The 72089-nt window shown below is 45.8% G+C and overlaps 1 pseudogene across 3 annotated transcripts; it reads left to right on the top strand.

The window, feature by feature from the left end:
* Window positions 1-31886: 31886 nt before the first annotated feature.
* Window positions 31887-52148, top strand: LOC145361840 (protein rapunzel pseudogene; annotated as a pseudogene). 3 transcript variants are annotated; one of them, XR_013889877.1, is made up of 4 exons: window positions 31953-31978; window positions 32061-32113; window positions 48716-48807; window positions 50697-52148. The product of XR_013889877.1 is annotated as a protein rapunzel pseudogene, transcript variant X1 (transcript). The 3 variants fall into 3 exon arrangements; XR_013889878.1 differs by having other exon boundaries at window positions 31954-31978; window positions 48716-48792; XR_013889880.1 differs by lacking the exons at window positions 32061-32113; window positions 48716-48807 and having other exon boundaries at window positions 31887-31978.
* The last annotated feature ends 19941 nt before the right edge of the window (window positions 52149-72089 follow it).

Here is a 72089-nt window from a genome sequence, read left to right as displayed (position 1 = left end):
AGACAAGTCCCCAGGTCCTGATGGGATATACCCCTGAATACTGAGAGAGGCAAGAGAGGAAATTGCTGGGGCCTTGAGAGAAATCTTTGTATCCTCACTGGCTACAGGGGATGTCATGATGTGGAGATGCCGGCATTGAACTGGGGCGGGCACAGTCAGAAGTCTCACAATACCAGGTTAAAGTCCAACTTGTTTGATGCACAAGCTTTTGGAGTGTCGCTCCTTAATCAGGTGAGTGAGGAATTGTGTTCACAAACAGGGCATATAAAGACACAAACTCAGTTTACAAGATAATGGTTGGAATTGAGTCTTTACAGGTAATCAAGTCTTAAAGGTGCAGACAATGTGAGTGGAGAGAAGGGCTCAGTGCAGGTTAAAGAGATGTGTATTGTCTACAGACAGGTCAGTTCATGAGATTTTGCAAGCCCAGGCAAGTCGTGGGGGTTACAGATAGTGTGACATGAACCCAAGATGTTGTCCCTTTGTTCAAGAAGGGTAGCAAGAATAATCCAGGTAATTACAGGCCGGTGAGCCTTACATCAGTGGTAGGGAAATTATTGGAGATGATTCTTTGAGACAGGGTTTACTTCCGCTTGGAAATAATATGAGTGAAAGGCATATTAGTGAGAGGCAACATGGTTTTGTGAAGGGGAGGTCGTGTCTCACGAACTTGATTGAGTTTTTCGAGGAAGTGACGAAGATGATTGATGAGGGTAGGGCAGTGGACGTTGTCTACATGGACTTCAGTAAGGCCTTTGACAAGGTCCCTCATGGCAGACTGGTGCAGAAGGTGAAGTCACACAGGATCAGAGGTGAGCTGGCAAGGTGGATACAAAACTGGCTCGGTCAAAGAAGACAGAGGGTAGCAGTGGAAGGGTGTGTTTCTGAATGGAGGGCTGTGACAAGTGGTGTTCCTCAGGGATCAGTGCTGGGACCTTTGCTGTTTGTAATATATATAAATGATTTGGAGAAAAATGTAACTGGATTGATTAATAAGTTTATGAACGACATAAAGGTTGGTGGATTTGCAGATAGCGATGAGGATAGAGCAGGATATAGATCAGTTGGAGACTTGGGCGGAGAGATGGCAGATGGAGTTTAATCCGGACAAATGTGAGGTAATGCATTTTGGAAGGTCTAATACAGATAGGAAATAGACAGTAAATTGCAGAACCCTTAAGAGTATTGATAGACAGAGGGATCTGGGTGTACAGGTACACAGGTCACTGACAGTGGCACCGCAGGTGGAGAAGGTAGTCAAGAAGGCATACGGCATGCTTGCCTTCATCAGCCGGGGTATTGAGTTTAAAAATTGGTAATGTTAGGGATCTAGAGGAATATACGGCTGTAGGAAGGAAGTTAAGAAGGAAATTAGGAGAGCCAGAGAAGGCCTTGGCAGGTAAAATTCAGGAAGACCCTAAGGCGCGTTCTACAAATATGTGAAGCGTAAAAGGATGAGATGCGAAGGAATAGGACCTTTAAAATGTGATGGTGGAAAAGTTTGTATAGAACCAGTAGAAATAGCAGAGGTGCTTAATGAGTACTTTACTTCAGTATTCACGGTGGAAAGTGATCTGGGAGATTGTACTGCAGGTTTGCAGTGGACTGAAAAGATTGAGTATGTGGACATTAAGAAAGGGGATGTGTTAGAACTTTTAAATAACATCAAGATAAATAGGTTCCAGGACCGGAAGGGATGTACCCCAGGTTACTGTGGGAGGTGAGGGAAGTGATTGCAGAGCCCCTGGCGATGATCTTTGCATCGTCAATGGAGACGGGAGAGGTTCCGGAGGATTGGAGGATTGTGGATTTGGTTCCTATTTTCAAGAAAGGGAACAGGGATAGCCCGGGAAATTACCGACCGGTGAGTCTGACCTCAGTGGTTGGTAAGTTGATGGACAGGATACTGAGGGACAGGATTTATGAACATTTAGAGAAGTTTAGTATGATCAAAAGTAGTCAGCACGGCTTTGTCAAGGGCAGGTTGTGCCTTACGAGCCTGGTTGTGTTCTTTGAAAATGTGACTAAACACATTGACGAAGGAAGAGCGGTGGATGTGGTTTACATGGACTTCAGCAAGGCATTCGATAAGGTCCCCCATGCAAGATTTCTTGAGAAAGTGAGAGGGCATGGGATCCAAGGGACTGTTGCCTTGTGGATCCAGAACTGGCTTGCCTGCAGAAGGCAGAGAGTGGTTGTGGATGGGTCTTTTTCTGCATGGAGGTTGGTCACCAGTGGAGTGCCCCAGGGATCTGCTCTGGGACCCTTGCTGTTTGTCATTTTTATAAATGACCTGGATGAGGAAGTGGAGAGATGTGTTGGTAAGTTTGCCAACGACACGAAGGTTGGTGGTGTTGTGGATAGTCTGGAGGGATGTCAGAAGTTGCAGTGGGACATAGATAGGATGCAAGACTGGGCGGAGAAGTGGCAGATGGACTTCAATGCGGATAAATGTGTAGTGGTCCATTTTGGCAGGTCAAATGAGATGAAGGAATATAATAGAACATAGAACATTCCAGCGCAGTCCAGGCCCTTTGGCCCTCGATGTTGCGCCGACCAGTGGAACCAATCTAATGACCCTCTAACCTAAACTATTCCAATGTTATCCATATGCCTATCCACTGACCATTTGAACACCCTTAAAGTTGGCGAGTCCACAACTGCTGCAGGCAGGGCATTCCACGCCCTTACTACCCTCTGAGTAAAGAACCTACCTCTGACATCCGTCCTATAACTACCACCCCTTAATTTAAAGCTATGTCCCCTCATTATAGCCATCACCATCCGAGGTAAAAGGCTCTCACTGTCCACCCTATCCAATCCTTTGATCATCTTGTATGCCTCAATCAGGTCACCTCGTAACCTTCTTCTCTCTAATGAAAATAACCTCAAGTCCCTCAGCCTTTCCTCATAAGACCTTCCCACCATACCAGGCAACATCCTGGTAAACCTCCTCTGCACCCTTTCCAATGCCTCCACATCTTTCTTATAATGCGGCGACCAGAACTGTACACAATACTCCAAGTGCGGCCGCACCAGAGTTTTGTACAGTTGTAACATGACCTCATGGCTCCGAAATTCAATCCCTCTACCAATAAAAGCTAACACACCGTACACCTTCTTAACAACCTCATCAACCTGGGTGCCAACTTTCAGGGATCTATGCACATGGACACCAAGATCTCTCTGCTCGTCAACACTACCAAGAGTCCTTCCATTAGCCCTATACTCTGTACTCCTGTTACTCTTACCAAAGTGAATCACCTCACACTTTTCCGTATTAAACTCCATTTGCCACCTCTCAGCCCAGCTCTGCAGCTTATCTATGTCCCTTTGCAAACTGTAACATCCATCCTCACTGTCTACAACCCCTCCGACTTTAGTGTCGTCAGCAAATTTACGAACCCATCCTTCTACACCCTCATCTAGGTCATTTATAAAAATGACAAACAGCAGTGGCCCCAAAACAGATCCCTGAGGTAGACCACTTGTAACTGAACTCCAGGTTGAATATTTCCCATCAACCACCACCCTCTGTCTTCTATCAGCTAGCCAATTCCTGATCCAAACTGCTAAATCACCCTCAATCCCATGCACCTGCATTTTCTGCAGTAGCCTACCATGGGGAACCCTATCAAACGCTTTACTAAAATCCATATACACCACGTCAACTGCCTTACCCTTATCCACCTCTTTGGTCACCTTTTCAAAAAACTCGATAAGGTTTGTGAGGCATGACCTACCCTTCACAAAACCGTGTTGACTATCCCTAATCAATTTATTTCTCTCTGGAGGATTATAAATCCTATCCCTTATAATTCTTTCCAAAACTTTGCCCACAACAGAAGTAAGGCTAACTGGTCTATAATTCCCAGGATGGTCTCTACTCCCTTTCTTGAACAAGGGGACAACATTTGCTATCCCCCAGTCTTCCGGCACTATACCTGTAGCCAATGATGACATGAAGATCAAAGCCAAAGGCTCTGCAATCTCCTCCCTAGCCTCCCAGAGAATCCTAGGGTAAATCCCATCCGACCCAGGGGACTTATCTATTTTCACACCTATTGCTATTGCTAACACCTCCTCCTTATGTACCTCAATCCCGTCTAGTCTACTACCTGGTATCTCAGTATTCTCCTCGACTACATTGACTTTTCCTGTGTGAATACTGATGAAAAATACTCATTCGGTGCCTCTCCTATCTCTTCAGGCTCCACGCACAACTTCCCACTGCTGTCTCTGACTGGCCCTAATCTTGCCCTAACCAATCTTTTAAGAACATAAGAACATAAGAAATAGGAGCAGGAGTAGGCCATCTAGCCCCTCGAGCCTGCCCCGCCATTCAATAAGATCATGGCTGATCTGTTGTGGCTCAGTTCCACTTTCCCGCCCTCTCCCCATAACCCTTAATCCCCTCTCTTATCAAGAACCCATCAACCCACATCTTAAAAATATTTAGCGAGGCAGCCTCCACCACTTCAACGGGCAGAGAATTCCAGAGATTCACCACCCTTTGAGTGAACAAGTTCCTCCTCAATTCCTGACATACCTGTAGAAAGCTTTAGGATTTTCCTTGATCCTACCCGCCAAAGTCTTCTCATGTCCTCTTCTAGCTCTTCTTAACACTCTCTTTAGCTCCTTCCTGGCTAATTTATAACTCTCCAGTCCCTAACTGAGCCTTCACGTCTCATCTTTACATAAGCCTCCTTCTTCCTCTTCACCAGAGATTCATATTCTTTAGTACACCACGGTTCCCTCGCTCGACCACTTCCTCCCTGCCTGACAGGTACATATTTATCAAGGACTTGCAGTAGCTGCTCCTTGAATAAGCTCCACATTTCAGTTGTTCCCAGCCCCTGCAGTTTCCTACTCCAACCTATGTATCCTAAATCTCTCCTAATAGCCTCATAATTACCTTTCCCCCGGTATAACTTCTGCCCTTCGGTATATGCCTATCCCTTTCCATCACTAAGGTAAATGTAACCGAATCGTGGTCACTATCACCAAAGTGCTCACCTACCTCCAAGTCTAACACCTGGTCTGGTTCATTACCCAGTACCAAATCCAATGTGGCCTCACCTCTTGTTGGCCTATCTACATACTGTGTCAGGAAACCTTCCTGCACACATTGGACAAAAACTGACCCCTCTAACTTGCTTGAACTATAGCTTTTCCAATCGATATTTGTAAAGTTAAAATCCCCCATAACAACTACCCTGTTACTTTCGCACCTATCCAGGATCATCTTTGCAATCCTTTCCTCTACATCTCTGGAACTTTTTGGAGGCCTATAAAAAACTCCCAGCAGGATGACCTCTCCTTTCCTGTTTCTAATCTCAGCCCATACTACCCCAATAGACAGGTCCACATCAAACCTCCTTTCTGACTAACAATGCCACACCTCCCCCTCTTCTACCACCTTCTCTGCTCTGACTGAAACATCTGAACCCCGGAACCTGCAACAACCATTCCTGTCCCTGCTCTATCCACGTCTCTGTAATGGCCACAGCATCGAAGTCCCAGGCACCAATCCAGGCTGCAAGTTCGTCCACCTTATTGCGTATGCTCCTCGCATTAACGTATACACACTTCAACCCACCCTCCCACTTGCCACTACTCTGCTGTGACCTAGAAACCTTATCCATGACCTCCCTATTCTCATCCTCCTGTACATTGGAGCTACAATTCAGGTTCCCATCCCCCCTCTGAATCAGTTCAAACCCCCCTGAATAGCACTGGCAAATTATAAGGAGCAGAATTAGGCCACTCGGCCCATCGAGTCTGCTCCGCCATTCAATCATGGTTGATATTTTTCTCATCCCCCATTCTCCTGCCTTTTCCCCATAGCCCCTGATCCCCTTATTAATCAAGAACCAATCTATCTCTGTCTTAAAGACACCTAATGACCTGGCCTCCACAGCCTTCTGCGGCAAAGAGTTCCACAGATTCCCCACTCTCTGGCTGAAGAAATTCCTTCTCATCTCTGTTTTAAAGGATCGTCCCTTTAGCCTGAGGTTGTGCCCTCTGGTTCTAGTTTTTCCTACTACTGGAAACATCCTCTCCTTGTCCACACTATCCAGGCCTCACAGTATCCTGTAAGTTTCAATAAGATTCCCCCTTATCATTCTAAACTCCAATGAGTACAGACCCAGAGTCCTCAACCACTCCTCATACGACAAGCTCTTCATTCCAAGGATCATTCTTGTGAACCTCCTCTGATCCCTTTCCAAGACCAACACATCCTGCCCTTGATACGGAGCCCGAAATTGCTCACAATGCTCCAAATTTGGTCTGCTCAGTCTTATACAGCCACAGAAGTACATCCCTGCTCTTGTATTCTCGCCCTCTGGACATGAATGCTAACATTGCATTTGTCTTCCTAACTGCCGACTGAACCTACACGTTAACCTTAAGAGAATCTTGAACAAGGACTCCTGAGGCTCTTTGTGTTTCTAATTTCCTGAGCATCTCCCCATTTAGAAAATAGTCTATGCCTCCATTCCTCCTTCGAAAGTGCACAGCCTCACACTTTTCCACATTGTATTCCATCTGCCACTCCTTTGCCCACTCTCCCAACCTGAACAAGTCCTTCTGTAGCCCCCCACTTCCTCAATGCTACCTGTCCCTCTACATATCTTTGTATCAGCTGCAAACAAAGCAACAGTGTCTTCAGTACCTTCCTCCAAATCGTTAATGTATATTGTGAAAAGTTGTGGTCCCAGCACTGACCCCTGAGGCACACCACTAGTCACCGGCTGCCATCCTGAAAAAGACCCCTTTATCCCCACTCTCTGCCTTCTGCCAGTCAGCCAATCCTCTGTCCATGCCAGGATCTTACCCTTAACACCATGGGCTTGTAACTTATTTAACAGCCTCCCATACGGAATAAGAACAGTAATAGGCAGAGAAACGAGGGCCAGATTCAAACAGTGCCTCAATGATAAACAGTGGGAATGGGACCAGGAATGTTAAAAAGAGAAGGCTAGAAGCCCTGTTGAGGCACCAGATCAGAATCCTGAGGAAGCCAGACTGCAGCTCAATAATTTGTCCTCTGTTGGTATAAATGTGAGGAGAGGATATCTTGTTCCAGGGTTAATCCCACTGACAAATTCGGGATCTTTTATCAAAAAAGGCTTTGTTCCTGATAGGTTTAAATATGACTCACACAAAGTGAAATATTTTAAATATTAGCCATTGAGTAATCTCTCAACATGAAAGGAAAGAACTTTTAATGTTTAATTTAGTACTCTTTGAGTTCCAAGTAAGCAATATCACTCCTATAAACTGACACTCCACTTTCATAATAGTTGGTCAATGCGTCATAATGATGTTGCTTTTTGAGCTTCAATGTTGATTTTGTTCACCCACTGATAGGAAACAAAGAACAAAGAAAATTCCAGCACAGGAACAGGCCCTTCGGCCCTCCAAGTCTACACCGACCATGCTGCCCGACTGAACTAAAACCCCCTACCCTTCTGGGGACCAGATCCCTTTGTTCCCATGTACTTGTCAAGATGCCCCTTAAAGCTCATTATCATATCTGCTTCCACTACCTCCCCTGACAACGAGTTCCAGGAACCCACCGCTCTCTGTGTAAAAAAAAAAAAATGCCTTGTACATCTCCTTTAAACCATAGGACCGTAGAAAATTACAGCTCAGAAACAGGCCTTTTGGCCCTTCTTGTCTGTGCCGAACCATTTTTCTGCCTAGTCCCGCTGACCTGCACTTGGACCATATCCCTCCACACCCCTCATCCATGTACCTGTCCAAGTTTTTCTTAAATGTTAAAAGTGGCCCCGCATTTACCACTTTATCCGGCAGCTCATTCCACATTCCCACCACTCTCTGTGTGAAGAAGCCCCCCCCAATATTCCCTTTAAACTTTTCTCCTTTCACCCTTAACCCATGTCCTCTGGTCTTCCCCTCATCAACCACCTTGTTCACTTCCTTGAAAAACTCGATCAAGTTTGTGAGACACGATCTCTCCTTCACAAATGTGAGCTTGGATTAGACAGTCTGGAGATAGGTTAGTTTAACCCAACTGATGATTACAAAGTGTTGTTGCAATCATAATCCTGCTCAGTACAAGAGGAATTACAGGTTCAGAGACTTGGTGTATGTGCTTGGTTCAGGAGCCAATGGTGCAAAGCTATCACCTGTGCAGTTATAACTGAATGCCTCTCAGTCCGAACCCTGCCTAAAAGTTGCTCGCTGTGACTTGCATAACAACGCTGGAGCTTTTAGAAAACTTCTGGAGGGAAAGAGAGAGGATCCAGGCATCTGCCTTTAACCTTCAGGTAGCAACTACTTCATTGAAAATTGAAAATGAGATTGTTTTTTCCATGTAACAAGCAGAGATGGATAGGGGCCAAGTGGTACAGGATAACATCACTGGATTGATAACCAGGGATATGAGTTGTGGGATATGAGTTCAAATCCCACAACAACAGCAGATGGAATTTCAATTTAAATACAAAGAACAAAGAAAATTACAGCACAGGAATAGGCCCTTCAGCCCTCCAAGCCTGCACTGACCATGCTGCCCGACTGAACTAAAACCCGTGACCCTTCCGGGGACCAGATCCCTCTATTCCCATCCTATTCATGTATTTGTCAAGACACCTCTTAAAAGTCATTATCGTATCTGCTTCCATTCCCTCCCCCGGCAGCGAGTTCCAGACACCCACTACTCTCAGTGTAAAAAAGATCTGCCTCGTACATCTCCTTTAAGCCTTGCCCCTCGCACCTTAAACCTGTGTCCCCTAGTAATTGACTCTTTCACCCTGGGAAAAAGCTTCTGACTATCCACTCTGTCCATGCCTCTCATATACTTGTCGACTTCTATCAGGTTTCCCTTCAACCTCCGTTGTTCCAGTGAGAACAAACCAAGTTTCTCCAACCTCTCCTCTTGGCTAATGCCCTCCATACCAGGCAACATCCTGGTAAATCTTTTCTATACCCTCTCCAAAGCCTCCAAATCCTCCTGGTAGTGTTGCCTATAGTAAACCCCCAACATTGTGACTACACCTTTCCTATTCCTGAGCTCTATCCATATTGCCTCACTGTATGAACCCTCCGAGGTGTCCTCCCGGAGTAAAGCTGTGATATTCTCCTTAACCAGTAGTGTAACTCCCTCACCCCTTTTACATCCCCCTCTATCCCACCTGAAACATCTGTATCCTGGAATGTTAAGCTGCCAATCCTGTCCTTCCCTTAACCAAGTCTCTGTAATGGCAACAACATCATAGTTCCTAGTACTAATCCGAGCTCTAAGTTCATCTGCCTTACCTGTTACACTTCTCACATTGAAACAAATACACTTCAATCCACCAGACCCTCTGATTAGCAATCCCACCCTGCCTGCTGTTTCTCTGAATCTTACTGGCCCTACTCTCTGGTTCCCCTTCAGCTAATTCATCTTTACTCTGGTTCCCATCCTCCGGCCAAACTAGTTTAAATCCCCCCGTGTGACACTAGCAAACCTCCCGGCCAGAATATTAATTTATAAATCTAGAAAATAAAACTAGTTTCAGTAACAGTGACAATGAAACTAGAATCAATTATTTTAAAAACCCACCTGGTTCACTAATATCCTTTCGGGAAGGAAATCTGCCATCCTTACCTGGTCTGGCCTACATGTGACTCCACTCAAATAATAAGAGCAGGAGTGGACATTTTATAGAACCATAGAAACCCTTCAGTGCAGGAGGAGGCCATTTGGCCCATTGAGCCTGCACGGATAACAATCCACCCAGGCCTATCCCCTGTAACCCCACATACTTACCCTGCTAATCCCCCAGGGAGAAGTCTCACAACACCAGGTTAAAGTCCAACTGGTTTATTTGGCAGTACGAACATTCAGAGCACTGCCCCTTCACCGGGTGAGTGGGAGCTGTGTTCACAAACAGGGCATATATAGACACAAACTCAATTTACAAAATAATGGTTAGAATGTGAGACTTTACTCACATTTAATCAACTCTTAAAGGTACAGACAATGTGAGTGGAGAGAGTGTTAAACACAGTAAGAAGTCTCACAGGTTAAAGTCCAACAGGTTTATTTGGTAGCAAAAGCCACTAGGTTTTGGAGCACTTGCTGCCCATCATCAGGTGAGTGGGCAATTTATCATGGCGAATCCGCACATCTTTGGACTGTGGGAGAAAACCGGAGCACTCGGAGGAAACGCATGCAGACATGGGGAGAATGTGCAGACAGACGGTGACCCAAGCCGGGAATCGAACCTGTCCCTGTGCCAGTTGAGTTACTGTGGTGATATTATGATTCTGCTGTAACTGATGGTCCACACAACATCAGGGATTGCTCGCGCTGAGTTGTGAGATCACTTCAAAATCTCACTATTTGTGCAATGGCAGTGCCACACAGCATGATGCAGAGTATCCTCAACGTCAACACCATGTTTCATCCCCACATGTCTTCACTCCTCCCAATGCTCTCACTGACAGCTGCACCTGTGACAGGTAAGGACACGACCATTTCCATCTAGAAGGACAATAGCAGCAGATACCTGGGAACACCCCCCAACTGGAGGTTCCCCTCCGAGTCACTCACTATCCTGTTTTGGAAATATATCGGCCGTTCCTTCACTGTCACTGGGTCAGAATCCTGGAACTCCCTCCCTAACAGCACTGTGGGTGTACCTACACCCCAGGGACTGCAGCGGCTCAAGAAGGCAGCTCAGCAGCACCTTCTGAAGGGGCAATTAGGGATGGGCAGTGAAGGCAGCTCCCCAGCACCTTCTGAAGGGGCAATTAGGGATGGGCAGTGAAGGCAGCTCCCCAGCACCTTCTGAAGGGGCAATTAGGGATGGGCAGTGAAGGCAGCTCCCCAGCACCTTCTGAAGGCGCTGGGATGAAGGCGCTTTATCTGAATGCGCGAAGCATTCGGAATAAAGTGGATGAGTTGGTTGCGCAGATCGGCACAAATGGATAGGATCTGGTGGCCATTACAGAGACGTGGCTGCAGGGTGACAGGGACTGGGAGCTGAATGTCCAGGGGTATCAAGTATTTAGGAAGGATAGGCAGGAGGGAAAAGGGGGGGGCGTAGCTCTGCTGATTAAGGATAGCATCAGGGTGGTAGCGAGGGATGATATTGGAGCCAAGGAGCAGAACGTGGAATCGTTGTGGGTGGAGATTAGGAACAGCAAAGGGAGGAAGACGCTGGTGGGTGTCGTCTATAGGCCCCCGAATAATGATCTGGAGGTGGGGCGGGCTGTTAACGCGCAAATAAGTGCGGCGTGCAGGAATGGGACGGCCGTAGTTATGGGGGATTTCAATCTGCATATTGATTGGTTGACCCATGTTGGACACGGTGGGCTCGAGGAGGAGTTCTTGGAATGCTGCCGGGATAGTTTCCTGGAACAGTGTGTGTTGGAGCCGACGAGGGAGCGAGCTATCTTGGATCTGGTGCTATGTAATGAGGCGGGTAGAATTAGGGAACTTGCGGTGGAGGATCCTCTTGGGGAGAGTGATCATTGTATGGTGGAGTTTCTGGTGCAGATGGAGGAGGACAAAGTGGGTTCCCGGACACGCGTCCTTTGTTTGAACAGAGGGGAGTACGGTAGGATGAGAGAAGAATTGGTGAATGTGGACTGGGGGAGCGCGTTGGAAGGTAGGTCTGCTAAGGAGCAGTGGAGGATCTTCAAGGAGATCTTTCTTGTTGCTCAGCAGAAATTTATTCCGATGGTCAAAAAGGACCGTAGGAGGAGAGGTAATAAGCCGTGGATAACGAAGGAGGTGAAGGAAAGTGTTAAATTAAAAGCGGAGGCGTTTAGAGTAGCTAAGAGTAGTGGGCGAGAAGAGGATTGGGAGAGGTTTAAATGTCAACAGAGATTGACAAAGAAGTTGATAAAGAAGGGTAGGAGAAACTATGAAGCTGGGCTAGTGCTTAATATAAAAAAGGATAGCAAGAGTTTTTATAAATATATAAAAAGAGGCTGGCTAGGGTGAACGTTGGTCCCTTAGAGGATGAGAAGGGGGACTTAGTGGTAGGGGATGGGGATATGGCTGAGGTCTTGAATAACTTTTTTGTTTCGGTCTTCACGGAGGAGGACGTGAATAATTTGCCGGATGTTAGAGATGGAAAGGTGGTAGGACTGGAGGGTCTCGATGACATTACTGTTACTAGAGAGGCGGTGCTCGACAGACTGGAGGGACTGATTGTGGACAAGTCCCCAGGACCGGATGGAATGCATCCGAGGGTCCTGAAAGAAATGGCGGAGGTGATAGTGGATGCCTTGGTGGTTATTTTCCAGACGTCGCTGGATTCCGGGGAAATGCCGGAAGATTGGAAAACGGCTAATGTTACGCCGTTGTTTAGGAAGGGTGCCAGGCAAAAGGCGGGGAATTATAGGTCTGTTAGTTTAACGTCTGTTGTAGGTAAAATGTTAGAATCCGTCATCAAGGAGGAAATAGCAAGGCATCTTGAGGGGAACTGCTTGGTAGAGCAGACGCAGCACGGTTTCGTTAAAGGGAACTCGTGTCTGACAAATTTACTGGAGTTCTATGAGGATGTGTCTAGGGCGGTGGATAGAGGAGAGCCGGTGGATGTGGTCTTTCTAGATTTTCAGAAGGCGTTTGACAAGGTACCTCACAAGAGGTTATTGCAAAAGGTCAGGGGGCATGGAGTTGGGGGTAGGGTGTTAGCGTGGATAGAGGACTGGTTGTCAAATAGGAGGCAGAGAGTGGGGGTCAATGGGTGTTATTCGGATTGGCGGATGGTGACTAGTGGAGTGCCCCAGGGGTCGGTGCTGGGGCCTCAGCTATTTACCATTTATATAGATGATCTGGAGGAGGGAACCGAGTGTAGAGTGTCAAAATTTGCTGATGACACCAAAATTGGTGGAAAGGCAAATTGTGCGGAGGGTGGGGAGAGTATACAGAAGGATCTAGATAGGCTGGGCGAATGGGCCAGGAAATGGCAAATGGAATTTAATGTTGGCAAGTGCGAGGTGGTCCACTTTGGTAGGAATAATGGTAGGAAGGATTATTACTTACGTGGAGAAAAACTGCAGCAGGCGACGGTGCAGAGGGATCTCGGGGTCCTTGTGCATGAGTCGCAAAAACCCAGCTTGCAGGTGCAGCAGGTGGTCAGGAAGGCGAATGGGATGCTGGCCTTCATCGCGAGGGGGATTGAATATAAAAGTAGGGAGGTCTTGCTGTGGCTGTATAGGGCATTGGTGAGGCCGCAGCTGGAGTACTGTGTGCAGTTTTGGGCGCCGTACTTACGCAAGGATATTTTGGCCTTGGAGGGAGTGCAGAGGAGGTTTACTAGGCTGATACCGGAGTTGAGGGGGTTGAGCTATGCGGACAGGCTGAATAAATTAGGCTTGTACTCGTTAGAGTTTAGAAGAATGAGGGGAGATCTCATTGAGACGTATAAGATGATGAATGGGATGGATAGGATAGAGGTGGAGAGACTCTTCCTGCTCAGAAAGGATAGTAGGACTAGGGGGCACAGCCTCAAGATAAAGGGGGGGCGGTTTAGAACGGAGTTGAGGAGGAACTTCTTCACTCAAAGGGTGGTGAATCTCTGGAATTCTCTGCCCGTTGAAGTGGTGGAGGCTGCCTCGCTAAATATTTTTAAGATGCGGGTTGATGGGTTTTTGATAAGAGAGGGGATTAAGGGTTATGGGGAGAGGGCGGGAATGTGGAACTGACCCACGACAGTTCAGCCATGATCTTGTTGAATGGCGGGGCAGGCTCGAAGGGCTAGTTGGCCTATTCCTGCTCCTATTTCTTATGTTGTTATGTTCTTATGTTCTGAAGGGGCAATTAGGGATGGGCAGTGAAGGCAGCTCACCAGCACCTTCTGAAGGGGCAATTTGGGATGGGCAGTGAAGGCAGCTCATCAGCACCTTCTGAAGGGGCAATGAGGGATGCGTAGTAAATACTAGCTCTGTCAGTGACACCCACATTCCATAAATAAATAAAAAAATGTTTTCCACATCGTAGGAATTATAGACCGGTGAGCCTTACTTCTGTTGTGGGCAAAGCTTTGGAAAGAATTATAAGGGATAGGATTTATAATCATCTAGAGGGAAATAAATTGATTAGGGATAGTCAACACGGTTTTGTGAAGGGTAGGTCGTGCCTCACAAACCTTATCGAGTTGAAAAGGTGACCAAAGAGGTGGATAAGGGTAAGGCAGTTGACGTGGTGTATATGGATTTTAGCAAAGCATTTGATAAGGTTCTCCATGGTAGGCAGCTGCAGAAAATGCAGATGCATGGGATTGAGGGTGATTTAGCAGTTTGGATCAGGAATTGGCTAGCTGATAGAAGACAGAGGGTGGTGGTTAATGGGAAATATTCAACCTGGAGTTCAGTTACAAGTGGTGTACCTCAGGGATCTGCTTTGGGGCCACTGCTGTTTGTCATTTTTATAAATCACCTAGATGAGGGTGTAGAAGGATGGGTTCGTAAATTTGCTGACGACACCAAAGTCGGAGGAGTTGTAGACAGTGAGGATGGATGTTACAGTTTGCAGAGGGACATAGATAAGCTGCAGAGCTGGGCCGAGAGGTGGCAAATGGAGTTAAATACGGAAAAGTGTGAGGTGATTCACTTTGGAAGGAGTAACAGGAGTACAGATTATGGGGCTAATGGAAGCACTCTTAGTAGTGTTGACGAGCAGAGAGATCTTGGTGTCCATGTGCATAGATCCCTGAAAGTTGGCACCCAGGTTGATAGGGTTGTTAAGAAGGCGTACGGTGTGTTAGCTTTTATTGGTAGAGGGATTGAATTTCGGAGCCGTGAGGTCATGTTGCAACTGTACAAAACTCTGGTGCGGCCGCACTTGGAGTATTGCGTACAGTTCTGGTCGCCGCATTATAAGAAAGATGTGGAAGCATTGGAAAGGGTGCAGAGGAGGTTTACCAGGATGTTGCCTGGTATGGTGGGAAGGTCTTATGAGGAAAGGCTGAGGGACTTGAGGCTATTTTCGTTAGAGAGAAGAAGGTTACGAGGTGACCTGATTGAGGCATACAAGATGATCAAAGGATTGGATAGGGTGGACAGTGAGAGTCTTTTACCTCGGATGGTGATGGCTAACACGAGGGGACATAGCTTTAAATTAAGGGGTGGTAATTATAGGACGGATGTCAGAGGTAGGTTCTTTACTCAGAGGGTAGTAAGGGCGTGGAATGCCCTGCCTGCAGCAGTTGTGGACTCGCCAACTTTAAGGGCGTTCAAATGGTCAGCGGATAGGCATATGGATAACATTGGAATAGTTTAGGTTAGATGGTCATTAGATTGGTTCCACTGGTCAGCGCAACATCGAGGGCCGAAGGGCCTGTACTGCGCTGGAATGTTCTATGTTCTAAGTGCTGGCACAGAATGGGCTGAATGGCCTCTTTGTGTTGTAAGCTGTTAAGAACATCAAATATATTGGGTCAGTATTAACTACAGATATGGTACAAGTAGCACTATTTTCTGTCATAAACAATCTCAGTAATCGCATGAGAGGTTTTTGAAGAAATCCTATCCATCCCGGGTGGGTCCTGGCTAACCGATGTGAAGGTGGAAACAGGGTCACAGTTTGTTATTGCTGACTTCATTCCTGTTCTTGGAAGTCCAGTGTCTGCTGAATTCAACAGTTCTTTTTAACAATGACTCACTTGTTGTTGAACTGAAGACTGAGTAGGTTACAGGATCTCACTGAACAAACACCAACACACCCAGCGGACTGGCTGCAAAACATTATTTATCACCAGATCTTCAATGATCTCGAAACTTTAACAATGTTAACTGAGGCTGGAATGTGATTGGCCAATCCATGCTCCACATTTATTGGACGATACATTTATTAAATCCATAAATGTCAAAAAGCCTTATCTTTGTGGTCCTTCTCTGTTGATTTATAAATCCTGAAGATGATTGATTTGAAGTTGATGAAAGGGGGAATGATTGATAAGAAAACCTCAAACTGCTTTGTTTTGAAATGTATCTGTCAGGTTTCATTGGAGAGGCTGGGTGACTCGATCTATCAGCTGTCCTGATCTTTTGATGGTCTCTTGGCAGCTGCTGGTTTAAATAAAGCGCCATCTTTATACAGAGATACCTGCCTCGTGAGTCTTGTATTGTCTAAGCTTCCAACAGTTCTGGTCACTTTGATTACCCCACCAACAGTATCAAAGCAAAAGGACCCTGTCCAGGCAAAGGTTAAACCACTACAGCCCCAATTTCACCCGGATTGGAGTAGGAGAGAGCAGCTGACTGTGGAACATGGCCCTCTGCTATGAGAGGGCACAGGCGGTTGTTCTGAGTCAGGGTCGCTCCCTGCTACACTGCCCAAACCACAACACGGACACCCAAAATGAATATGTTAGCCAGAACGAGGTCCATGAGGTGGGTACTGATTGCATGCCAAATCAGGGAGCCTCACTCGTGTGTATATTCAGGAGTGTCCAGGCTACTGAAACTCTGGATTCTGACTGCATACCTGAAGCACTCTTAGGAGTGGAATAGAGTTTGTAAATAAAGGGAATCTGATGAAAGGACATTGGCCTCCGAGGAGTTAGTTCATGTTGCTTGTTCCAGGTCCAACTGCCCGTGAATCCCTTTGCTCCTGTCACTATAGATTATGTGATTGGATACACAGGACAGATTAAACCACTTCAAGTACATAACATCTTTACTTATTTAAATAACAACTTTGCCAATGTTTCGACAACAGATCCAATCAAACCATAGATACATCACTTTGCATCATTATTTCCCATATATACAATTAATAAGTCAGCCTTTTAAGTTAATGTGACACTCTGGAATGTGGCTACTTGAGACCTTTGAAATGTTCTCTTTTGCTGGTAGTTCTTCATGTGAAATTGCTTTGGTGTCAGTTTCAATTGGTGTAGAAGATTCTTCAGTTAAAGTTTATTTATTAATCACAAGTCGACTTACATTAGCACTGGAATGAAGTTACTGTGAAATTCCCCAAGTCACCACACTGCGGCGTCTGTTTGGGTCAATGCACCCTAACCAGCACGCCTTTCAGATTGTGGGAGGAAACCGGAGCACCCGGAGGAAACCCACGCAGACACGGGGAGAATGTGCAGACTCCACACAGACAGTGACCCAAGCTGGGAATTGAACCTGGGTCCCTGGCGCTGTGCTAACCACTGTGCCACCACGCTCCCTTTTCAGAAATGGAATCTGGATTTGTCACTGGGTTAATCTCTGTTCAGATGTATCACGAATTCCTGATGGAAGTACTTTTTGTGAAGTTTCAATTGTTCCACTTCATGAGGCTGGTATCTAGTCAGGATGACATTGCCAAACTCTCAGCATCTGTCTGGATGGTGTAAGATATTGGACCTGTTTTTGCTTAGAAAATGGCAGTTACATAGTTTTCACTGGGAGTGTAGCTTCTTGCTCGTACTCATTCTCCCTGAGTAAATGCTTTCTTTTTAGAGTTTGATTTATTATTGTCACATGTATTAACATACAGTGAAAAGTATTGTTTCTTGCGCGCTATTCAGACAAAGCATACCTTTCATATAGAAGGAAACAAGACCGTGCAAAATGTAGTGTTACAGTCATAACGAGGGTGTAGAGAAAGATCAAATTAGTGTGAGATAGGTCGGTTCAACAGTCTGACAGCAGCAGGGAAGAAGCTGTTCTTGAGTCGGTTGGTATGTGACCTCAGACTTTTGTATATTCTTCCTGATGGAAGAAGGTGGAAGAGAGAATGTCCGGGATGTGTGAGGTCCTTAATTATGCTGGCTGCTTTCCCGAGGCAGTGGGAAGTGTAGACAGAGTCAATGGATGGGAGGCTGGTTTGTGTGATGGATTGGATTCATGACCTTTTGTAGTTCCTTGCACTCTTGGGCAGAGCAGGAGCCCAGACCAAGCTGTGATACAACCAGAAAGAATGCTTTCTAATGTGCATCTGTAAAAATTGGTGAGAATTGTAGGTGACATGCTAAATTTCCTCAGTCTTCTGAGAAAGTAGAGGCGTTGATGGGCTTTCTTAACTATAGTGTCAGCATGGGGGGGACCAGGACAGGTTGTTGGTGATCTGGACACCTAAAAACTTGAAGCTCTCGACCCTTTCTACTTTGTCCCCATTGATGTAGACAGGGGTATGTTCTCCTTTACACTTCCTGAAGTCGATGACAATCTCTGCTTCCCCCTAGAGTCCCTGAAGGTGGGATCAAAATGTCAAACTTTGTTCTTAGTTTACTTTTGAAAAGCTTCACTGCATGTGTGGTGTTCTGTGCAATATTAAGAAGTTATTTATTCATCTTGATAATGCACCTTATTGCTTTGATACCGTTAGAGTGTTTGAATGACTGTCTGAATCATTTGGCCAATCCATTTGTGGATGGATGGTATGGAGCTGTTTTATTGTTTTATACCAATCCCTTTGTTATGAAGCGGAGGTTGGTTTCCTCTCTGAGAACTAACACGTAACTACTCAAAGAGAAGTAGCTCACTTCCTAATCTGTTAATGTGTGTGAGTAATATCTACGCTTCAGCCAATTTTAGTGGTTAAATTAAAATAATTCCTCTGTAAAATTAACAGATTACACTTCATTTATCTAACTCAAAGTGAACAGGTTAATTAATCTATTAACAAACTGAATACAACATGATTCTAATGGAATGCTGGTTAGAGAATTATGAATTATGAATGATTAATATTAGGCCTCTCAGTGACCCCTCCCTCAAACAGCAGATGGATTGATTGGTGAGGAACTAGTTTAATGTCCTTTGAGCCATCGGGTAACAACTCATAGAAACATTGAAAATAGGAGCAGGAAGAGGCCATTCGGCCCCGTGAACCTGTTCCACCATTCAACATGATCATAGCCGATCCTTTGTGTCGTGCTGTCCCCACACCCTTTGAAGCATTTAAAATGTGGAAATCTATCTCTCTCCTTCTTAAATATACCCAGTGATTGGCCTCCACAGCTTTCTGAGGTTGAGAATTCCACAGATTCACCACCCTCTGAGTGAAGGAATTTCTCCTCATCTCGATCCTTAATGACCTCCTCCCTGTCCTGAGACTGTGCTGCATTAAGACATCCTTGCTCCTGTACTCAAGTCCTCTTGCAATGCAGGCCATCAGACCATTTGTCTCCCTGTCTGCTTGCTGTACCTGTCTGCTGGCTTTCAGTGACTTGTGTTCTCAGACACCTGGTCCCTTTGTATGTCAACGTATCCCAATCTATTACCATTTAAATAATAGGCTGCCATTCTGATGTTCCATCGAAAGTGGATACCCTCACATTTATCCAGGTTATGCTACATCTGCCATTTGTGTTTTCCCAACCACTCAACTTGTCAAAATTACCCGAAAGCATTTTCACATCCTCCTCATCACTCACATCCCATCAAAGTTCATGTTGTCAGTAAACTTGGAGATATTACGTTTGGATCCCTCATCCAGATAATTAATGTAAATTGTGAATAGCTGGAGTGTAAGCACTGATCCCTGTGGGACCCTCTAATTAATGCCTTAATGACTTCCTGCCACTCAGAAAAAGACCCATCTATTTGATTTGATTTATTATTATTGGGGTACTGTGAAAAGATTTGTTTCTTGCGTGCGACACAGACAGAGCATACTGTTCATAAAGTACACAGGGAGAAGGAAAGGAGAGAGTGCAGAATGTAGTGTTACAGTCATAGCTAGGGTGTAGAGAAAGATCAACTTAATACAAGGTAGGTCCATTCAATCTGTTTCTGATAGATAGGGGAATTAAGGGTTATGGGGAGAGGGCGGGAATGTGGAACTGAGCCACTTCAGATCAGCCATGATCTTATTGAATGGCGGGGCAGGCTCGAAGGGCTAGATGGCCTACTCCTGCTCCTATTTCTTATGTTCTTAAAATCTGATGGCAGCAGGGAAGAAGCAGTTCTTGAGTCAGTCGGTATGTGATGTCAGAATTTTTTTCCGACAGAAGAATGTACAAGAAGAGAATTGTAAAAGAACACAGAACATAGACAGACTCAAAATAAAATATTGAAAAAGGATCAGCTGATGAGGAAAGCTGTAAGCTGAAGGGTTGATAGTCTTTCCTGAGGTTCAGGTTGGCTCATATTGCTCTAACAATATAGCTGGAATTCTCCACCAGTTCTTGCCAGCAGGAACCTCTGCTGAGAGTCTCCTGGCAGACGGGGGTGCATAGAGCAGGAAACTCAATCGACAGCGGTGGGATCAGAAAATCCTGCCAGGATGTGGCAGGCCACATCGACCACGGCGTGGGGAATATCATCTGTGTAGTGAGGAAATTTACATTGCAACCTAATTTGAAAGCTCTTGTGTTTTGTTCCTGAGGATGAAGATGATTTTGATTTGATTTGATTTGATTTACTATTATTGTCACATAAAATGAAAAGTATTGTTTCTTGCGTGCTACACAGACAAAGCATACCGGTCATAGAGAAGGGAAGGAGAGGGTGTCGAATGTAGTGTTACAGTCATAGCTAGGGTGTAGAGAAAGATCAGCTTCGTGTGAGATCATGTTCTCTGCATTGCTCTGATTCTTAAATTTGGGCATGCACAAGGTAAGAATGCCAGGATTGCTGTCAAAATCCAATTCCTCTTCCAGAATTTCTGGAAGGTTCTGGAGGTTTGCCTGGAAGTATCCTGCTTGGTGCAGGCTTTGTAGGTTACTTATAACCTTGCTCCAATAACTAACAGTATTTCCATTGAAAGAGAGATTTAAACCAAAAGATGTGGAGGCTTTGGAGTGGGTATAGAAAAGATTTACCAGGATGTTGCCTGGTATGGAGGGCATTAGCTATGAGGAGAGGTTGGAGAAACATGGTTTGTTCTCACTGGAGCGACAGAGGTTGAGGGGAGACCTGATAGAAGTCTACAACATTATGAGAGGCATGGACAGAGTGGATAGTCAGAAGTTTTTTCCCAGAGCAGAAGAGTCAATTACTAGGGGACACAGGTTTAAGGTGTGAGGGGCAAGGTTCAAAGGAGATGTACAAGGCAAGCTTTTTAAACAGAGGGTAGTGGGTGCCTGGAACTTTTTGCCAGGGAAGGTAGTGGAAGTGAATACGGTAGTGAGTTTTAAGGGGCATCTAGACAAATACAGGAATAGGATGGGAAGAGGGATATGGTGCCTGGAAGGATAGGGGGTTTTAGTTCAGTCAGGCAGCATGGTTGGTGCAGGCATGGAGGGGTCGAAAAGCCTGTTCCTGTGCTGGAATTTTCTTTCTTGTTAGTTTAATTTTATTAAATTTCTCTCTGCTCAGGGAATGATCCATTGGCTTATCCAAACCTCATCACCCCTCTCCTCAGAAACTAATTCTTGCCCCACATTTACACACAGCACCCTTTCACCCTCCCTTCCCTCGCCCATGTCCTTGAATGTGTTGCTGCCTCCCAAATCCATGACAACAATCCTGGGAATTTCACACTGAATCCCTCCATTGGCTTCTGTCCAATGCACATTCCTAAATTAGCCATTGAAAAGTTACAGCACAGAAGGAGGCCATTTGGCCCATCTTATTATACTTGTCAGACTGAGGATAGACGTGTCCTCCAGTGTCCTTTCCAATCACACCTTCCTGCACCCGGCCCATTGCCCTGTAGCTAACAGCACTCAAGGTGCAGATCCAGGTTCTTTATAAAAGAGTTTAGGATCTCTGTCTCCACCACAAACTCAGGCAGCAAATTCCAGATACCCAACACCCTCTGCATAAAAAAAGTTCTTCCTCAAGTTCCCTCCACACCTCCTGCCGCTTATCATGGATTTCTGTCCCCTGGTTCTAGAATTCTCCACTGAGGGAAACAGTTTTATCCTGTTCACTCCGTCCCTTCCCCTGATAATTCACAACATCTTTATCAAATCACCTCTCAGTCTTTGTTCCAAGGAAAATGGCTTTTATCAAAGTCACCATTACATCCTGTGTGATTTTGAGAAAAGTAAAGTATTCCTCCCTATCCTTCTCGACCAGTCTGCAGCTTTTGACACGGTGACCACACTATCCCCCTTCAACACTGTCACCCAGCTGGGTGGGACTGCTGTCACCCTGTGCCATTCCTATCTATCTGATCACAGCTGGAATGGCTTCTCTTCCTGCTCCCACACTGATAGTTCTGGTATCTGCAGCAATTTATCCTTGGCCTCTGCTTACTTCACATCTACTTGAAGGAGTGCAGAGATTTTGGATTGTTGTGGGGTGGAGGAGGATTACAGAGGTCGGGGTGGAATTTTATGGCCCCTCCCGCCAGCAGCCAGCAGGATTTGCTGGCCATTAGAAAGTCTCACTGCATTTCATGGGTTCTGCTCCTACTGCATTCTGTTCAGGGTGTGGAGCGACTGTGGAATCACAGAATTGTTACAGCACAGAGGGAGGCCATTCAGCCCATAATGTACGCACCAGCTCTCTGGAAGAGCAGTGATCCGAATACAATTAGGATAGCTGATTAAAGGTTTGGTCAAAGAGTATCTTCTCAGTGGAGGGACAGGTAGTGATGCACAGAGGTTTAAGGCCCTTTGTTTGAGATCATCCAAAACTCTGCTGTCCATGTCTCAAGTCACAGTGAATCCTGTTCCTTCATCACCCCGTGAGCTCGCTCGCCGATACTGGCTCCCGGTTCAGCAGTGTCTTAATCTGAAATTCCTCAATGGTTTTCAAATCTTTTCAAGGTCTCTCCCAGCTCCTATCTCTGTAATCTCCATAACTCTCCGAGATAGCTGCGCTTCTCAATTCCGACTATTCAAATATTCCTGATCCTCATTAGATAGATAGATCGGTTAATAGAACATAGAACATTCCAGCGCAGTACAGGCCCTTCGGCCCTCGATGTTGTGCTGACCAGTGGAACCAATCTAATGACCCTCTAACCTAAACTATTCCAATGTTATCCATATGCCTATCCACTGACCATTTGAACGCCCTTAAAGTTGGCGAGTCCACAACTGCTGCAGGCAGGGCATTCCACGCCCATACTACCCTCTGAGTAAAGAACCTACCTCTGACATCCGTCCTATAATTACCACCCCTTAATTTAAAGCTATGTCCCCTCGTGTTAACCATCACCATCCGAGGAAATGGTCAATGGTCAGTGCACCTTCAGTAGCCCAGGCCATAAGTTCTGGAATGTTCTCTCCCTAAACCCTTTCACCTCTCCCTCCAACTGCACGATACTCCTGAAAAGTGGTCTCTTTGTCAAACTATTTAATGAGCTGTCTGATTATCTCCTAATATGGCTCAGAGTTGTGTTGTGTTGGATAATCATTCCTGCCAAGTGCCTGGGGACACTTTAAGATGTGCTTTTAATGTAAAATGTAGATTTAAATCTGTCAGTTCCATCAACAGAAGTTACTGCTCTTGTGTTTCTCATAAATGGGGTGGGGCAGAGAAACAAAGGGACCCCAGAGTCAGAATGTATCAATCATGATAAGGGCAAAGCCCTAAGCATGAGATTTATTTATAAGTTGGGATAGAATTGAAAAGTAGGGGAATTACTCCAAACCTTTATCACAGCTTCAGCTACACTGAGTGTAGTTCTGGTTTCCATATTGAAACATGGATATAGAAGCACTGGAGAGTGTACAGAGAAGGTTTACCAGTAATGTGTGGGTTTACATATTCACAACTCACAGAGTAACCTGAACCTGATCTGGTGTCATTAACACTCAGCTCATTCTCCAGAAAAATCCAGCCCAATATTGTCCAAATTCTCAGCTCAATGCTTTCTGCTTCTTAGAACATAGAACATAGAACACTACAGCACAAACAGGCCCTTCGGCCCACGAGTTGCGCCGATCACATCAACACCTATCTATAACCCCCAATCCCATAAAACTCCATATACTCATCCAGAAGTCTTTTAAAAGACCCCAGCGAGTTCGCCTCCACCACCACTGATGGCAGCCGATTCCATTCACTCACCACCCTCTGAGTGAAAAACTTACCCCTAACATCACTTCTGTACTTTCCTCCCCGCACCTTAAACCTGTGTCCTCTCGTAGCGACCATTTCAACCCGGGGAAATAGCCTCTGAGAATCCACCCTATCTATTCCTCTCAACATTTTATAAACCTCTATCAGGTCGCCTCTCAACCTACGTCTCTCCAGGGAAAAGAGTCCCAGTTCCCTCAACCTAACTTCATAAGGCATGCCTCCCAGTCCAGGCAACATCCTTGTAAATCTCCTCTGTACCCTTTCAATAGCTTCTTCCATGGATTCTTATCATTGATTGGATTAGATTTATTATTGTCACATGTATTAGTATGCAGTAAGAAGTATTGTTTCTTACGTAACAATTCCTGCACTGATGTCCTGGAGCTGAGATGATAGACCTCAAACCACCGCAACCATCTTCCCCAGTACCAGGTATAACTCCAACCAGCAGAAATCTTCTTCCTGATATCCATTGATTCCAGTTTTGCTGGGGCTCTTTGACACCACTCTTGGTCAAATGCTGCCTTGATTTCAAGGGCAGTCACTCATACCCCACCTCTGGAATTCAGCTCTTTTTGTCCATGTTTGAACCAAGGCTGTGATGAGGTCAGGAGCTGAGTAACCCTGGCTAGACCCAAACTGGGCGTCAGTGAGCAGGTTATTGCTGAACAGGTGCTGCTCGATAGCGCTGTCGATGGTCCCTTCCATCACTTTACTGATGATCGCGAGTAGATTGATGGGGCAATAATTGGCCCTGTTCATCCATGTCTTACCCACTAATCTATATGATCCGTCCACTTTGGCTAGTTCCATCCTCATACCTTCATATTTCTCCTTCTTTAAGATTAACATTGATATTTCAGTCCCAATATTCTCACACTCAAGTTGAAATCTGAATTCCATCATACTGTGATCATCACTTCATAGTGGATCTTAATCATGAGATAATTTATTAATCATTACCAGACCCAAAATAGCCTGGTCACTAGTTGGCTCCTTGACATATTGCTCCAAAACCCATCTGAAATGCACCCTATGAACATTCTCTGGGCTGCTGCCTAGTAACAGCAGGGCCTAGGAATAATGAGATCCTGCAGCTGAATGCGTGGCTGAGGGATTGTTGCAAGGTAGAGGGTTTTACTTTTGTCGATCACTGGGAAGTATTTGTGAGAGAAGGGCACCTGTACAGGAGGGATGGGGAGAATTTGAATGGGAGGGGGACAAATATCTTAGCTGGGAGGTTAGCTGGAGTGTTACGGCAGGGTTTAAACTAACATGGGAGGGGTGGTGGTGGGGATGAGACTGATAGCTTATTAGGCACTGGGATCGGGAGCGAGTTGGGTGATAGGGTAGGTTCGGTTGAAAGGAAAATTATCCGGGGGAAGGAGGATCCGAGTGGGCCTGGAGGGTTGGATTGCGTCTGTTTTAATGCGAGGAGCGTAACGGGTAAAACAGATGAGCTTTGGGCCTTGATGTTCGTGAGGAATTTAGATGTGGTGGCAGTGATGGAGACGTGGTTAAAGGAAGGGCAGGACTGGCAGCTAAATATTCCAGGGTATAAGTGTTTTAGGTGTGACAGAGGAGGGTTGAAGAGAGGTGGTGGGGTGGCGCTGTTAGTTAGGGAGCACATCACAGCGGTGCAGAGGGAGGATAATATGGAGGAGTTAGGGATTGAGTCGCTGTGGGTGGAGTTGAGGAATAGGAAGGGAGAGATTACTATGCTAGGGGTGTACTACAGACCGCCTGACAGCGCGCGGGCAGTGGAGGAAGGCATGTGTAAAGACATTTTAGATAGCTGCAGAAAGAATAGCGTTGTTGTAGTGGGTGACTTTAATCTTCCTGGAGTAGATTGGAAGGTGCCTAGAGCTGGGGGTTTCGGATGGGGAGGAATTTGTAAAATGCGTGCTGGAAGGGTCCTTGGAGCAGTACGTAACTAGCCCGACTGGGGAGGGGGCTATACTGGATTTAGTTCTGGGCAATGAGCCGGGTCAAGTGGTTGAGGTTGCAGTAGGTGAACATGTGGCTAACAACAAACAAAAACAACAACAAAGAACAACCCAGCACAGGAAACAGGTCCTTCGGCCCAACGAGCCCGCGCCGCCCCCTCAACAAAGCATTTTCCTACACCTACCCTACCCTGTGTGTATGTGAATGGAACCCCTAATGTAGCCAGATTCAGGAGAGAATAGTGTAGGGTCAATTTGGTGCACCAATCAGCCTAACAGCACATCTTTGGGGTGTGGGAGGAAGCCAGAGCACCCAGAGGAAACCCACGCAACCACAGGGAGAATGCGTAAACTCCCACAGACACAGGCCCAAATCCATGTATCTGCACAGCTAGCAGTGATAGTCACTGAGCTGTTGCAGTGCCCGTCTACCGGTCCAGGATCGAGCACACACACCGACACAAAGTACTAGGCCACTCCCGGAACCTCCAAGAGCAGCCTACGCACGACCCACCGTGTGCATACCCCTCGTTTGACAACAAGGTGGACCAACACCTGTTGAATAAAAAAGACAAAACGTTAACATATAATACTACATTTCCGGTGTCGTCCCAAGGCTCTGACCCTATTTTATACCCTCTACTATAACCCTCCATCCTTGTTTCGCTCATGTGCCTATCTAAGTAAACCTTAAACAAGTCCAACGTTCCTGCCTCCACCACCCTACTCGATAGCGCGTTCCATACCCCCACGACCCTCTGCGTGAAAAACCTTCCTCTCATATCCAAATTATACTTCTCCCCCCTCACCCTTAGATCGTGACCTCTCGTAATTGTCCCCAATCTAGGGAAAAGCCTACCACTGTTCACTCTATCTATTCCCTTCATTATTTTATACATCTCTATCAGATCACCCCTTAATCTCCGTCTTTCTAAGGAGAAGAGCCCCAGTTTCTCCAACCTTTCCTTGTAACTCAGTCCTTCCATGCCAGACAACATCCTGGTAAACCTCCTCTGCACCCTCTCCAGGGTCTCCACGTCCTTCCGGTAGTAAGGTGACCAGAACTGGACGCAGTACTCCAAATGCGGTCTAACCAACGTTCTATACAACTGAAGCATTAGATGGCAGCTCTTATACTCTATACCCCTTCCTATAAAGGCTAGCATTCCGTAAGCTTTCTTCACAACCTTCTCTACCTGTGTTGACACCTTCAGAGACTTGTGCACCTGCACTCCCAGGTCCCTCTGTATTTCTATACTGTTAATTGGTCTACCTTTTATCACGTAACTCCTCCCTGCATTATTCCTTCCAAAATGCATCACCTCGCATTTATCAGGATTAAATTCCATCTGCCATCTATCTGCCCAATATACCAGCTATCTATATCCTGCTGTGTCACCTGACAATTCTCCTTAGTATCCGCCAATCCTGCCATCTTGGTGTCATCCGCAAACTTGCTGATCACACCACGTACGCCCTCTTCCAAGTCGTTTATATATACTACAAAGAGGAGAGGTCCCAGTACTGAGCCCTGCAGCACACCACTGGTGACAGACCTCCAGCCAGAAAAGGACCCTTCCACTACTACTCTCTGTCTCCTGTTGCCTAGCCAGTTTTCAATCCACCTAGATACCTGTCCTTGTATCCCATGCGCCTTAACCTTTTCTACCAGCCTACCGTGAGGGACTTTGTCAAACGCCTTACTGAAATCCATATAGATAACATCAATGGCTCGCCCATTGTCAACCGTTTTTGTCACCTCCTCAAAGAATTCTACTAGATTCGTAAGGCAAGACTTCCCCCGAACAAAGCCATGTTGCGTATCCTTAATCAGATCGCAACGCTCTAAGTGCTCATACATCCTATCCCTAAGAATCTTCTCCATCAACTTGCCTACCACTGACGTCAAACTCACTGGTCTATAATTACCAGGGTTATCCCTACTACCTTTTTTGAACAGCGGTACCACATTTGCTACCCTCCAGTCCTCTGGGACCTCACCTGTGTCCAAGGAAGAGACAAAGATTTGCGTCAGAGGCCCAGCAATTTCATCTTTCACCTCCCTAAGCAGCCTGGGATAAATACCATCAGGCCCCGGAACTTTATCCGTTTTTATGCTACCTAAAAGCCCTAGCACTTCCTCCCTCGTAATGGATATTTCCTTCCACTGATCCACAGCTCCCTCCAAGACATTACACGACACCAAACCCCTCTCCTTCGTGAATACCGACGCAAAGTATTCATTCAGGAGCTCCCCCATTCCCTCCGACTCAATACATAACTCCCCTCCTTTGTCCCTAAGGGGACCAATTTTCCCTCTAACCACTCTCTTGCTCCTAATATAAGAGTAAAATGCTTTTGGATTTTCCTTAATCCTATCAGCCAAAGCCATTTCATGCCCTCTTTTCACCCTTCTAACTCCTCTTTTTACCTCCCTCCTACTATCTCTATATTCCTCCAGCGCACTCTCCGTTCCCAGTTGTTTCGACCTAACATATGCCTCCCTCTTCTTCCTGACCAAGTCTTCGATACCCCCTGTAATCCACGGCTCTCTAATCCTGCCTTTCCCATCCTTCCTCTTTGCTGGCACATGCCTTTCCTGCAACATTATCAGTTTGCCCTTGAAAGCTTCCCACTTGCCAACCGTGGTCTTGCCAGCTAACAGTCCCTCCCAATCAGTGTCCTTCAGCTCCCTCCTAATCCGGCTATAGCTCGCCTTCCCCCCGTTCAGCACCCTCCCCTTCGGACGGCACTCATCCCTTTCCATTTTTATCCTCTGTCTGAGGCCAGAACTCTCCATTCACCTGAAGAAGAGGGAAACCCCTCGAAAGCTAGTGAGTTTACTATCAAATAAATCGGTTGGACTTAAACCTGGTGTTGTCAGACTTTTTACCAGTGGCGTGGCGCAGGTCTCAGTACTGGGACCTCTTCTATTCGTAATATATATAAATGACTTGGAAGAGGGCGTACGTGGTGTGATCAGGAAGTTTGCAGATGACACAAAGATGGTAGGATTGGTGGACAGTGAGGAGGATTGTCAGGTGACACAGCAGGATATAGATAGGCTGGTATATTGGGCAGATAAATGGCGGATGGAATTTAATCCTGATAAATTCCCGGGTTGAAATGGTCGCTACGAGAGGACACAGGTTTAAGGTGCTGGGGAGGAAAGTACAGAAGTGATGTTAGGGGTAAGTTTTTCACTCAGAGGGTGGTGAGTGAATGGAATCGGCTGCTGTCAGTGGTGGTGGAGGCGAACTCGCTGGGGTCTTTTAAAAGACTTCTGGATGAGTATATGGGGTTTTATGGGATTGGGGGTTATAGATAGGTGTTGATGTGATCGGCGCAACTCGTGGGCCGAAGGGCCTGTTTGTGCTGTAGTGTTCTATGTTCTATAAATGCAAGGTGATACATTTTGGAAGGAATAATGTAGAGGGGAGTTACATGATAAAGGGTAGACCTATTAAGAGTATAGAAATACAAAGGGACCTAGGAGTGCAAGTACACAAGTCTCTGAAGGTGGTAACACAGGTGGAGAAGGTTGTGAAGAAAGCTTATGGTATGTTAGCCTTTATAGGAAGGGGTATAGAGTACAAGAGCTGGCGTCTAATGCTACAGTTGTACAGATCGTTGGTTAGACCACATTTGGAGTACTGTGTTCAGTTCTAGAACATAAGAACATAAGAAATAGGAGCAGGACTAGGCCATCTAGCCCTTCGAGCCTGCCCCGCCATTCAATAAGATCATGGCTGATCTGTCGTGGCTCAGTTCCACATTCCCGCCCTCTCCCCATAACCCTTAATCCCCTCTCTTATCAAAAACCCATCAACCTGCGTCTTAAAAATATTTAGCGAGGCAGCCTCCACCACTTCAACGGGCAGAGAATTCCAGAGATTCACCACCCTTTGAGTGAAGAAGTTCTTCCTCAACTCCGTTCTAAACCTCCCCCGCTTTATCTTGAGGCTGTGCCCCCTAGTCCTACTATCCTTTCTGAGCGGGAAGAGTCTCTCCACCTCTATCCTATCCATCCCATTCATCATCTTATACGTCTCAATGAGATCTCCCCTCATTCTTCTAAACTCTAACGAGTACAAGCCTAGTTTATTCAGCCTGTCCTCATAGCTCAACCCTCTCAACTCTGGCATCAGCCTAGTAAACCTCCTCTGCACTCCCTCCAAGGCCAAAATATCCTTGCGTAAGTGCGGCGCCCAAAACTGCACACAGTACTCCAGCTGCGGCCTCACCAATGCCCTATACAGCTGCAGCAAGACCTCCCTACTTTTATATTCAATCCCCCTCGCTATGAAGGCCAGCATCCCATTCGCCTTCCTGACCACCTGCTGCACCCGCAAGCTGGGTTTTTGCGACTCATGCACAAGGACCCCGAGGTTCCTCTGCACCGTCGCCTGCTGCAGTTTTTCGCCACATAAGTAATAATCCTTCCTACCATTATTCCTACCAAAGTGGACCACCTCGCACTTGCCAAAATTAAATTCCGTTTGCCATTTCCTGGCCCATTCGCCCAGCCTATCTAGATCCTTCTGTAGACTCTCCACACCCTCCGCACAATTTGCCATTCCACCAATCTTGGTGTCATCAGCAAATTTCGACACCATACACTCAGTTCCCTCCTCCAGATCATCTATATAAATGGTGAATAGCTGAGGCCCCAGCACCGACCCCTGGGGCACTCCACTAGTCACCAACCGCCAATCCGAATAGCACCGATTGACCCCCACTCTCTGCCTCCTATTTGACAACCAATCCTCTATCCACGCTAACACCCTACCCCCAACTCCATGCCCCCTTACCTTCTGCAATATCCTCTTGTGAGTTACCTTGTCAAACGCCTTCTGAAAATCAAGAAAGACCACATCCACATCCATTCTGGTCACCTTACTGCCGGAAGGATGTGGAGACCCTAGAGAGAGTGCAGAGGAGGTTTACCAGGATGTTGCCTGGTATGGAAGGACTGGGTTATGAGGAAAGATTGGGTAAATTGGGGCTCTTTTCCTTAGAAAGACAGAGATTAAGGGGGGATCTAATAGAGGTGCATAAAATAATGAAGGGTATAGATAGAGTAAACAGTGGCAGGCTTTTTCCTAGATTGGAGACAAATATCACGAGGGGCCACGGGCTTAGGGTGAGGGGGGAGAGGTATAATTTGATTGCTAGAGGGAGGATTTTCACACAGAGGGTTGTGGGGGTATGGAATGCACTGCCAAGTAAGGTGGTGGAGGCAGGCACGCTGGACTTGTTTAATGTTTACTTAGATAGACACATGTGCGAAACAGGGATGGAGGGTTATAGGAGACGGTTTTAAATAAGGGTCAGAGCCTCAGGACGATACTGGAAATCTAATGCCACATGTGTTGATGTTTTTCTCTTTTAATCCGCAGGTGTGTCGGTCCACCTTGTTGTCTAACGAGGGGCATGCACACGGTGGGTCGTGCGAGTGAAGAAGTTCCTCCTCAACTCCGTTCTAAACCGCGCCCCCTTTATCTTGAGGCTGTGCCCCCTAGTCCTACTATCCTTTCTGAGCGGGAAGAGTCTCTCCACCTCTATCCTATCCATCCCATTCATCATCTTATACGTCTCAATGAGATCTCCCCTCATTCTTCTAAACTCTAACGAGTACAAGCCTAGTTTATTCAGCCTCTCCTCATAGCTCAACCCCCTCAACTCCGGCATCAGCCTAGTAAACCTCCTCTGCACTCCCTCCAAGGCCAAAATATCCTTGCGTAAGTACGGCGCCCAAAACTGCACACAGTACTCCAGCTGCGGCCTCACCAATGCCCTATACAGCCGCAGCAAGACCTCCCTACTTTTATATTCAATCCCCCTCGCTATGAAGGCCAGCATCCCATTCGCCTTCCTGACCACCTGCTGCACCTGCAGGCTGGGTTTTTGCAACTCATGCACAAGGACCCCGAGGTCCCTCTGCACCGTCGCCTGCTGCAGTTTTTCGCCACATATGAAACCTGACTAGAGCTTCAAGAGGTGTGGCGACTTGGCAATTTTAATTGGTGTATGAGTCATCGTAGCTCACCTCAGCTGTATTTAAGGCAGGGGTTTTTGCAAGCAGACAACCAGTGGGAGAGACAGCTCCTGGAGGAAGACCACATCCTGAGCGAGGGGTAAGCAATGGGGAATTTGATGCTGAGGGGAAAGAGGTATTTTCTGCTTGTTTTCCCTTGCTTTCTACTTTTTAAATCCTAGGTATGGTCTTGTCCTGCTGCAGTAGTAGAGGACACGAAGGAAATAACTGATTGGTAAGTAGTAAGGTTGGGTAAGTACGTAACTGTTTTATCACTTGTAGTCCAAGAGTTCATTTCTATGGTTTATAGTTTGTAATTATATTCAGTAGTAATGAAAAGCAGGAAAGAACAGCTCCAGAGAATTGGATATAATCTGACATCAAACATCTTTCAAAAGTTTAATTTAAAGGGTAAGAAATTTAATTTAATTTAAAGGGTAAGAAAAGGATAAAGGGTCTGACAAATTTATTGGAATTCTATGAGGATGTGACTAGTGCAGTGGATAGAGGGGAACCGGTGGATGTGGCGTTTCTCGATTTTCAAAAGGCGTTTGATAAGGTGCCGCACAAAAGGTTGCTTCAGAAGGTTAGGGGGCATGGAGTTGGGGGTAAGGTGTTAGCGTGGATAGAGGATTGGTTGTCTAATAGGAGGCAGACAGTTGGTATCAATGGGTGCTATTCTGATTGGCGGTTGGTAACCAGTGAAGTGCCGCAGGGATCGGTGCTGGGGCATCAGCTATTTACTATTTATATAGATGATCTGGAGGAGGGGGCTGAGTGTAGGGTGTCGAAATTTGCTGATGACATGAAGATAAATGGAAAAGCAAATTGCGCGGAGGGTATGGAAAGTCTCCAGAGGGATCTGGATAGGCTGAGCGAGTGGGCGAGGACCTGACAGATGGAGTATAATGTTAGCAAGTGTGAGGTTATCCACTTTGGCAGGAATAATAGTAGGAGGGATTACTATTTAAAGGGCGAAAATCTGCAGCATGCTATGATGCAGAGGGACCTGGGGGTCCTTGTGCACGAGTCGCAAAAACCCAGTCCGCAGGTGCAGCAGGTGATCAAGAAGGCGAATGGGATGCTGGCATTTATAGCGAGGGGGATAGAATATAAAAGCAGGGAGGTCTTGCTGCAACTGTACAGGGCACTGGTGAGGCCGCAGCTGGAGTACTGTGTGCAGTTTTGGTCGCCGCACTTGCGCAAGGATATTTTGGCCTTGGAGGGAGTGCAGAGGAGGTTTACTAGGCTGATATCGGAAATGAAGGGGTTGGACTATGAAGAGAGGCTGAATAGACTGGGTCTGTACTCGTTGGAGTTTAGAAGGATGAGGGGGAATCTTACAGAGACGTATAAGATAATGAAGGGGATGGATAGGGTAGAGGTAAGGAGATTCTTCCCGCTCAGAAAGGACAGCAGGACTAGAGGGCACAGCCTCAAGATAAGGGGGGAGCAGTTTAGAACGGAATTGAGGAGGAACTTCTTCACTCAAAGGGTGGTGAATCTCTGGAATTCTCTGTCTGTTGAAGTGGTGGAGGCTACCTCGCTAAATATCTTTAAGACACGGGTAGATAGGTTTTTGGTAGGCAAGGGAATTAAGGGTTATGGGGAGAAAGTGGGAAAGTGGAACTGAGCCACTGCAGATCAGCCAAGATCTTATTGAATGGCGGGGCAGGCTCGAAGGGCTAGATGGCCTACTCCTGCTCCTATTTCTTATGTTCTTAAGAAATGATGGGAGAGCTCCAAGCAGTGGTCTGCTCTTCATGCTCCATGTGGGAGAACATAAGAACATAAGAAATAGGAGCAGGACTAGGCCATCTAGCCCTTCGAGCCTGCCCCGCCATTCAATAAGATCATGGCTGATCTGTCGTGGCTCAGTTCCACATTCCCGCCCTCTCCCCATAACCCTTAATCCCCTTGCTTATCAAAAACCCATCAACCCGCTTCTTAAAAATTTTTAGCAAGGTAGCCTCCACCACTTCAACGGGCAGAGAATTCCAGAGATTCACCACCCTTTGAGTGAAGAAGTTCCTCCTCAACTCCGTTCTAAACTGCCCCCCCTTTATCTTGAGGCTGTGCCCCCTAGTCCTACTATCCTTTCTGAGCGGGAAGAGTCTCTCCACCTCTATCCTATCCATCCCATTCATCATCTTATACGTCTCAATGAGATCTCCCCTCATTCTTCTAAACTCTAACGAGTACAAGCCTAGTTTATTCAGCCTCTCCTCATAGCTCAACCCCCTCAACTCCGGCATCAGCCTAGTAAACTTCCTCTGCACTCCCTCCAAGGCCAAAATATCCTTGCGTAAATACGGCGCCCAAAACTGCACACAGTACTCCAGCTGCGGCCTCACCAATGCCCTATACAGCTGCAGCAAGACCTCCCTACTTTTATATTCAATCCCCCTCGCTATGAAGGCCAGCATCCCATTCGCCTTCCTGACCACCTGCTGCACCTGCAAGCTGGGTTTTTGCGGCTCATGCACAAGGACCCCGAGGTCCCTCTGCACCATCGCCTGCTGCAGTTTTTCGCCACGTAAGTAATAATCCTTCCTACCATTATTCCTACCAAAGTGGACCACCTCTCACTTGCCAACATTAAATTCCATTTGCCAGTTCCTGGCCCATTCGCCCAGCCTATCTAGATCCTTCTGCAGACTCTCCACACCCTCCGCACAATTTGCCATTCCACCAATCTTGGTGTCATCAGCAAATTTCGACACCATACACTCGGTTCCCTCCTCCAGATCATCTATATAAATGGTAAATAGCTGAGGCCCCAGCACCGACCCCTGGGGCACTCCACTAGTCACCATCCGCCAATCCGAATAGCACCGATTGACCCCCACTCTCTGCCTCCTATTTGACAACCAATCCTCTATCCACGCTAACACCCTACCCCCAACTCCATGTCCCCTGACCTTCTGCAATAACCTCTTGTGAGGTACCTTGTCAAACGCCTTCTGAAAATCAAGAAAGACCACATCCACCGGCTCTCCTCTATCCACTGCCCTAGACACATCCTCATAGAGCTCCAGTAAATTTGTCAGACATGACTTCCCCTTAACGAAACCGTGCTGCGTCTGCTCTATCAAGCAATTCCCCTCAAGATGCCTCGCTATTTCCTCCTTGATGACGGATTCTAACATTTTACCTACAACAGACATTAAACTAACAGACCTATAATTCCCTGCCTTTTGCCCGGCACCCTTCTTAAACAACAGCGTAACATTAGCCATTTTCCAATCTTCCGGCACTTCCCCGGAATCCAGCGACGTCTGGAAAATAACCACCAAGGCATCCACTATCACCTCCGCCATTTCTTTCAGAATCCTCGGATGCATTCCATCCGGTCCTGGCGACTTGTCCACAATCAGCCCCTCCAGTCTGTTGAGCACCGCCTCTCTAGTAACAGTAATGTCATTAAGACCCTCCAGTCCTACCACCTTCCCATCTCTAACACCCGGCAAATTATTCACGTCCTCCTCCGTGAAGACAGAAACAAAAAAGTTATTCAAGACCTTAGCCATATCCCCATCCCCTACCACTAAGTCCCCCTTCTCATCCTCTAAGGGACCAACGTTCACCCTAGCCAGCCTCTTCCTTTTTATATATTTATAAAAACGGTTGGGAATATTTCTAGTGCCCGGGGACCAGAATGTGTGCATGAAGTATCTCCAGCTGCAGCTCCTAGAAGTCTGGATTTTGGAAGTGGAGCAGTGGCTGGGGACACTGTGCAGCATCCACGAAGTGGACAGTGCCATGGATAGCATGTGTAGAGAGGTGCTCACACCGCAAGCTCAAACTCCACAGGCAGGAAGAGAATGGGTGACCACCAGGCAGAGCAAGAGAGCTATGCAGGCGAACCACTAATGGATCTACTATTTCCAGGGCCACCTCCTTAAGTACTCTGGGATGAAGATTATCAGGATCTGGAGATTTATCCACCTGCAGGTGGATAAATCAGGAAGGCGAATGGGATGCTGGCCTTCATAGCGAGGGGGATTGAATATCAAAGTAGGGAGGTCTTGCTGCAGCTGTATAGGGCATTGGTGAGGCCGCATCTGGAGTACTGTGTGCAGTTTTGGTCGCTGCACTTACGCAAGGATATTTTGGCCTTGGAGGGAGTGCAGAGGAGGTTTACTAGGCTGATACCGGAGTTGAGGGGGTTGAGCTATGAGGAGAGGCTGAATAAACTAGGCTTGTACTCGTTAGAGTTGAGAAGAATGAGGGGAGATCTCATTGAGAAGTATAAGATGTTGAATGGGATGGATAGGATAGAGGTGGAGAGACTCTTCCAGCACAGAAAGGACAGTAGGACTAGGGGGCACAGCCTCAAGATAAAGGGGGGGTAGTTTAGAACGGAGTTGAGGAAGAACTTCTTCACTCAAAGCGTGGTGAATCTCTGGAATTCTCTGCCCGTTGAAGTAGTGGAGGCTGCCTCGCTAAATATTTTTAAGACGCGGGTTGATGGGTTTTTGATAAGCAAGGGGATTAAGGGTTATGGGGAGAAAGCGGGAAAGTGGAACTGAGCCACGACAGATCAGCCATGACCTTATTGAATGGCGGGGCAGGCTCGAAGGGCTAGATGGCCTACTCCTGCTCCTATTTCTTATGTTCTTATGTTATGTTCTTATGTTCAATTGCATCAATTTCCCCAAAACCATTTCTCTACTAATGCTGATTTCCTTTCGCTCCTCACTAAAACGTGTTTCTTTCAGCACTTCCGGCACATTATTTTTGTCTTCCTTTGTGAAGACTGAAACAAAATACAAATTTAATTCCTCAGCTATTTATTTATTCCTCTTTATAAATTCTCCCGTTTCTGACTGTAAGCATTTTAGTTTTTGTCAATCTTTTTCTTTTTGCATATCCACAGAAAGTTTTATAATCAGTTTTTATGTTCCCTGCTAGCTTACTTTCATACTCCATCTTTGTGTTCTTAATCAATCCCTTGGTCCTCCTTTGTTGAATTTTAAACTGCTCCCAATCCTCAGACCTATTGATTTTTCAAGTATGTTGATCTTCATAGTGAGAGGATTTGAGTACAGGGATAGGGATGTTTTGCTACAATTGTACAGGGTGTTGGTGAGGCCACACCTGGAGTATTGTTTGCAGTTTTGGTCTCCTTATCTGAGGAAGGATGTCCTTGCTGTAGAGGAAATACAGCGAAGGTTTACCACGCTGATTCCTGGGATGGCAGGTCTGTCATATGAGGTGAGATATGTCAGTTAGGATTATATTCACTGGAGTTTAGAAGAGTGAGAGGGAATCTCATAGAAACTTATAAAATTCTAACAGGATTAGACAGTGTCGATTCAGAAAGAATATTCCCAATGATGGGGAGTCCAGAACTCGGGGTCAGATATGAGAATAAGGGGCAAGTCCTTCAGAACTGAGTTGAGAAATTTCTTCATCCAGAGGGTGGTGAATGTGTGGAGTTCACTCCACAGAATGTAGCTGAGGCCAAACAATTGTCCAATTTCAAGGAGAAATTAGATACGGCTCTTGGGGCTAATGGGATCAAGGGATATGGGGGAACGGGAGAAGGGTCAGAAAAGCGAATTTGATGATCAGCCATGGTCAAAATGAATAGCACAGCAGGCTCGAAGGGCTGAACAGCCAACTCCTGCTTCCAGTTTCTACACATGAAAATCACAGACTCAGAGCTGCTCCAAAATGATTCCAGCTGCTGCTCTAGTTCTGATACATAGATTTCCAGTAGCTACAACTGGAGACACTTCCTGCACAAATGTTCACCCTCGACACTGGAAATGTCTCTGTTTTCCCACATAACACAGGATGAGCATTCCACATGGCCAAGCTGCACGGAATTCTCCCCTTACTACTTTGAAGTTTGAGAATATTAATAACACTAAGGACTTTCTTCGTATCCAGGTGCTGACTCTGTAACAGCAGACTCTACCTATATTCTTAGCTACTATCAAATCATAGAATAGATACTCACAAGTTTTAAATGACAAATCAGCAGGTTCCCAGAAGGGCTAAGATGTTTTTGTTTATCATTCAAGGCATGTGGGTTTCACTGGCTAGGCCAGAATTTATTGCCTATCGCTAATTGCCCCTGATTAGGCTCCTGATCTGCCTTCTCAAATCACTAAGTCCTTCTGCTGTAACTACACCGTCAACGCTGTTAGGGAGGGAGTTCCAGGATTTTGACCCAGTGTCAGCGAGGAACAGCCGATATATTTCCAATTCAGAATGGCACCAGGGGAATGGGGAACCACCAGGTGAGGGTGTTCCCAGGTATCTTCTGCTTTTGTCCTTCTAGATGGAAGTGGTCGTGAGTTTGGAAAAAACTGACTAAGGAACCTTGGTGAGTTCTTGCAGCGAATCTTGTAGATGATACATATGGTTACAACTCTGTCAGAGGTGGAGGGAGTGAATGTTTGTGGATGTGGTGTCAATCAAGCAAGATTTCTTGAACATTGTTGAAGTTGAGGCAAGTGGAAAGTATTCCATAAAATTCCTGATTTCTGTCTTTTAGATGGTGGTCATGATATGGAGAGGCCGGCATTGGACTGGGGTAAACACAGTAAGAAGTCTCACAACACCAGGTTAAAGTCCAACAGGTTTATTTGGTAGTAAACGCCACTAGCTTTCGGAGCGCTTGCTGCTCCTTCGTCAGGTGAGTGGGAGTTCTGTTCACAAATGGGGCAAATAAAGACACAAACTCAATTTACAAATAATGGTTGGAATCAAGTCTTAAAGGTGCAGACAATGTGAGTGGAGAGAGGGTTAAGCACAGGTTAAAGAGATGTGTATTGTCTCCAGACAGGACAGTTAGTGAGATTTTGCAAGCCCAGGCAAGTCACTGGGGTTACAGATAGAGTGACATGAACCCAAGATCCCGGTTGAGGCTGTCCTCATTTGTGTAGAACTTGGCTATCAGTGTCTGCTCAGCGACTCTGTGTTGTCGTGCGTCATGAAGGCCGCCTTGGAGAACGTTTACCCGAAGATCAGAGGCCGAATGTCCGTGACCGCTGAAGTGTTCTCCAACAGGAGGAGAACAGTCTTGCCTGGTGATTGTCAAGCAGTGTTAATTCATAAGAACATAAGAAATAGGAGCAGGAGTAGGCCGTCTAGCCCTTCGAGCCTGCCCCGCCATTCAATAAGATCATGGCTGATCTGAAGTGGATCAGTTCCACTTTCCCGCCCTCTCCCCATAACCCTTAATCCCCTCTCTTATCAAAAACCTATCTACCCGTGTCTTAAAAATATTTAGCGAGGCAGCCTCCACCACATCAACAGGCAGAGAATTCCAGAGATTCACCATCCTTTGAGTGAAGAAGTTCCTCCTCAACTCCGATCTAAACTGGACCCCCCTTATCTTAAGGCTCTTCCCTCTAGTTCTGCTTTCCTTTCTAAGCAGGAAGAATCTCTCTACCTCTACCCTATCCATCCTCTTCATTATCTTATATGTCTCTATAAGATCCCCCCTCATCCTTCTAAACTCCAATGAGTACAGACCCAGTCTATTTAGTCTCTCTTCATAGGCCAACCCCCTCATCTCCGGTATCAGCCTAGTGAACCTCCTCTGCACTCCCTCCAAGGCCAATATATCCTTCCGCAAGTGCAGCGACCAAAACTGTTCCTGACCCTCAGAGTTAGTCAGTTTAGGGGGGTTGACTTCCTCTTGTAACACATTATCCAGGTTACACACCCCCTCCCTGATGAGTCTCAGTGTCTGAAGCTCGAAGTTCAGCTCGGCTACTTTGAGCTGAAGCTCTTCAAGCAACCAGCACTTCCTGCAGACATGCTCACTGGGAAGTACGTTGGGGTCCACCAGCTCCCACGTCATGCAGAAACAGTACATCACACGTCCTTCCATCTCAGTCACCGAGAGTACTCTAAACCCTGTAAAGAATTTAAACTTTCCCTGCCCTTTTCACCCAAGCCCTGTGATCCAAAGTCCTGACAGCTCACACTCTGCTCCCTGCTCACTCCGCTGCCTGCTGTATACTGCAACCCTCCTTTTATACTTTGCATGGTAAAAAATCCCTTCCCAGAAGACCCTGCGGCCCACTTCCTATTTAAGTTTTAAAGCTGTAATGCCGTTAAAAAGCCCGCAAAAAACTTTACAAAGTCAATCGCTTATCTTTACTCAGTTTAACCTTCTCTCCGCTTGCTCCAACGAACAATGAGCATTCATCCATTGTCATAGCGTCTGCATGGTCTCCCCAATGTACCATACCTCGGGACATCCTTTCCTGCAGCGTATCAGGTAGACAATGTGGGCCAAGTTGCAAGAGTATGTACTGTGTACCTGATTGATGGTGTTCTCACGTGAGATGATGGTATCCGTGTCGATGATCTGCATGTCTTGCAGAGGTTGCTGTGGCAGGGTTGTGTGGTGTCGTGTTCACTGTTCTCCTGAAGGCTGAGTAGCTTGCTGTGAACAATGGTCTGTTTGAGGTTGTGTGGTTAGAACCATAGAACCAAAGAAAATTACAGGCCAGAAACAGATCTTTTGGCCCTTCTTGTCTGCGCCAAACGATTTTTTGCCTGGTCCCACTGACCTGCACTTGTACCATATCCCTCCACACCCTTCTCATCTATGAACCCGTCCAAGCTTTTCTTAAATGTTAAAAGTAACCCCGCATTTACCACTTTATCCAGTAGCTCATTCCACACTCCCACCGCTCTCTGTATGAAGAAGCCACCTCCTAATATTCCCTTTAAACTTTTCTCCTTTTACCCTTAACCCATGTCCTCTGGTTTTTTTCTCCCCTAGCCTGAGTGGTTGTTTGAAGGCAAGAAGTGGGGGTGTGGGGATGGCCTTGGCGAGATATTCGTCTTCATCAATGACGTGTTGAAGGCTCCAGAGAAGATGTCGTAGCTTCTCCACTCCAGGGATCAACTGAGATATTGGGTTCATGTCACACCATCTGTAACCCCTACAATTTGTCTGGGCTTGCAAAATCTCACTAATTGTCCTGGCTGGAGACAATAAACATAGAACACAGAACATTACAGTGCAGTACAGGCCCTTCGGCCCTCGATGTTGCGCTGACCAGTGGAACCAATCTAATGACCCTCTAACCTAAACTATCCCAATGTTATCCATATTCCTATCCACTGACCATTTGAACGCCCTTAAAGTTGGCGAGTCCACAACTGCTGCAGGCAGGGCATTCCACGCCCTTACTACCCTCTGAGTAAAGAACCTACCTCTGACATCAGTCCTATAATTATCACCCCTCAATTTAAAGCTATGTCCCCTCATAATAGCCATCACCATCCGAGAAAAAAGACTCTCACTATCCACCCTATCTAACCCTCTGATCATCTTGTCTGCCTCAATTAGGTCACCTCTCAACCTTCTTTCTAACGAAAATAACCTCAAGTCCCTCAGCCTTTCCTCATAAGACCTTCCCACCATACCAGGCAACATCCTGGTAAACCTCCTCTGCACCCTTTCCAATGCCTCCACATCTTTCTTATAATGCGGCGACCAGAACTGTACGCAATACTCCAAGTGCGACCGCACCAGAGTTTTGTACAGTTGTAACATGACCTCACGGCTCCGAAATTCAATCCCTCTACCAATTAAAGCTAACACACCGTACGCCTTCTTAACAACCTTATCAACCTGGGTGCCAACTTTCAGGGATCTATGCACATGCACCCCAATATCTCTCTGCTCGTCAACACTACCAAGAGTCCTTCCATTAGCCCTATAATCTGTACTCCTGTTACTCTTACCAAAGTGAATCACCTCACACTTTTCCGTATTGAACTCCATTTGCCACCTCTCGGCCCAGCTCTGCAGCTTATCTATGTCCCTCTGTAACCTGTAACATCCATCCTCACTGTCTACAACTCCTCCGACTTTGGTGTCGTCAGCAAATTTACGAACCCATCCTTCTACACCCTCATCTAGGTCATTTATAAAAATGACAAACAGCAGTGGCCCCAAAACAGATCCCTGAGGTAGACCACTTGTAACTGAACTCCAGGTTGAATATTTCCCATCAACCACCACCCTCTGTCTTCTATCAGCTAGCCAATTCCTGATCCAAACTACTAAATCACCCTCAATCCCATGCATCTGCATTTTCTGCAGTAGCCTACCATGGGGAACCTTATCAAATGCTTTGCTAAAATCCATATACACCACGTCAACTGCCTTACCCTTATCCACCTCTTTGGTCACCTTTTCAAAAAACTCGATAAGGTTTGTGAGGCACGGCCTACCCTTCACGAAACCATGTTGACTATCCCGAATCAATTTATTTCCCTCTAGATGATTATAAATCCTATCCCTTATAATTCTTTCCAAAACTTTGCCGACAACAGAAGTAAGGCTAACTGGTCTATAATTCCCAGGATGGTCTCTACTCCCCTTCTTGAACAAGGGGACAACATTTGCTATCCTCCAGTCTTCCGGCACTATACCTGTAGCCAATGACAACATGAAGATCATAGCCAAAGGCTCTGCAATCTCCTCCCTTGCCTCCCAGAGAATCCTAGGGTAAATCCCATCCGGCCCAGGGGACTTATCTATTTTCACACTCTCACGAATTGCCAACACCTCCTCCTTATGTACCTCAATCCCGTCTAGTCTGGTATCGCAGTATTCTCTTCGACTACATTGACTTTTTCCTGCGTGAATACTGACGAAAAATATTCATTTAGTGCCTCTCCTATCTCTTCAGGCTCCACGCACAACTTCCCACAACTGTCTCTGACTGGCCCTAATCTTGCCCTAACCAATCTTTTATTCTTGACATACCTGTAGAAAGCTTTAGGATTTTCCTTGATCCTATTCGCCAAAGTCATCTCATGTCCTCTTCTAGCTCTTCTTAACACTCTCTTTAGCTCCTTCCTGGCTAATTTGTAACTCTCCAGTGCCCGAACTGAGCCTTCACGTCTCATCTTTACATAAGCCTCCTTCTTCCTCTTCACCAGAGATTCAACTTCTTTAGATCACCACAGTTCCCTCGCTCGACCACTTCCTCCCTGCCTGACAGGTACATATTTATCAAGGACTTGCAGTAGCTGCTCCTTGAATAAGCTCCACATTTCAGTTGTTCCCAGCCCCTGCAGTTTCCTACTCCAACCTATGTATCCTAAATCTCTCCTAATAGCCTCATAATTACCTTTCTCCCAGCTATAACTTCTGCCCTTCGGTATATGCCTATCCCTTTCCATCACTAAGGTAAATGTAACCGAATCGTGGTCACTATCACCAAAGTGCTCACCTACCTCCAAGTCTAACACCTGGTCTGGTTCATTACCCAGTACCAAATCCAATGTAGCCTCACCTCTTGTTGGCCTATCTACATACTGTGTCAGGAAACCTTCCTGCACACATTGGACAAAAACTGACCCATCTAACATGCTTGAACTATAGCTTTTCCAATCGATATTTGTAAAGTTAAAATCCCCCATAACAACTACCCTGTTACTTTTGTACCTATCCAGGATCATCTTTGCAATCCTTTCCTCTACATCTCTGGAACTTTTTGGAGGCCTACAAAAAACTCCCAGCAGGGTGACCTCTCCTTTCCTGTTTCTAATCTCAGCCCATACTACCTCAATAGACAGGTCCACATCAAACGTCCTTTCTGCCACCGTAATACTGTCCTTGACTAACAATGCCACACCTCCCCCTCTTCTACCACCTTCTCTGCTCTGACTGAAACATCTGAACCCCGGAACCTGCAACAACCATTCCTGTCCCTGCTCTATCCACGTCTCTGTAATGGCCACAGCATCGAAGTCCCAGGCACCAATCCAGGCTGCAAGTTCGTCCACCTTATTGCGTATGCTCCTCGCATTAACGTATACACACTTCAACCCACCCTCCCACTTGCCACTACTCTGCTGTGACCTAGAAACCTTATCCATGACCTCCCTATTCTCATCCTCCTGTACATTGGAGCTACAATTCAGGTTCCCATCCCCCCTCTGAATCAGTTCAAACCCCCCTGAATAGCATTGGCAAATTTTCCCCCCAAGATATTAGTTCCCCTCTGGTTCAGGTGCAGACCATCCCTCTTGTAGAGGTCCCACCTTCCCCAGGATGACCCCCAATTGTCCAAGTATCTGAACCCTTCCCTCCTGCACCATCCCTTTAGCCACGAGTTCAAATGTTCTCTCTCTCTATTCTTCTCCATGCTATCCCGCGGCACAGGTAACAAACCAGAGATAACCATTCTGTTTGTTTTAGCCCTAAGCTTCCACCCTAACTCTCTGAATTTCTAGCTTACATCCCCGTCCCTTTTCCTACCTATGTATGGGACATGAATATAGCTGAACATAGAACATAGAACATAGAACATTACAGCGCGGAACAGGCCCTTCGGCCCACAATGTTGCGCCGACCAGTCTTATTTTTAAAAAAAAATTGACCACTAATCTAAACCAATCCCTTTTCGTCCATAAACCTATCCACCAATCTCTTAAACGCCCCCAAACTAGGCGCATTTACAACTGCAGCAGGCAGGGCATTCCAGTCCCTCACCACCCGCTGGGTAAAGAACCTGCCCCTGACATCCGTCCTATAACTACCCCCCCTTAATTTAAAGCCATGCCCCCTCGTGCTAGCTTTCTCCATCCGAGGAAACAGGCTATCACCATCCACCCTATCTAAACCTCTAATCATCTTATATGTTTCTATAAGATCCCCTCTTAGCCGCCTTCTTTCCAGTAAAAACAACCCCAAATCCCTCAGTCTCTCCTCATAGGACCTCCCCTGCATACCAGGCAACATCCTGGTAAACCTCCTCTGCACCCTCTCCAAAGCCTCCACATCCTTCCTGTAATGTGGGGACCAGAACTGCACACAGTACTCCAAGTGCGGCCGCACCAGAGTTGTGTACAGTTGCAACATGACGCTGCGACTCCTAAATTCCCCCTGAGGAGGACATTGGGTTGCAGGGGTGTAAAATAGACAGTATTACGGTTGATAAGGGGGATGTGCTGGAAATTCTTGAGGGGCTGAAAATAGATAAGTCCCCTGGTCCGGATGGGATCTACCCTAGGATTCTCTGGGAGGCTAGAGAGGTGATTGCAGAGCCTCTGGCTCTGATCTTCAGGTCGTCATTGGTCTCTGGTGTAGTCCCGGAGGATTGGAGGATAGCGAATGTTGTCCCATTGTTTAAGAAGGGGAACAGAGACTTTGCCGGGAATTATAGACCGGTGAGTCTTACTTCTGTTGTGGGCAAGGTTGTAGAAAAAATTATTAGGGATAGGATTTATAGTTATTTGGAGTGTAATGAATTGATTAGAAATAGTCAGCATGGTTTTGTAGCGGGTAGGTCGTGCCTTACTAACCTTATTGAGTTTTTTGAGAAGGTGACCAAAGAGGTGGATGGGGGCAAGGCAGTTGACGTGGTATATATGGATTTTAGTAAGGCGTTCGATAAGGTTCACCATGGTAGGCTTCTGCAGAAAATGCAGATGTATGGGATTGTGGGTAATCTAGGAAGTTGGATCAGGAATTGGCTATCAGATAGGAGACAGAGGGTGGTGGTTGATGGTAAATATTCATCATGGAGTTCGGTTACGAGTGGTGTGCCTCAGGGATCTGTTTTGGGGCCACTGTTGTTTGTAATTTTTATTAATGATCTGGATGAGGGTATAGTTGGGTGGATTAGTAAATTTGCTGATGACACCAAAGTTGGAGGTGTGGTAGATTGTGAGGAAGGGTGTCATAGTCTGCAGGGAGACTTAGATAGGTTGCAGAGCTGGGCCGAGAGGTGGCGGATGGAATTTAATGCGGAGAAGTGTGAGGTAATTCACTTTGGTAGGAGCAACAGATGTGTCGAGTATAGGGCTAACGGGAGGACTTTGAATAGTGTGGATGAACAAAGGGATCTAGGTGTATGTGTACATAGATCCCTGAAAGTTGGGAATCAAGTAGATAAGGTTGTTAAGAAGGCGTACGGTGTCTTGGCGTTTATTGGTAGGGGGATTGAATTTAGGAGTCGCAGCGTCATGTTGCAACTGTACACTACTCTAGTGCGGCCGCACTTGGAGTACTGTGTGCAGTTCTGGTCCCCGCATTACAAGAAGGATGTGGAGGCATTGGAGAGGGTGCAGAGGAGGTTTACTAGGATGTTGCCTGGTATGGTGGGGAGGTCCTATGAGGAGAGACTGAGGGATTTAGGGTTGTTTTCATTGGAAAGAAGGCGGCTAAGAGGGGATCTTATTGAAACATATAAGATGATTAGAGGTTTAGATAGGGTGGATAGTGATAGCCTTTTTCCTCGGATGGAGAAAGCTAGCACGAGGGGGCATGGCTTTAAATTAAGGGGGGGTAGCTACAGGACGGATGTCAGGGGTAGGTTCTTTACCCAGCGGGTGGTGAGGGATTGGAATGCCCTGCCTGCTGCAGTTGTAAATGCGTCTAGTTTGGGGGCGTTTAAGAGATCTCTGGATAGGTTTATGGACGAAAAGGGATTGGTATAGGCTAGTGGGTCATTGTTTTTGTAACTGGTCGGCGCAACATCGTGGGCCGAAGGGCCTGTTCTGCGCTGTAATGTTCTATGTTCTATATTCTATGTCATGGGTGCCTACATGAACCACAACTTGGGGCTGGTTCCCCTCCTCCTTAAGGATCTCAAACACTCGATCAGAGACATCACGGACCCTGGCACCTGGGAGACAACAAACCAACCACCATCTCTTTAACCTGTGCTTAACCCTCTGTCCACTCACTTTGACTACCTTTAAGACTTGATTACCTGTAAAGATTCACATTCCAACCATTATTTTGTAAATTGAGTGTGTGTCTATATATGCCCGGTTTGTGAACACAACTCCCACTCACCTGATGAAGGAGCAGCACTCCGAAAGCTGGTGGCATGTGCTACCAAATAAACCTGCTGGACTTTAATCTGGTGTTTTTAGATGGTGGACAGGCTACAGGGAGTCAGGAGATGAGTTACGCGCCACAGGATTCCCAGTTTCTGGCCTGCTCTGGTAGCCACTGGTGGCTGGTACCGTGCAGTTTCTGGTCAGCGGTAACCCCCATGTTGTTAGTAAGGCATTTATAGAAACATAGAAAATAAAAGCAAGAAGAGGCCATTCAGCCCTTCGAGCCTGCTCTGCTATTCATTTTAATCATGGCTAATCATCAAATTCAATTTCCTGAGCCCACCTCCCTCCCATATCCAGTAAAGGTAATGTCATTAAATATCTCCTGTTGGAAATGGCCATTGGCTGGTTTTTGTGTGACGTGAATGCTAATTCTTTATAAAGGACATTAGTGAATCAGATGTGTTCTTACAACAATTGATGACAGTTTCATGATTCTAAATGTTTGAAATGAATCAAATTTAAATTCCACCAGCTGCCATGATGGGATTTGAACCCATGGATCCAGAGCATTAGCCTGGGACTCTAGATTACTAAACCACTGACATTACCAGTGCACCACCACTTCCTCCTCTATGTAGCCAATCTCCCTCGAATGTGCCCAAACTATCTCTTCTTTTGACGACAGCCCATTGTTCAGCTCCCGTTTGTCCTGCCAACTTTATTGGGCCCAGATCCATTCTTACTCATCGAAGTTGGCTTTCCCTCAGTTAATTATTCTTACTCTGGATTGTTCAATTATCCTTTTCTACCATTATCCAAAACTTTATGATACAATGATCACAGTTCCTAAATGTTCTCTCACTGACACTTGATCCACTTGGCTCACCTCATTCCCAAGAACCAGGTCTAGGAGTGCCTTTTGTCTCATTGGACTGGAGCCACACTGCGGCAGAATATTCTTCTGAACACATTCTAACATTTGCCTCTCTGTCTTTTACACTACCATTAGCTCAGTCTATGTTCGAGCAATTATATTATAGCTACCGTATAATTGTTGCACCTTTCTGGAATTTCCTTGAAGATTTGTTCCACTAAATCTTTCCCACTATGTGTAACCTCTGGATCACACCGAACAAACCTCTTTTTACTCCTTAGCTCTAGTCAAATGAATTCTGTCCTTGATTCCTCTGGGACAAATCCCTTCTCTCCAGGACAGCAATACTTTCTTGATTCAATCCCCAACACCCATTTAATGTGAGAAGATGCAAATTTGTCCATTTTGGCAGGAAGAATAGAAACGCAGTATATAATTTCAATGGAGACAGATTGCAGAACTCTGGTGTGCAGAGGGATCTGGGTGTCCGGGTACTCAAATCACGTAAAGTTGGTCTGCAGATACAGCAAATGATTAAGAAGGCAAATGGAATGTCGGTGTTTATTACAAAGGGAATGGAATATTCGAGTAGGAAGTTTTACTGCAGCTGTACAGGGCCTTGGTGAGATTACTTTATTTAAAAAAGGATATCATTGCAGCAGAAGCAGCTCAGAAAAGGCTCACTTGCTTGATTCCTGGGATCAGGTGGTTGTCGAATGAGGAAAGAAGTTAAACCTGTATCCACTGGAGTTCAGAGGAACTGACGTAAAGGAGCCATGACATGCTGGATACTGAGAGGATGTTTTCCCCTATGGAAGACATTGGACTCAGAAAACACAGTTTAAAAATAAGGTGTTTTCCAATTAAGACAGAGATGAAAACTAATTTTCTCTGAGGGTCATTATGCTGCAGAACTCTCTTCCATAAACGCAGTGGAGGCTGGGCCATTGGATAATTTTAAGGCAAAGTTAAATAGACTCTTGATTGACAAAGGGACTGAAAGGTAGATTGGAAAGTAGAACTGAGAACGTAATCATGTCAATTTTGATCTGATCAAGTGGCAGAGCAGGCTGACAGGCCGAGTGGTTTACTCTTACTCATAGCTTATAAACTGGCATGTTCATACGGTTAGATTCAAACCAGTAACTCACTCCCAGAATAATATGTTGACAGAGTGGAATCGCAGAGAGACAACAAGGACTGAGTGTGAAGAGGAACTGAAGAGTTGCCAAGGCGAAAATTTGCTGCAGGTGAGAATCTCTCTGGTAAGTTTTCTCAAATTTTAGATTAACAATCAGACACTGACTTAGATATTTAAAACTGTAAGCTAGTTATGGAGGTTAGTTAACAGAAACTGCCTGGCAGTGACAGTTATCTCTCAATAACCCGGAAGTGTTTGCCTGAATAGCTGTCAGTGACTGAAGCAGGCGCTCAGTTAGCAGTTGGAACTTGGGTGTGGTCTCTCGAGTATAGATAGGTTTTGTTTTCACAGAATGGGAGCACCGAGCCACACAATGAGGATCGTGTGAAATGAGGACTCAGTGCTAAGTTGAGAACTTGGTGCAGGTGGAAATGTACTGCGGATTGGAATTTGGTGCAGAGGGGAAATCATAGAAACCCTACTGTACAGGAGGCCATTCTGCCCATCAGATCTGCACCAACCACAATCTTACTCAGGCCCTACTCCTGTGACCCTACATATTTACACTGCTATTCCCATTGACTGAGATGGGGAAAGCTAACCTGGCTGAAGAAACATAAGAACATAAAAAATAGGAGCAGGAGTAGGCCATCTAACCCTTCGAGCCTGCCCCGCCATTCAATAGGATCATGGTTGATCTGAAGTGGATCAGTTCCACTTTCCCGCTTTCTCCCCATAACCCTTAATTCCCTTGTCTGTCAAAAACCTATCTACCTGTGACTTAAATATATTTAGCGAGGTAGCCTCTACCACTTCAATGGGCAAAGAATTCCAGAGATTCACCATCCTCCTCAACTCCGATTTAAACTGTGCCCCCCTTATCTTGAGGCTGTGCCCTCTAATCCTGCAATCCTTTCTAAGTGGGAAGAATCTCTCTACCTCTACCCTATCTATCCCTTGCATTATCTTATATGTCTCTATAAGATCCCCCCTCATCCTTCTAAACTCTAACGAGTACAGACCCAGTCTATTTAGTCTCTCTTCATAGTCCAACTCCCTCATCTCTGGTATCAGCCTCGTGAACCTCCTCTGCACTCCCTCCAAGGCCAAAATATCCTTGCGCGAGTGCGGCGACCAAAACTGCACACAGTACTCCAGCTGCAGCCTCGCCAGTACCCTGTACAGTTGCAGCAAGACCTCCCTGCATTTATATTCTATCCCCCTCGCTATAAAGGCCAACATTCCATTCGCCTTCTTGATCACCTGCTGCACCTGCAGACTGGGTTTTTGTGACTCATGCACAAGGACCCCCAGGTCCCTCTGCACCATAGCATGCTGCAGCTTTTCGCCCTTTAAATAGTAATCCCTCCTACTATTATTCCTGCCAAAGTGGATAACCTCACACTTGCTAACATTGTACTCCATCTGCCAGGTCCTCGCCCACTCGCTCAGCCTATCCAGATCCCTCTGCAGACTTTCCACACCCTCCACGCAATTTGCTTTTCCACTTATCTTCGTTTCATCAGCAAATTTCGTCACCCTACACTCAGCCCCCTCCTCCAGATCATCGAAATAAATGGTAAATAGTTGAGGCCCCAGCACCAATCCCTGCGGCACTCCACTAGTGACCAACCGCCAATCAGAATAGCACCCATTGATACCAACTCTCTGCCTCCTATTAGACAACCAATCCTGTATCCACACTAACACCTTACCCCCAACTCCATGCCCCCTAACCTTCTGAAGCAACCATTTGTGAGGCACCTTATCAAACGCCTTTTGAAAATCTAGAAACACCACATCCACTGGTTCCCCTCTGTCTACCGCACTAGTCACATCCTCATAGAAATCCAATAAATTCGTCAAAAAAGAGCTATTTCTTTTTATATCTTTTTTAAAATCCAGTAGCAGTTAGATATTCTTTTTGATTTACACTAGGACTCTGTAACTTTCATTAATTCAGCTGTGTAAGGAAATAGAATCATATATAAATTGTTATAACTTTCTTTTCAGGGGTGAGTGAAGGAAGCGACAATCCAAATACAGAGATCTGATCACCAGAATGGCTGCCGTTGCAAAAGGAACACTGGGAGTGGCAAAAGCAACCACCGACATTGTGTCTGGAATGGCTGCTGTGGCAGATGCTATGGAAAAATTTGCGAGTTTCAGCAAACTGGCCTCTGCAGCTGGACCAGTGGGTGCTATTTTTGGGTTAGCCGCAGCAGTTATTGAACTTGCTTTAAGTGGTGGTGAGAGTAAGGAGTTGAAATACATGAAGGAGCAGTTCCAGATAGTCAGGAACAAGCTAGATGTTATCTCAAATCAGGTGAAAGAAGTGCTCCGTACAGTTGAGAAATCTACAATCAATAATCAATATTTCCCCATTGAAGAGAATCTGAAAAACCAGTTCAGGAAGTACATGGACATCCTGAACGCCAAAGCAGAGTACCAGCAAAACGAGAAACAAGAGTTTCTCTCACACTTTGAAGCAACAAAGGCTGACCAGAACCTTCACACTCTCTTTGATGGTGTGATGGGACATTCTATCATCTTTAGCAAATCCATTCTGGAGACTGCCATGGAATATGATCAGAGAAACCGACGCCTCATGGAAGAGATGTGCTCCCGACTGAAGGAGCTTTTCTGTATTGGCCTGATTGCCATGTTGGGTCACGCTACCCTCACTGGCAACGATGTAGAGGCACTAAAGAAAGAATGGAATGGAAAATTGGCTCAAGTTGAGAACAAAATGAAATCAATGGTAGATAAATGCATAAATGAATTTGCAGATCAGGCAAAAATAGATGTTGAGGGTCTGATAAAGAACAAGGGTGAGCGAGATAACAGGAGTTGTGCAAGTTATATATTTGAGGCATTAGCAGGCAAATATGACTGGGTAAAATGGTCAGTGCGGGTCTATGATCCTGTCGGTGGCTACGATAATCATACTGTCATTGGATCGAATTGGTTTAACTTTTTCAGACTCAACGGTGTAAATGTTATTGTCTCCTTTGCCATTGATCCAAAAACTCCACTTAATGAGGCACAAATAAGGCAGTTAATGGAAGGGAAGAATGGTTGGGATGATGCATGGAAGGTTGCTGAATTTGTGTACAATAACCTTCCTGCAGGACATGTCGTACACACAGTGAGACGTTGCAAAGGCCTGTGGCTTCACAAGAATTTTCCAAACAATTATCATTTCTGGGAAAACTACAGTGGAGTCACCCTGTGTGTCCACTCAACATAAAACTCCTGCCCCGTTCCCTTGTATCAATGATAGCTGGTCAGAAAATAACCTGTTTGTTGATTCTGGGTGAAACTTTTGATGTTTAGAAATGGGATGGAATTTGAAATTTATTAAATGGATACACTTGGCTTTCTTTGTCAATATTTCATATCAAATGAGGAGTTAACTAAGGAGATATATCATTCCTAAAACTCAGCAAAGTACAAATTCCGTACAGAAATACAGCAATATGAGCAACTCTCACCTCAATGTGTTGTGAGAGACTCTCATGAAACAAGAAACTGGAGCTGTATTTGTTTAAATCTCAGTAAAAGCAGAAGAGAGTCTTATTGATCTAGAAACTGACCTTCAGGTTAATACACATCTCATGCTGGTGTTTGCATTTTCGCTCTTCTAAAGTCAGGACTTCAATCTCTGAACCTGATTGTTGAAGTTTAAGATCTGATAGGAAAGTGGGATGGGACAGTGGCACAGTGGTTAGTACTGCTGCCTCGCAGCACTAGGGACCCAGGTTCAATTCTCTGCTTGGGTCACTGTCTGTGTGGAGTTGGCACCTTCTCCCCATGTCTGCATGGGTTTCCTCCGGGTAATCCAGTTTCCCCACACACTCGAAAGATGTGCAGATTAGGTGAATTGGCCATGCTAAATTATCCATTAGTGTCAGGGGAAGTAGCAGGGCAGATCCTTGGGATTACAGTTGGGATTGTGGTTGGTGCAGGGTCGATGGGCCAAATGGCCTCCTTCTGCAATGTAGGGATTCTATTCTTACCTCAAGGTCATAGAGTCAGAGGATGCCTGCAGTGCAGAAGGCCATTTGGCCCATTGAGCCTGCACTGAAAACAATCCCTATCCCCGTAACCCCATACATTTATCCTGTTCATCCCCCTGACACTAAGAGGCAGTTTAGCACAGCCAATCAACCTGACCCACACATCTGTGGAGTGTGGGAAGAAAGTGGAGCACCCTGAGGAAACCCACGCAGACACGGGGAGAATGTGCAGACTCCACACAGGCAGTGACCCGAAACTGGAATCGAAGGTGTTTCATTGTGAATGTCTGAAGCAGCAGGAACTAGTACAACAGATTGTGGCTGTGAGTACTGTATCTCACCAAATCTCACCAGACTAACACAATAGAAGTATTCCAGCAAAGTGCTGAATGATGTCTATCCATGAGGCACCCCCATACTCATTACGTTGATTTCTGAAGCCATAATTCTCTGGAGATTTTCTAGCTAATCTATGAATTCTAACCAAGTCTCCTGGACACTGTCACTCCATATTATAGCTGTGTAAACTAGCTTTTCCTCACAGCGAGTGAAGAATGATGTGACCGAGGGAAAATATAAAGATATTGGGTGGGATGCTCCGGCCCCGCCCCCTCAGCCGTGTGTTTCCTGCTGGCGGGAGGTGGCAGGTTGTTTGCCAGTGGTGGGATTCTCTGGTACCATCACCGTCAATGGAAATTCCCATTCACAGGTGGGAAAAACACAGGCAAAAGTGTGCTGCCGGCAGGACTGGAAAATGCGACTGGTGTGAACAGCTGGAGAATTCTAGCCATTATCAATGAGGAAAGGAGATGGTCTTTAGGGCAGAATAAGACAGAAGATTGTATAATGCACCAACATGTGTGTAAACAATGTGCAAGCATTGAAATAATTCATAAGAACATAAGAAATAGGAGCAGGAGTGGGCCATCTAGCCCTTCGAGCCTGCCCCACCATTCAATAAGATCATGGCTGATCTGAAGTGGATCAGTTCCACTTTCCTGCTTTCTCCCCATAACCCTTAATCACTGAATTCACTGAATCAATCATGGCTTTTTCATTTCTAAGAAATAGATCTGTAATAATCTGATCTCTGTCGCTCAGTCTTGGAGGGAGTGCAGAGGAGGTTTACTAGGCTGATACCGGAGTTGAGGGGGTTGAGCTATGAGGAGAGGCTGAATAAACTGGGCTTGTACTCGTTAGAGTTTAGAAGAATGAGGGGAGATCTCATTGAGAAGTATAAGATGTTGAATGGGATGGATAGGATAGAGGTGGAGAGACTCTTCCCGCTCAGAAAGGACAGTAGGACTAGGGGGCACAGCCTCAAGATAAAGGGCGGTTTAGAACGGAGTTGAGGAGGAACTTCTTCACTCAAAGGGTGGTGAATCTCTGGAATTCTCTGCCCGTTGAAGTGGTGGAGGCTGCCTTGCTAAATATTTTTAAGATGCGGGTTGATGGGTTTTTGATAAGAGAGGGGATTAAGGGTTATGGGGAGAAAGCGGGAAAGTGGAACTGAGCAGTGACAGATCAGCCATGATCTTATTGAATGGCAGGGCAGGCTCAAAGGGCTAGATGGCCTACTCCTGCTCCTATTTCTTACGTTCTTATGTACAATATCCCTCTAAACACAGTAAAAAGTCTGACAACACCAGGTTTTAGTCCAACCTATTAACAGGGACACTCGCTGATATCTTATACTCATTCTGTTTAACCCTGTAATCACTGTTCTGGATGATTTGTAAAGGATTATTGTGTAGGGTTTTGAGAAGAAGGCAGGAGAATGGCACTAATTGAATAGCTCATTCAGAGAGCTGTGTCCCCCTCTGTGTGTAATAATCCTGTAATTCAGTAATACTCAGATTTGCTTAAAAAGACTGGAATTGTTAAAATAAAGTTGGTTCTGATTGTTCACTGCAATGTGTGGAATAAACTCAATAACAGTGCAGTAGGGAATGGGTTAATGAACTTTGTAATGCTTGGAGATTGGTAAAAAAAGTATTGTAAGATTTGTTTTCGTGTGTCCCAGACAAGGAGACTGCGACTGCCCTTGCTGAGGTACACAAGTTTATGATAATCTGTTCAGAATGTAGCTGACCCAACTCGTATCTATGTTTGTATCTTTAATTTTGGGGCCTTTCGCCTAACATAGTGAAGCTTGCATGCTCTAAATATATATTCATATATATTCATTATGTACTGCTTATGTGTCATGTACCAACATATTATACACAGTATATGCTATACAACTTATGAACATAAATTGTTACACCGGTCCTGTTAATTTTAAGTTGTTTTGCCGGCCTGTGTGTTAGCTAAGGGCTAATCACACAAGACAATTGCGGCCTTGAGATAACCATGAAGAAACGCCGAGGCAGCCATATTCCCACGATGGAGGACAACCCACAGCCTGGGAACCAGCTGAGACAGAAGATGCGTATGTGACTGGGGGGTATAAAAATGTGCTCTTAAATTGTGTTCGGAGAGAAGCCTGGGGAACCACTGTTAGGTACCACATGTATCTCCCAAAAGCTTTTGAATAAACTTGCTGTACTTTGACTCACAACTGGTCTCAGAGGTATCTTTTACCAACAGCAAACAGCTTCTGACTGGCAACTAAATCAATTGGGAACAAACGCCCATTGACAAAAATCACCTTGTTTCTTTGGAAAGAACCCAGCAATCCAGAGGAAAAGTGGATGTTTGAACAATGGACAGAACATAGAACATTACAGCGCAGTACAGGCCCTTCGGCCCTCAATGTTGCGCCGACCAGTGGAACCAATCTAATGACCCTCTAACCTAAACCATTCCATATGCCTATCCACTGACCATTTGAATGCCCTGATAAGATCATAGCAAAGTAGAAGGAGAAGTTACTCCCTTTGGCCCCTTGAGCCTGTTGGGCTATTATCTCTGATCTGATTATAACCTTAAAGCTGACTACTCCCTCTGGGCTCCTCATAAGTCTTAACTCCCTCAAAGGTCATAACTGTTACCAACTGAGCATTGAATATAACCAATGAGCCAGTCCCGACTACTCTCTGGGTAAGGGAATTGCTAAGATACATTATCCTCTGAAAAGACATTGCCTTTGTCTTTGTCTTAAATGGGAAGCCATTTATTTTGAAACTACCTCCCCCAGTTTTAGATTCTCCTCAGTGGAGAAACATCCTCTCGGTATCTATCCTGGCAAACCATGTCCCCTAACCACCCAGCACAGAACCTCATAAGTTTCAACACATTCACCTCTCATTTTCCTAAACTTCAATGAGTACAGGCCCAACCTGCTCAACCCTTCCTCATCAGGCAAATCCTTCATCTCAGGAATCAAACTTTTTCTGAATCTTTCCTTAAAAAAGGAGACTTCAAACTGTGCACCATACTATACGTGTGGTCTTCCGAACATTCTGTACAATAGTCACAAGGCTTCCATACGATTATAGAGCTAGAGACACTAAATCAATACTTTGCTTCAGTTTTCACAGTGGAGAAAACTAGTATCAATCCTATCAGAATGGGCAAGTCAGAGGTAATAGAAAGGGTCGAACTTAAAACAATCAACATCAATAAGGAAAAGGTACTCAACAAACTATTGGGATTGAGGGTAGACAAGTCCCCGGGGCCAGATGGCCTGCAGCCTAGGTTATTAAAGGTGATGGGGGTGGAGATAATGGATCTATTGGTTCTAATATTTCAAAATTCCCTGGACATGGGATACGGTTCCAGTGGATTGGAAAAATGATTTTGCCTCCCTCCCTTATTCAAAAAGGGAGGGAGGCAAAATGTGGGAACTCACAGACCGAGTAGTTTAATATCTGCTGTTGGGAAAGTGTTAGAATTAATTATCAAGAAAGCAGCAATATCAGGACATTTGGAAATTCAGAACACTATCCATCAGTGTCAGAATGTTTTTATGAAGACAATTCATGTTTGAACAATTTGCTGGAGTTCTTTGAGGATGCAACAAGCATAGTGGATAATGAGAATCCTGTGGATGTAGTGTAGCTGGACTTCCAGAAGGCGTTTGATAATGTTCTGCACAAAAAGTTAATTCACAAGGTTAGATCACATGGGATTAGGGGTAATTTATTAACTTGGATAGGTGATTGCCTGATGGAGAGAAGACAGAGAGTCGGGATAAATGGGTTTTCTTCTGGATGGCAAAAGGTAACTAGTGGTGTGTCACATGGTTCAGTCCTTGGGCCCTGGCTATTTACAATCTATATTAACGACTTGGAAACATGGATAGCAGACTTCTGGAATTTGAGGTGAGGAGAAATTTCTTCACCTAGAGGGTGGTGGTTAAGAACATAAGAACATAAGAAATAGGAGCAGGAGTAGGCCATCCAGCCCTTCGAGCCTGCCCCGCCATTCAATAAGATCATGGCTGATCTGTTGTGGCTCAGTTCCACTTTCCCGCCCTCTCCCCATAACCCTTAATCCCTTCTCCTATCAAAAACCCATCAACCCGCGTCTTAAAAATATTTAGCGAGGCAGCCTCCACCACTTCAACGGGCAGAGAATTCCAGAGATTCACCACCCTTTGAGTGAAGAAGTTCCTCCTCAACTCCGTTCTAAACCGCCCCCCTTTTATCTTGAGGCTGTGCCCCCTAGTCCTATTGTCTTTTTTGAGCGGGAAGAGTCTTTCCACCTCTATCCTATCCATCCCATTCATCATCTTATACGTCTCAATGAGATCTCCTCTCATTCTTCTAAACTCTAACGAGTACAAGCCCAGTTTATTCAGCCTCTCCTCATAGCTCAACCCCCTCAACTCCGGTATCAGCCTAGTAAACCTCCTCTGCACTCCCTCCAAGGCCAAAATATCTTTGTGCAGGTGCGGCGCCCAAAACTGCACACAGTACTCCAGCTGCGGCCTCACCAATGCCCTATACAGCTGCAGCAAGACCTCCCTACTTATATATTCAATCCCCCTCGCTATGAAGGCCAGCATCCCATTCGCCTTCCTGACCACCTGCTGCACCTGCAAGCTGGGTTTTTGCAACTCATGCACAAGGACCCCGAGGTCCCTCTGCACCGTCGCCTGCTGCAGTTTTTCGCCACGTAAGTAATAGTCCTTCCTACCATTTTTCCTACCAAAGTGGACCACCTCACACTTGCCAACATTAAATTCCATTTGCCATTTCCTGGCCCATTCGCCCAGCCTATCTAGATCCTTCTGCAGACTCTCAACACCCTCCGCACAATTTGCCGTTCCCCCAATCTTGGTGTCATCAGCAAATTTTGACACTCTACACTCGGTTCCCTCCTCCAGATCATCTATATAAATGGTAAAAAGCTGAGGCCCCAGCACCGACCCCTGGGGCACTCCACTAGTCACCATCCGCCAATCCGAATAGCACCCATTGACCCCCACTCTCTGCCTCCTATTTGACAACCAATCCTCTATCCACGCTAACACCCTACCCCCAACTCCATGTCCCTCGACCTTCTGCAATAACCTCTTGTGAGGCACTTTGTCAAACGCCTTCTGAAAATCTAGAAAGACCACATCCACCGGCTCTCCTCTATCCACCGCCCTAGACACATCCTCATAGAACTCCAGTAAATTTGTCAGACACGACTTCCCTTTAATGAAACCGTGCTGCGTCTGCTCTATCAAGCAATTCCCTTCAAGATGCTTTGCAATTTCCTCCTTAATGACAGATTCTAACATTTTACCTACCACAGACGTTAAACTAACCGGCCTATAATTCCCCGCCTTTTGTCTGGCACCCTTCTTAAACAACGGCGTAACATTAGCCGTTTTCCAATCATCCGGCACTTCCCCGGAATCCAGCGACGTTTGGAAAATAACCACCAAGGCATCCACTATAACCTCCGCCATTTCTTTCAGAACCCTCGGATGCATTCCATCCGGTCCTGGGGACTTGTCCACAATCAGCCCCTCCAGTCTGTCGAGCACCGCCTTTCTAGTAACAGTAATGTCATTAAGACCCTCCAGTCCTACCACCTTTCCATCGCTAACACCCGGCAAATTATTCACGTCCTCCTCCGTGAAGACAGAAACAAAAAAGTTATTCAATACCTTAGCCATATCCCCATCCCCTACCACTAGGTCCCCTTTCTCATCCTCTAAAGGACCAACATTCACCCTAGCCAGCCTCTTCCTTTTTATATATTTATAAAAACTCTTGCTATCCTTTTTTATATTAAGCGCTAGCCCAGCTTCATAGTTTCTCCTACCCTTCCTTATCAACTTCTTTGTCAATCTTTGTTGACGTTTAAACCTCTCCCAATCCTCTTCTCGCCCACTACTCTTAGCTACTCTAAATTCCTCCGCTTTTAGTTTAACACTTTCCTTCACCTCCTTCGTTATCCACGGCTTATTACCTCTCCTCCTACTATCCTTTTTGACCATCGAACAACCATTTGGTTGTGTGGAATTCACTCCCACAGAATGTAGTTGAGGCCAAAACATTGTGCAATTTCAAGAAGAAATTAGATATAGCTCGAAGGGCTTAAGGGATCAAGGAATATGGCGGGGGTGGAGGGGGTATTGGGATATTGAATTTGATGATCAGCCATGATCAAAATGAATGGTGGTTCAGGCTCCAAGGGCCAAATGTTCCTATGTTTCTCTAATGCCTCACTGCAAGATTCCTCCAAATGTCCTTCCTCAACACAGCCGTGATGTGCCACTGAATTAGCAATGCAATTCCCCCACCCTTTTTGTTTCCCCTTCTGACAAGCAGACATCTTCAACCTCTCTTTACCTCTCTGAGCTCCCTATCTGTTTCAAGAAGACCACCATCATCCCGGTACCTAAAAAAAAACCATGCAGCCTTAATGACTATTGGCTGGTGGTTCTGACATTCATCATTATGAAGTGCTTCGAAAGGTTAGCCATGGCACAAATCATTTCCAGCTTCCCGGACTACCTGGATCCAATACAGTTTGCCCACCTCCTCAACAGGTCCACAGCAAACTCCATCTCCCTGGCCCTGAACTCAACCCTGGAACACCTAGATAACAAAGACACCTAAGTCAGACTCCTATTCGTAGATACAGCTCAGTGCAGGAAAGACACAGAGAATGTAGTGCAACGACAATAATATCCCCCTCAATGTCAACAAAATGAAGAAGATTGTCATCGACTTCAGGAAGTGTAATGGAGAGTGTGCCCCTGTCTACATCAATGGGGATGAAGTAGGAATGGTCAACAGCTTCAAGTTTCTAGGTGCCCAAATCATTAACAACCTGTCCTGGTCCCCCCATTCCAACACTATAGTTAAGAAAGCCCACCAATGTCTTTACTTTCTTGGGAGATTAAGGAAATTGGGCATGTCAGCTATGATTCTCATCATAGCTATACATGCGCCATAGAAAGCAATCTTTCTGATTGTATCACAGTTTGTTACGGCTCCAGCTCTGTCCAAGATAGTAGGAAACTACAAAGGGTTGTGAATGAAGCCCAGTCCATCATTCAAACTAGCCTCCCATCCATTGACTCCGTCTATCCTTCCTTCTGCCTCAGAAAAGCTGCCAGCATAATCAAGGACATTCTCTCTTCCACCTTCTTCCACTGAGAAAAAGGTACAAACGTCTGAAGTCACACACCAACCAAATCAAGAACAACTTCTTCCCTGCTGCTGTCAGACGTTTAAATGGACTTATCTCACATTAAATTGATCTTTCTCACACCCTAGCTATGACTTTAACGTTACATCCTGCACTCTCTCCTTCCCTTTTCTATGAATGATATGCTTTGCCTGTATAGCATGCAAGATACAATACTTTTCACTGTATCCCAATACATGTGACAAGAAAAATCAAATCAAATCAAGTCTGAAACAATGGTATCCCAGAATGTTAAGCCGCCAGTCCTGTCCCTCCTTTAACAATGTTTCCGTAATTGCAATATCAGCATAATTCCACGCAGTAATCCAGCTCTCTGTTCATCTGTTTTACCTGTTATTACTTCTTGCATTGAAGCAAACACACTCCAAACTAGGTTCAAGGTGAGGGGAAGGAAGTTTTGGGGGGATGTGAGGAAAAGCCTTTTTACCCAGAGGGTGGTGATGGTCTGGAATCCGCTGCCTGGGAGGACGGTGGGGGCGGAATTCCTCGCATTCTTTAAAATATGCCTGGATGAGCACTTGGCACATCGTAACTTTCAAGGCTATGGGCCAACTGCTGGCAGATGGGATGAAGTGGGAGTTCAGGTGTTTCTAATGTGTTGGTGCAGACTCGATGGGCTGAAGGGCCTCTTCTGTGCTGTGTGATTCTGTGATTCTATAGAATCATAGAATCTTTACAGTGCAAAAGGAGGCCATTCGGCCTATCGAATCTGCACCAACCACAATGCTACCCAGGCCCTAATTCCATAACTCCACATATTTACCCGGCTAATCCCTGACACTAGGGTTAATTTAGCATGGCCGATCAACATAACCCGCCTATCTTTGTACTGTGGGAGGAAACTGGACCACCCGGAGAAAGCCCAAGCAGACACGGGGAGAATGTGCAAACTCCACACAGACAATGACCTGAGGCCGGAATTGAACCCGGGTCCCTGATGCTGTGAGGCAGCAGTGCTAACCACTGTGCCACTGTGCCACCAGTAAAATTAAATACATCCAAAGACTGAATGCAAATAAGAATAGAAGAATATTATAAAGATTAAACTCTGGTCAATTGTTTCGGATCTCATTACGGACCCATAGATTGTCATTGAGGATTGTTTGTCAGGAGTGAAGAGTTGAAGTTGAATAACTGTGTTCAGCCACTGTGCTGGCATCTGTAGTTGAATAGTTGGAGGTGGCTTTTGTAGCTGGATTCAGCATGTCACCAGGTTTTTGCTGGAGACAGAAGATTTCTTGTTCCTGATTAGTTCTATAGTTATGACAGTTGCAGGTTGTCTGGATTCTTATGACAGAACAGCAGGAGATTTCTGAATTCCTCCCCCTTTGTCCTTCCTTGACTGAGAAATCTTTATTGCTTCAAGTTCTTCCTGGGAGTTCTGCACAAATTTGTTGATCTTTGCCAGATTTTATACAGAGATTGCTATCCCCGGATCTCCAAATACACTCAAACTTCACTTTCCATGCACAATCTCAGAGCTTTGGATATGCCAAGCACAACATTGCTGCCCCAGCGGCTCCTAGTGCTGTGTTACCAGCCTTTAGCTGTCTTCTCAGATCTTTGAGGTGCCTCTTGTGCCCACTTTCCTTCATTTTTTTCCCTGTAGCTCTTCAATTCTAAGCCTATTACTTCTTAGACTCCAACTAGAGAATGGGCAATCCGAGACTGAGTCAGAGAATAATTACAATCTAGTTGTTGAAGGGGATGAGCAACTACAACATAATAGAATTCTTCATCAAGGTGAAGTGGGCAGCACGGTGGCACAGTGGTTAGCACTGCTGCCTCCCAGCGCCAAGGGACCTGGGTTCGAATCCCGGCTTGGGTCTATGTGGAGTCTGCACGTTCTCCCTGTGTCTGCGTGGGTTCCCCCAGGTGCTTTGGTTTTCTCCCACAGTCTGAAAAACATGCTGTTTAGGAACATTGACCGTGCTAAATTCTCGCTCAGTGTACCTGAACAGGTGCCAGAGTGTAGAGATTGGGGGATTTTCACAGTAGCTTCATTGCAGTGTTAACGTAAGCCTACTTGTGACACTAATAAATGAACTATAAACTAAACTAATATAGTTAATTCTGAGATGAGGGTCTTGAATCTTAATAAAGGAAACTGCGAGGACATGAGGCATGATTTGGCTCTGATAGATTGAGAAATGTTATTTAAAGGGATGATGGTGGATATGCAATGGCGAACATTCAATGAGTGCATGGGTAAACTACAGCAACTGTTAATTCCTGTCTGGTGCAAAAATGAATTGGGAAAGGCCAAACCATGACTTTACAAAGAAAATTAGAAATAGTATTCGACCTGAAGTGTCTTTATTTTAACGCAAAAGGTATGACAGGTAAGGCAGATGACCTTAGAGTTTGGATTAGTATAACTATGGTGTTGTAGCTATTTTGAGACTTGGCTGAGAGAAAGAGAGGGAGAGAGAGAGTGGACTGGCAGCTTAACGTTGCAGGATATTGATGTGTTCAACGTGATAGAGAATGTATAAGAGGTCCACTTGATAAATGTGAGGTGATGCATTTTGGCCGGAATAATGTAGGGGGGAGTTATATGGTAAAGGGTAAGCCCGTAAGGAGTATAGAATCGCAGCGAGACCTGGGGGTGCAAGTGCACAAGTCTTTGAAGGTGGCAGTACAAGTGGAGAGTGTGGTGAAGAAAGCCTATGGTATGTTAGCCTTTATAGGAAGGGGTATAGAATATAAGAGCTGGAGTCTCATGTTGCAGTTGTACAGAACGTTGGTTAGGCCGCATTTAGAGTACTGCGTCCAGTTCTGGTTGCCTTACTACCAGAAGGACGTGGAGACTCTGGAGAGAGTGCAGAGGAGGTTTACCAGGATGTTGCCTGGTATGGAAGGAGTGGGGTATGAGGAAAGATTGAAGAAATTGAGGCTCTTTTCCCTTGAAAGACGGCGACTGAGGGGGGATCTAATAGAGGTATATAAGATTATGAAGGGTATAGATAGAGTAAAAAGTCTCGAAAGCTTGTGAGAATATTATCAAATAAATAGGTTGGACTAAAACCTGGTGTTGTCAGACTTTTTACTGTGTTTACGCCAGTCCAACGCCGGCATACCCACATCATAGATAGAGTAAACAGAGGTAAGCTATTTCCTATGATAGAGACACGTAGGACAAGGGGCCATGGACTTAAGATGAGGGGGGAGAGGTACAACACAGATATAAGAACATAAGAACATGAGAAATAGGAGCAGGAGTAGGCCAACTAGCCCTTCGAGCCTGCCCCGCCATTCAATAAGATCATGGCTGATCTGTCGTGGCTCAGTTCCACATTCCCGCCCTCTCCCCATAACCCTTAATCCCCTCTCTTATCAAAAACCCATCAACCCGCGTCTTAAAAATTTTTAGCGAGGCAGCCTCCACCACTTCAACGGGCAGAGAATTCCAGAGATTCACCACCCTTTGAGTGAAGAAGTTAAGTCTTCCACTGTTTGCTGGAGCAGACGAGTGAAGGAGCAGAGAGAGAGATAAGATTTTACCTGTTTAAAACCTGTTTAAATAAGTTTAAAGCACTTTGTTCTTTGTAGAACTGTTTAAAGCATTTATTTTATTGTATTTACTGCTTTAAGAATTCTGAGGGAGTGGTTAGAAGGAGTTGTGGGCCAGCCAGCTTTAAATCAGCGCCAGGTTTAAAAGGAAGCCTGGTGTAGACAGCGGGCAGCGTCTGAGCGGGCAGCGGAGTGAGAGGGAAGTAGAGTGAGCATTTAGGGCTTAATATCAAAAGGGCTGGGGAGAAAAAGGGCCAGGTGAGTTTGTGTGGAAATTTTCAACATTACTACAGTGAATAATGGAGGGGCATGTGATGTGTGGTTTCTGTATGATGTGGGAACTGGTGGACCCCAGGGTCCTCCCCGGTAACCATGTCTGCAGTAAGTGCAGGTTGCTGGAGGAGCTCCAGCTCAGGTTAAATGAGCTGGCCTCTGAGCTACAGACACTGAGGCTCATCAGGGGGAGAAAGGGTGCCATTGTCAATGAGGTGCAAGAGACATCCACCCCCCCCTAGACTGGCTAACTCTAAGGGTCAGGAACAAGAGGGGGCTGCTGAGAAGAGGAAGGAGGGTGGGGAGAGGAGGAAGGAGGGTGGGGAGAGGAGGCCTCAGACTCTCAAGCTGCATAACAGGTTTGAGGTTCTTGCTTCCAGTCTGGACGAGGACGAGGGAGGTGAGGTTAGAGGGAGGTTTTTCACACAGAGGGTAGTGGGGGTATGGAATGCTCTGCCAAGTAAGGTGGTGGAGGCAAACACACTAGAGTCCTTTAAGAGTAACTTAGACAGGCACATGACTGAGTTGGAGATGGGTGGATATAGGAGATTGTTTTAAATAAGGGTCATTAGCATTGGGGCGTCCCTGGTAATGTAAATGGGTATGGTATGATAATAATGTTTTTTCTCTTTTCATTCACAGGTTTTAAGTCAGTCCGCCTTGTTGTCCAACGAGGGGCATACACACGATGGGTCGTACTGGGGCTGCTCTTGGTTGTTCGAGATTGGCCCAGTGCTTCATGTCGTTAGTGTGTGCCTAAACTGGACCAGATACTTGGCAAGACGACAGCTCAGTGACTATCGCTGATTGCTGTACAGGTACATGGATTTGGGCTGGTGTCTGTGGGAGTTTGCGCATTCTCCCCGTGCATGCGTGGGTTTTCTCTGGGTGCTCCGGTTTCCTCCCACACCCCAAAGATGTGCTGTTAGGCTGATTGGCCGGAATAAATTGTCCCTAAATCAGATTCCCTCAATCTGGATGGCCATAAAACATTAGACAGGGGTCGTGGGTGGAGAGGGGGACTGGTGGGTTGAGATGGTGGCGCAGGCTCATTGGGCCGAAGGGCCTGTTTCCCGGGCTGATTTTGTTCTTTAGTTCTTTGTTCTTTGTATATAAACAATTTGGAAGAGAATATCAGTGGCATGGTTGGTACATTTGCAGATGACACCAAGATTGGTGATATATTGGGTAGTGAAGAAAGTTATCTCAGATTACAACGAGATCTTGATCAGTTGGGCCAGTGGGCTGATGAATGGCAGATAGAGTTTAATTCAGATCATTGCAAGGTGTTGCATTTTGGTAAGACAAACCAGGGCAGGACTTAATTAATGGTAGGGCCCTGGGGAGTGTTGTCGATCAGACAGACATCAAGGGGTGCAGGTAGATAGTTCCTTGAATGTGGCATCACAGGTAGACAGGGCGGTGAAGAAGGTGTTTGGTACACTTGCCTTCATCGATCAGAGCACTGAGTACAGGAGTTGGGATGTTATGTTACAACTGTACAAAACATTGATGAGGCCACATTTGGAGTATTGTATACAATTCTGGTCGCCCTGCTACAGGAAGGATGTTATTAAACCGGAAAGGGTGCAAAAAAGATTTACAAGGATGTTTCCGGGACTGGAAGGTTTGAATCATAAGGAGAGGCTGGATAGCCTGGGACTTTTTTTCCCTGGAATGTAGGAGAACAAAGAACAAAGAACAACCCAGCACGGGAAACAGGCCCTTCGGCCCAACAAGCCCGCGCCGCCGCATCACCCTACACCTATTCTACCCTGCGTATCTACAAATAGAACCCCTGACTTAGCCAGATTCAGGGGAGAATAGTGTCAATTTGGTAAAACCAATCAGCCTAAGAGCACATCTTTGGGGTGTGGGAGGAAACCGGAGCGCCCGGAGGAAACCCACGCAACCACAGGGAGAATGCGCAAACTCCCACAGACACAGGCCCAAATCCATGTATCTGCACAGCTAGCAGTGCTAGTCACCGAGCTGTTGCGGCGCCCGTCTACCGGTCCAGGATCAAGCACACACACTGACACGAAGTACTAGGCCACTCCCGGAACCTCCAAGAGCAGCCCACGCACGACCCACCGTGTGCATGCCCCTCGTTTGACAACGAGGTGGACCTCCACCTGCGGGATAAAAAGACAAAAACGTTAATTTCACAAGTCTGCCTTTCTGGTGTCTCCCGAGGTTCTAACCCTTATTTAATAACCCCTACCATAACCCTCCATCCTCGTTTCACTCATGTGCCTATCTAACTGAACCTTAAACGAGTCCAACGTTCCTGCCTCCACCACCCCACTCGGTAGCGCGTTCCATACCCCCACTACTCTCTGCGTAAAGAACCTTCCTCTCATATCCAAATTATACCTCTCCCCCCTCACCCTTAAATCATGTCCTCTTGTATCTGTAACCAATCTAGAGAGCAGTCTCTCACTATTGACCCTGTCTATTCCCTTCAGTATCTTATATACCTCTATCATGTCCCCCCTCAATCTCCGTCTTTCCAAGGAGAACAGTCCCAGTTTCTCCAACCTTTCCTCGTAACCCAGCCCCTCCATGCCAGGCAACATCCTGGTAAACCTCCTCTGCACCCTTTCCAGAGCCTCCACGTCCTTCCGGTAGTAAGGTGACCAGAACTGGACGCAGTACTCCAAATGCGGTCTAACCAAAGTTCTATACAACTGAAGCATTAGACGGCAGCTTTTAAACTCTATACCTCTTCCTATAAAGGCCAGGAGGCCTTTATACCCAGGAGGATGAGGGGGGACCTTATAAAATCATGAGGGGCATAGATAAGGTGAATAACCAAGCTCTTTTCATCCAGGGCAGGGGAGTCATTTTGGAGACTTGGAGATGGTATCCAAATTAATAATCTGTCACTTATGTCTTTCCAGTCCGTTATATGGAACAGTCAGCTGAGAGGTCAATCATACTCCAGGCCTCAGTCTTGCAGTTCTATTCTGCCAGAAGATAGTGAATTCAGGATAGGAATGTTGACCGCAACATCAGGTAGGGACAACATTTGGGGTGGAGCAGGAGGGGGAAAATGAAGGGGAAAGGGTACTCAAGGGCAAGTGTGAGGAGAAGGTCACAATGGGACAAAGTTGAGGGTAGAAGCATAGAAAATAGGTGCAGGAATAGGCCATTCAGCCCCTTGAGTCTGTGCCACCATTCAGTATGATCATGACTAATCATACACTTTCAGTATCCCACTCCTGTTTTCTCTCCCTACCCCTTGGGCTAGGGGTGGAGGTCACAGTGGCACACGGGACAACAAAAGAATCAGAGGGACTTTGGAGTGAATATCCATTGATCCCTGAAGGAAGTTAGTTAAGAAGGTGGATGGGATTCTTGCCTTTATTGGCTGAGATGTCAAATAAAAGCAGGGAGGTTATGTGGAACTGTATAAAATGCTGGTGTGGCCACAGCTACAGTATTACATGCAGTTCTGGTCGCCACATTATAAGGAGGATGTGATTGCACTGGGTTGGATGCAGAGATTTTCCTGGATCTTTCCTGGGTTGGAGGGTCAGAGCTATGGGGAAAGTTTGGATGGGCTGCGGCAGTTTTCTTTGGAGTAGCAAAGATTGAGAGGAGACGTGAAACAGATAGCAGATATCTTCACATCCTCTTTGACCTTGGCGAGTTCCAGAGGAGTGGAGAATAACCAATGTTGTTCCTTTGTTTAGAACAAATAACAAAGAAAATTACAGCACTGGAACAGGCCCTTTGACCCTTCCAGCCTGCACCGACCATGCTGCCCGACTTTACTAAAATCCCCTATCCTTCCGGGGACCATATCAGTCTATTCCCATCCTACATGGAATTATGAAATTATAGCCATGCATAAAACTTGGCTACAGGAGGGGCAGGACTGGCAGCTCAATGTTCCTGGGTTTCAATGTTTCAGACGTGATAGAGGCAGAGGGATGATGGGCATTGCTAGTCAGGGAAAATGTTGCAGCAGTGCTCAGGCAGGACAGATTAGAGGTTTGTCTACTGAGGCCATATGGGTGGAGCTGAGAAATAGGAAAGGTATGACCACATTAATGGGGTTGTATTATAGACCATCAAATAGTCAGCGAGAATTGGAGGAGCAAATCTGCAGAGAGATAGCAGCTAACTGCCGGAAACATAAAGTTGTGATAGAAGGGGATTTTAATTTTCCACATATAGATTGGGACTCCCGTATTGTTAAAGGTCCAGACGGGTGGAGTTTGTAAAATGTGTTCAGGAAAATTTTCTGAATCAGTATATAGAGATACCAACTAGAGAGGATGCAATATTAGATCTCCTATTAGGAAATGAGTTAGGGCAAGTGATGGAAGTGTGTGTAGGAGAACACTTTGGTTCCAGTGATCATGATGCCATTAATTTCAACTTGATCGTGGATAAAGATCGATCTGGTCCTCAGCTGAGGTCCTGAACCGGAAAAAGGCCAAATTTGAAGAAATGAGAAACGATCTAAAAAGCGTGGACTGGGACAGGCTGTTCTCTGGCAAGGATGTGATTGGTGAGTGGGAGGCCTTCAAAGGAGAAATTTTGAGAGTGCAGAGTTTGTATGTTCCTGTCAGGATTAAAGGCAAAGTGAATAAGAATAAGGAACCTTTGTTCTCGAGAGATATTGCAACTCTGATAAAGGAGAAGAGAGCAATGTATGACATGTATAGGCAACAGGGAACAAATAAGATGCTTGAGGAGTATAAAAAGTGCAGGAAACTACTTATGAAGGGATTCAGGAGGACTAAAAGAAGATATGACGATGCTTTGGCAGTCAAGGTGAAGGATAATCCTAAGAGCTTCTCCAGGTATATGAAGAGCAAAAAGATAGTAAGGGATAAAATTGGCCCTCTTGAAGATCAAAGTGGTCAGCTTTGTATGGAACCAAAAGAAAAGGGGGTGATATTAAATGGGTTTTTTGCATCCGTATTTACTAAGGAAACTGGCACGGAGTCTACAGAAATAAGGCAAACAAGTAGGGAGATTATGGAACCTATACAGATTAAAGGGGAGGAGGTGCTTGCTGCCTTGAGGCAAATCAGAGTAGATAAATCCCCAGGACCGGACGGGTTATTCCCTCGGACCCTGAAAGAGACTAGTGTTGAAATTGCAGGCCTCCTGGCAGATCTATTTAAAATGTTGGTATCCACGGGTGAGGTGCTGGATGATTGGAGGATAGCTCATGTTGTTCCGTTGTTTAAAAAAGGCTCAAAAAGTAATCCGGGAAATTATTGGCTGGTCAGCTTGATGTCAATAGTAGGTAAATTATTGGAAGGAGTACTAAGAGATAGGATCTACAAATACTTGGATGGACTGGGACTTATTAGAGTCAACATGACTTTCCGCGTGGTAGGTCATGTTTAATCAATCTATCAGAGTTTGTCGAGGAGGTGATCAGGAAAATGGATGAAGGGAAGGCGGTGGATGTTGTCTACGTGGACTTCAGTAAGGCCTTTGACAAGGTGCCGCATGGGAGGTTAGTTAGGAAGGTTCAGTCGATAGGTACATGGAGAGGTAGTAAATTGGATTAGACATTGGCTCAATGGAAGAAGCCAGCGAGTGGTAGTGGAGGATTACTTCTCTGAGTAGAGGCCTGTGACTAGTGGTGCGCCACAGGGGCCAGTGCTGGGTCCATTGTTGTTTGTCATCTATATCAATGATCTGGATGATAATGTGGTAAATTGGATCAGCAAATTTGCTGATGATGCAAAGATTGGAGGTGTAGTGGACAGTGAGGAAGGTTTTCAAAGCTTGCAGAGGGATTTGGACCAGCTAGAAAAATGGGCTAAAAAATGGCAGATGGAGTTTAATGCAGACAAGTGTGAGGTACTGCACTTTGGAAGGATAAACCAAGGTAGAACATACATGGTAAATGGTAGGACTCTGAAGAGTGTAGTAGAACAGAGGAATTTGGGAATACATAGAACAGAGAACATAGAACAGTACAGCACAGCACAGGCCCTTCGACCCTCAATGTTGTGCCGAGCTATGTCCAAACCCAAGATCAAGCTATCCCACTCCCTATCATTCTGGTGTGCTCCATGTGCCTATCCAATAACCGCTTGAAAGTTCCTAAACTGTCCAAATCCACTATCACAGCAGGCAGTGCATTCCACACCCCAACCACTTACAGATACACAATTCCCTAAAAGTTGCATCACAGGTAGATAGGGTCGTAAAGAGTGCTTTTGGAACATTGGCCTTTATAAATCAAAGCATTGAGTATAAGAGTTGGAATGTTATGGTGAAGTTGTATAAGACATTGGTGAGGCTGAATTTGGAGTATTGTGTGCAGTTTTGGTCACCTAGTTACAGGAAGGATATTAATAAGGTTGAAAGAGTGCAGAGAAGGTTTACAATGACGTTGCCAGGACTTGAGAAACTGAGTTACAGAGAAAGATTGAATAGGTTAGGAATTTATTCCCGGGAGTGTAGAAGAATGAGAGGAGATTTGATAGCGATATATAAGTGCTAGGGCTTTTAGGTAGCGTAAGGACGGATAAAGCTCCGGGGCCTGATGGTATTTATCCCAGGCTGCTTAGGGAGGTGAAAGATGAAATCGCTGGGCCTCTGGCGCAAATCTTTGTCTCTTCTTTGGACACAGGTGAGGTCCCAGAAGACTGGAGGGTAGCAAATGTGGTACCGCTGTTCAAAAAGGTAGTAGGGATAACCCTGGAAATTATAGGCCGGTGAGTTTGACATCGGTGGTAGGGAAATTAATGGAAAAAATACTTAGGAGTAGGATGTATGAGCATTTGGAGCGTTGCGGTCTGATTAGGGATACGCAACATGGCTTTGTTAGAGGGAGGTCTTGCCTTACGAATCTGGTGGAATTCTTTGAGGAGGTGACAAAAACGGTTGACGATGGGAGAGCCGTTGATGTCATCTATATGGATTTCAGTAAGGCGTTTGACAAAGTCCCTCATGGTAGGCTGGTAGAAAAGGTTAAGGCGCATGGGATACGAGGTCAGGTAGCTAGGTGGATTGAGAACTGGCTGGGTAATAGGAGACAGAGGGTAGTTGTGGAGGGGACTTTGTCCGGCTGGAGGCCAGTGACCAGTGGCGTGCCACAGGGCTCAGTACTGGGACCTCTCCTCTTTGTAGTATACAGAAATGACTTGGAAGAGAGCGTAGGTGGTGTGATCAGCAAGTTTGCTGATGACACCAAGATGGCAGGGTTGGGGGTACTGAAGTGGATTGTCAGGTGATACAACAGGATATAGATAGGTTGGTGCATTGGGCAGATAGGTGGCAGATGGAATTTAATCCTGACAAATGCGAGGTGATGCATTTTGGAAGGAATAATGCAGAGAGGAGCTCTGTGATTAAAGGTAGATAGATTAGGAGTATAGAAATACAGAGGGACCTGGGAGTGCAGGTTCACAAGTCCATGAAGGTTACGACACAAGTGGAGAAGGTTGTTAGGAAGGCTTATGGAATATTAGCCTTTATAGGAAGGGGTATAGAGTTTAAAAGCTGCCGTCTAATGCTTCAGTTGTATAGAACGTTGGTTAGACCGCATTTGGAGTACTGCATCCAGTTCTGGTCACCTTACTACCGGAAGGACGTGGAGGGTCTGGAAAGGGTGCAGAGGAGGTTTACCAGGATGTTGCCTGGCATGGAGGGGCTGGGTTACGAGGAAAGGTTGGAGAAACTGGGACTATTCTCCTTGGAAAGACGGAGATTGAGCGGGGACATGATAGAGGTATATAAGATACTGAAGGGAATAGACAGAGTCAATGGTGAGAGACTGCTCCGTAGATGGGGTACAAATACGAGAGGACATGATTTAAGGGTGAGGGGGGAGAGGTATAATTTGGATATGAGAGGAAGGTTCTTTACGCAGAGAGTTGTGGGGGTATGGAACGCTCTACCGAGTAGGGTGGTGGAGGCAGGCACGTTGGACTCGTTTAAGGTTCAGTTAGATAGACACATGAGTGAAACGAGGATGGAGGGTTATGGTAGGGGTTATTAAATAAGGGTTAGAACCTCG

Source organism: Carcharhinus amblyrhynchos, chromosome 2, assembly GCF_965287045.1.
Source record: "Carcharhinus amblyrhynchos chromosome 2, sCarAmb.v2.hapA, whole genome shotgun sequence".
NCBI lineage: Eukaryota > Metazoa > Chordata > Chondrichthyes > Carcharhiniformes > Carcharhinidae > Carcharhinus > Carcharhinus amblyrhynchos.
The sequence above is the reverse complement of the archived record's forward strand: the minus strand, read 5'-3'. Positions and strand labels throughout refer to the sequence as shown.